Raw genomic sequence first — 71591 nt, 5'->3', positions numbered from 1 at the left:
CAACACAGAGCTACATTTCTAGATAGAGGGAGGGTAGTACAGTATTTTGTCATGGACTGGGTCCATAACAAATATTAACAATGCTTGTGAGTGTTTCAATTTAAAAACCGAAATTTATGGTTTCATCCAAGTCATTTCCATACAAACCCTGAATATCTCAATAATGAGAAAAAAGAGTAAAATAGCTTTTGAAAGTGATATTTAGTGGGTAATCTAAATGATATCCTCAGCTTACGTGATAAAGGTTTACTCTTTTAAATTGAAAAATGTATACAAATACTATAGCTCCAGTGGGTCTGAAATATTGTAGCTGCAGTTAATATCTACAAATTGTTTACAAATAATGTGTAAATACAGTTTGACCAGCCCATAAGATGAACTCTCTGTATGTTGCTTTCTCCCTCCTTAATAACTGACAATTCCACTAGTGACCAGACAGAGCAGAAAGGAATCCTGAATTTATACAAACCCAATGAGAAAACGTATCTTATCTCAACAACCAAGACTCTGACATTTTAAATAAGCATTTATTATATTTATGGGACATCTTTATTGATCGAGAACTTAACATAGTACCTGCAGGAATACATTATGAGGCTAATGGACCTTTAGGAACCTTTTGGAGAGTGTCTGTGTGTGAGCATGGAAATATATGTAAAAAGTTCCATGCAAAGAAATGCAGACAGCAGCTCATTTTGTGAACTGACTTATAACAATGACACTTTACTGACTCAACCAGATTAATTTTAGAAGGTGACTATTTACTGTTCCTTTTGAGAAGGTGTGTGTCTGTGCGTGTGCGTGTGTGTGCGTGTGTGTGTGTGCGTGTGTGTGTGTGTGTTAAGAGTCCTGCATAGGTCTCCTCTCCACTGTGTGCTGCATGAGTCAGAGAGGGTCAATAGACCGTGGAGATGTTGCACCATCCAGCCGGGCTGCATAAGACAGCGCACATTAATCATGCCTTTCTGACAAGTCTACACACACTCATCCCAAAGATATGTACATGATGGCCATACTCGATAAGAAAATTAAAACGAGGGCTTTGGCCTTTAACTGCTGGTTCTTTTGTGTGGCATTATGGAGCCTGCAGTGTGCTGGGAAGGGCACGCAGAGCACACAGTCCGCCGATGTACAGATAAATATATAAAATAAGTTTTCACCTGGACAGAAAAAAATAAAAATAAAATAGATATTAATGTTCACTGATATCACTTTGACATACAAGGTTGTGTGGTCATGCACAAAATGCTTGCCAGTATTTGCCTACAGCAAGGTACCATGCCTATTTAAGCACGAGCAGATATTATCATAACAATAGTATAACAACATAAAAAGAGACGAAGAACTGTGATGTAAAATAGGTACTTCAACTTCCCTTTTCCCACGACGGAGAGGCTCACTCTTTGGCGGAGAGGATCACCTTGTGCCATCCGCTGGCATCAGACCAAACCTCATTTATCTCTTACATCAAAACACCACTTCAAACAATCCTAAGTGGTTGACACACAAGGCTTCTGGGAGGGAGGAGTACTGCACATAACAGTCATATTGACAGTGCGCCTGCAAATCACCAGGGCTCCATTCAGTCTAATTATTGTCATTAGGGTGTTTTGGCTGTTGCAACAGAAACAGTCATGGTATTGCATTGTGGCTCCGAGGTATGCCGCTTTCTATGTGCTCTGATTAGTCACATTGTGCTGGTGAATAGTTGCTTCAGTCACTGCCGTCTACCGTGACTAGATACGCTTTCTTTCCTTTTCCCGCACCCAGTGATGTCACATGGATGTATATTTCCATTGAGAAGAAGTTAGGCACCGAACAAAAGTGAATAACACAACCCAGATTTTGTTCACGATGGACCTCATATTAAATGACAATTCTGATTGATTTCAACTCGGGCTTACATTCACATGTTTTGACCATTATTCTTATTAGTTTTGGTAAAATTGTAATCACCAAGTTAATTGCTGAAATCTGGGAGAATGGCAACATTGCTACAACAAAGCCAAGGGGGCAAGAGACACGAGCAGTTGGACGATCACAGAGGTTAGAAATCAAGCCAAAAACATCATTTGAAGGTAAATCTAAACGTGAGCACACTTAATATATATATATATATATATATGTTGTATCAATTCATTGGCAAGTGCGGTTGATCAAAGTTGAACCAGCATGTTTGCAAATAAGTTCGAGTTTGTTTTTTTCGGTTTGCCTCCGTTTTCTCTTCCACGTGGTTAACCTTGGGATCTGTTTAAAACCTGTATGATTAGTTCTGTTCCCATTCAACTTTCAAGCTTATTTGAAGAAAACTTATTGCAAATGTATTGTGAATTAAGTGTGTTTCCATGAATTAACTGGCTCGGAGTGAATACATAAGTTGACTCAAAGCGCAGTTTCGTCAGAAGTCTGCCGCTATGCTTTACGGCGTTTCCATACATACATATATATATATATAGCGCACAAACTCTTCTGTGACGAAGGCAAAAAAACACCTCAAGCGAGCATCAAAACTGTTTTTGTGCAAATTCAAGACGTTTTATTGAATTGTGCCATTTCCATACAGCTTTTCTAATACCATACTTCAATCTGCGTGTGTTTCTTTGCCCTTCAGATGTCTTCACTACATTCTCACATCTCATCAATTGTGTGCTGTTCCAGGCAGTAGTCCACTGATCCTTCAAACATTACTGCATGTATAAATATGCAATGCTCAAGTATGTAAACACTTTGAGTCGTGCTTTATTAGCGTGTCTCCCCGTGAATAAGCTCACCGAAGAGAAAAGAGACAGAGAGACTGAAAGGAGCCTGAAGAACGTGTTCCTTTGCCTCTTCAAACAATCAGCGCCAGAATACACAACTAAACAAAGCATTAGAGGGCCGAGCTAAAGCAGAAACAGGTAACTTCCTGTTGTCTTTTTGTTGCAGATATCTCAACTGGGAGGAATGCGCTGAGGGTGGGGCCGAGTTAAAGTGAGCAACACAAGAATGACAGTCCGCACCTAATCCATGCTCGACTTGCTTTTAAGATCCAGATCTATTGATGGACAATTCTCACAGGGCTCCTGAGCAGCAATTACACATGCACCTCCGATGCACCTATTGTAACAGGACTTATTTTCTCAAGGGCATTGTTGAGTTAGACAATATCATCTTCAACTGCTGGCACCGAGACTGCGACGGGTAATATGAAAGGATTTAGAGCTCACGCGAAAGCAAGACTGGGAAATGTTCTCACTTATGACTCAGTTGTTGATGGTACTATCAGAAACAGTTACAACAAGTGCTAAATAATTCAACGATGTAGCAGCAGTGTGTGTGTGTTGCCGTGTGTCTTCATGCGTTGGCCCTCGGCAGACACAGGGGCAGGACTCAGGAAGGAGAGGGGTCATTGTTAATACCTCTGTTTAAAGACAGATCTACTTCCCTTTGACCTGGTCTCACACGCACACACACACACACACACGCACACACACACACTCACACACGCACACACACGCACGCACACACACGCTGCAAATAATCCCACCCAGAGGACTCTTCAGGCTTGTCCCAGAAACTATTAGCAGATAGCATCAGTGTATGTAGGAATGTAAACATTTACAGTAAAGCTGAAAGACATCAACCCCCCCTGGGGAAGACACATCCATCACGCCAACCGCATCAGCACTCACAAGCCCCCCCCCCCCCCCCATGGTTCCAAAAGTTGTTAGCTATCACACCGTGGCGAACAATTGGAACCGATTCTGACGATCGGCACACATTAATGTCCTGTCAGTGAAGTTGGTGACTTGACTGCAGTGCACAAAGTTACTGCAAATTTCAATGATATTTTCATTTACCAAAGCAAAATATTTCTTTGAAAACTGGTTGACATCTTTTGACTCAACTTGTTTGACGTTTGAGGCTGAGCAGTGTAGAACCCAGCAGTGGTCATAGTATGACTATGGTCATAGTAAAGAAATGCATTGATCCCAGCTCTGTGTTTGTCAGAGCAGGAGCCGGGGTCATGGAGGGATTAGAAAGAATAGAAAGATGAGCCCACCCAGGACTTTCAAAAACAGACTCATTTGAAGGAAGTAGCACAGGTCTAGTCTACACGATGTGTGTGTGTGTGTGTGTGTGTGTGTGTGTGTGTGTGTGTGTGTGTGTGTGTGTGTGTGTCTTAGTCCATTAGGGGCAGATATGGGGTATTCAGGGCTGAGAGTTTGAGTGGAGGCAGATTAAGGAACAACACAAAGGTAAAGCTCACGAGGGAAAGTAAGACCACGAACACACCCGCTTGCCAAACACTTCATTGCATGTTTGTATGCACAGTTTATATTTTTGCACAATTATAAATGAAAACTACTGCTGAAACATACAAAGAATATTGCATTTAAACCATGAAAAACATAAAACATATACAGCGTACCACAAGAAAGAACCGAAACTGAAAGGGTTGCATGACGTGTAATGTGTCTGTATTTGTGTGTCTTTCAGGTTGAGGGCGAGTATACGCGCTGAGCTCCTCTGTCCATAGATGGACAGGAAGTCTTCCAAGCTGCCACATTTCCTTCCTCCGACTCCTCTTCGCTCTCATGTCTCCCACACACATGCTCAGACAGACACACACTCCTCCAGAGCCGGTCGCAGGAATCCGAATGTTTTAATTAGCGGTGATAAGCGGAGACAAGGAGAGCATTGAGCAGCTCTGACACAGAGAGAGAGGCGACTCCTATCAGAGGGTTGATAAAGAAACTCCTCAGGCCCACTTACGGCCTCTCAAGCTTCCCTCCTCCCTCTCCTCTCCATGCTCTCTCTTTCCACACCTCCAACAAGAGGGACTCTCATCCCCGCTGTGTGAAACAGAGTATCCAAAGTCTTTTACGAGGCCAGCGTGTTGTCTTATCATCACAACCCCAATTTAAACTAACTTTCACTCATCTGCTTGCAGTTTAAATCCAACCTTGCTGTTTTGGTTCCCCACCTTCATGTGTGCAGTGGTTGTACTCATCTGAGCCCTGTTTTTAGTCTGTGGAGTAGAATCATGTTCTACTCTCGAGATCACATCATTAACCAAAGAGCAACAGGAATATATTTCACAAGGGGTTAGGACGGAGACGCAGAGCAAAACACATGTCCTAACCTTGAACCAATGTGTCTCTGGAGGTCTGGACACACACACACAGACACACACACACACACACACACACACACCAGCCCCGAGTCCACTTGATACACACGGACGGATACAATGTCAATTGGACGGATGCTTCCTGAAGCCGTAGGCCAGAGAAAAATATTTTATGTGTTGATAAGAAAACACAATGGATGAAAATGAATTCGACATTAATGAAAACATTTTCCTTTTTAAATGGCTCCATTATAGATCACCGCTGCAAACACCTGTCACTCAAGTTATTTCAGACAAGTGTGTGATGAAAACTTTTGAATTGGTGTGAAGGCTTCCATTGAATAAACAAATGGCTCACGGTTTTCACCAGACCAGTTTGTGCTGACTGGAGCTCCAAGGCATAGCAGTTAAGCTTATTTGACAGGAAGGGAAGACAGCTTTCTTTTCAAGATCAAGTTCAAAGGGTAGGAGGTTTGTTTCTTCCCTCAGTGTCCCTGACTGCACCTGTGTTGCTTCGACACACACACACACACACACACACACACACACACACACACACACACACACAGAAGGAATCTTGTCCACACGCTTCCACCCCACCGACAGACAACTTTAGCTTTGGTCTCAGGCCGTGAGTGTGTGTCTCTTTGCACTTGCACATGTGCTGGATGTATACCGAGGGTGTTTGTGTGTCTGTGTGTGTGTTAAGTTGCGGTTGCAGCTCTCTGAAGTGCTTTTAAGGAGATTGTATGACCTCGCTTACCTTTTAAAAGAATTTGTCACAACATTTGAGACTGAGGGAAGGGCAGAGGAGAGAAAGTGCTAGACACCTGCAGTCATCTGTAACAATGCTGCAGTTCATCAGACACTGCCAAGGCTTCACTCCCAAAGGCCCAAGGGACGGTGTGTGTGTGTGTGTGTGTGTGTGTGTGTGTGTGTGTGTGTGTGTGTGTGTGTGTGTGTGTGTGTGTGCGTGCATACGTGCCTTTTGCTTTGATCATGAAAGCAGTGGGGCAGAGGATTGGTGATCCCTCCTTAGGCAAAAAATGCTCGTGAAATATTCCCTCTTTATGCACACAGCTTTTCTAACTCTTTCTCGCCGCCACTGATTTTATGTTGTTTTTTTCCTCCATCATCACACTTTGGTTTTGTCTGCTCCTATGAAAATATCAGTTTCCCTGCCTTCGGAGCATTATTCCCCCTCTCTCCCTTTCTCCATATTCTGGCCCATTAGCAATGGCATTTTACTATAAACACTTGGATTCATCGAGGAGCTTTCTATTCATTGCAAGTCTTGCGTGTTATTCTTTTATCGCACGAGAAGTGAGACGGATCCCGTTTCAAACTCACGCCACAGCCGCACACAACATCTCCACGTAGTCCTGTGATCTCTACAGGCTTCACATCACATATAAATGTTCATAATCAAAACAGCTGCTTTCTCTTCTGTTGCAGCTTTCTCCCACAGAGGAATCACTGTGTGCTTGAGTATTGTGTGTGTGTGTGTGTGTGTGTGTGTGTTTTAGCAATCACCTTGTATCCTTGGTGGTGGTGGGAAGAATTTCTCCTCCCCAACTTGTTCTCTTAAGTGATGACAGGAGCCGTATCTCCCCCGCATCCTAATTCTTCACATCTCGGCACCATGGGAAGACATTCAAGCCACAACTGGCACAGTGGGTTGATAATCTTTCTGCTATGTCGGCAGATTGTCCGTCATCCAGATTTTGCATTTTGCTATGCATCCAACTCATACATTTTGCTGTGCATCCAACTTATGCATTTTGCTGTGCTTCATAATTCAGTCTGATGCTACCACCTTTGGAGTCAACATCAAATTTTCTGACCTGACACTTCAAACTTAAAAATAATGTCTAATACTGATGTGAACCGGGAAGACTAAACGACTACACAGCCTTGAAAAGGTTAGCATAATCACATCTTTCCGACTCATTATAAACTGCATGAATACACCTACATGAAAACACCTACATTTACAAAAGACTGGCAGTTAAGTTTATTATATCACTTGCCCTTGTACAATTATTTATAGCACTTTGAGAAAGCCGACATTTCTCAGAAATACAATTCATATCAGATTGCATTAATCCAATTAGCACTTTGGTTGTGGCCAATAATGGAAAACAAACATAATGAAAATCAGAGATAATATCTCAATTCATCGTTATCTTGTGTGCAGATTGTTGTGCAGGATCGGGTGGTACAGAATGCCAGTGAAGGACAAAGTCTAAACAAATTACACCAGCAACAAATATGTATCATGTACTATCATGTACTTTCATGTATATGCAGCAAAAAGCTTGTGTGCTCTACTCTCACAGGAACCCTTCTAGTTTTAGTTTCCCTCCTCTTGTCTTGGCTTCGCTCCTCTCCTCCCCTCAAACCTTGCTGTATGTGCTAGAGTGGGAGAGACTGCAGCAGCCAAAGGGATTAACACAACAGCTCCTTTATCCAGCAGCACCACCAAGGAGCGTGAGATCACAACCTGTATGTGTCTGTGTGTGTGAGTTTGACGAAGAGCCTGTAATCACACCTCATCCATTAGATGCTGGCAAGGATGGAATAAAGTGGACATTATGGCATAATCCTGTATCACTCTGTAATTCATGCCGAGTGGTCCAGTCATGATTTGGCTTAATGTATGGAGAGAGATCCGACAAGACACGCTACAAAAGAGCCATAAATATGGAGAGCGTAAGAGAAGGCGAGCGACTGAGGGAGAGTTGTTGTCGAGGACCTGAGTCCTTCATGCGTTCACATTCCTAAGTAGCCTTGGAGTGTGTGTGTGTTTGTGACCGTGTGTGTGTGTGAAATACACCCTTCCACAGGTGCTTGCTGTAAGGGGCTTTGACCGGAGGCTTGAGTTTCCAAAACATGGGCTTACACCAATACACAAGGGAGTGTATGCATGTGTTTCTGCCAGCCCTTCATCAACTTGTAAGAGTCTTTTTCACCAGAACAGACATATGCAGTGTGTGTGTGTGTGTGTGTGTGTGTTACTGTCCAAATAAAGTCAGACAAGATGGCCTTGAAATAGCAATAATATGCTGTTGAGAAGAGAAAGGGTTCCAGGTTTGCTTAGAGGGCAGCAGCCACAGATCTACTGAGTCACACATGTATGCATAATACCCACACCCACTAGGTAAACACTTAAGAGTTATTATGACTGAGTGTAAAGTGTGCCACTCTGACAGCAATAACTATTTTCTTGTGATGTGCATCTAATTACAATCATCAATTGCTGTTTTTAAAAGGGTGAAATTGTTGTGAAAGTCAATGTTTTCATAAAGCTTTGTGATTGCTGGTATCTGTGAAGAATTAATGTAATCTGTAATAGCATGAAAAAGCACGGGTTTCACTTATGACTTTAACTGATGGCTCAATTCCAATCAAGCATCTCAGCCAACTAGTGTAGGAAATTTGAGTGTAGAACTGTGTTAAGAAGTTATAATAGAAGTGTTTAATGATTCATATTTAAGAATTCATAATTAGTCATAATCAGAAGTGTTTTGGAAATGCATAATTAGGATAATCATAAAAGTGTTTTAGGATTATTAGCTAGAAGAGTATCTTAGTATAATTTGTAGACATGAAGCTTTTGCCAAAAGTTGCAAAGTCTTATCTTTTATATAGAATGTTTATCATAGAAGGGTTAAGCCATAACAGACAGTCATTGAATGTATTAAGAGTAAGGATTAGGGACAGAGAGACTTCTAGACAGGCGATTATAGATCACACCCGTGCGAGGGTCCTAGGAGGAGGAGAAGGTTGAAGTCAGCCAATAGGAATTGAGATAGACAAAAGGGGAGGGGTTTCAACTGTTTGTGGGTGGTTTACGTTAAGTCTTTTTTCTCTTCTCCGTTTTTTGCTCCCAGGAGACACACGTGTCTTCTGAGGAGCTGAGGGGAGTTTTTCTTTGTTTTATATTCTGTTAGAAGTAGTGTACTTCACTGTATAATTGTATTTGCTTCAGTAGGATTAAATTCCTTTTAATTGTAAACCAGTTTTGGTAGCTTTATTACGATGCGGCGCTGCGTACAGGCTTGCTCTCACGGTGGGGCAGATCCGGCTCCCACACTAGCAGGGCTCTAGAATTGGCACACATACATGGAGAGCATCTATTAATCATGCCATTAATTACATCCTGCTATGGCATGTTAAAACAGCTATATGACTCAGAACTAATGACAGCAGAAAACAAACAAACAAATGTGTTGGCATCCACAGAAAGGCTTCAACTGTTTCATCCGCCAAAGAGGAAGCGCTTTTGTCTGGGTGACAGAAAGGAGTGACAGCCACACAACAGACTGTTGCTGTGCCTTGACACCCCTTATTTTATGTCTACAGTGTATAATTGTGATAGAATCTGAATTGTAAGTCGCTTTGGATAAAAGCGTCTGCTAAATGACTGTAATGTAACAAAGCCGAAGGAAAACCAACCAGACCTAAACTTAAAAAATAATACCAACAAGCAGTTTAGTAAATCTCACATGCTGTCAAAGCAGATCACTTCAACTGCTCCAATTGCAACACATAGAGACAAACAATACAACAAGACCCGAGTGCACCTTCAACGGCCGCATCATATTCAGTATCAATGACCAGGATGTTTAATGTCATTCATCGGCCACGGCGGGCGGATGAGTAGCTTACCTTGGCTTGCTGGGGAGATGCAGTCATCGTCACAAGGCGCAGGCCGCGTGGTTTGGAGTTGGATATGGAGATGATTTAATCCAATAAATCTGCCAACTCAATTTCCAGTCACAGGGAAGTCATGTTTTTTTTCATATTTTGATCCTGTTTGTTGTTAAAAACAAATACAAAAACTGCTAGAGGGGGGGGGGGGGTAACATTACATTCATGTGACAGTGTGACATTTCCTGATTTTTTTATTATGTTCCAGCTGCTCAGTGAACACAGAGCAGTTCCTTCTGCTGCTTTAGCTTCATTTAACAACACAAATCAACATGTTGATGATATAACTTGGTAGCTGCCATTTATTTTATTTCCCCGCAAAGTCGGAATACTTATGAACCTGGATTCCTGGTCAACAGGGAGCTCACACCGCAGACAAACATTTTCAAACACGTGTCAAAGGTCAACCCCGCCCACATGGATCCTCCAGACTTTTAATTGGCTTGATACTCTTCAGAAAACCAAATCATATTCGCAATCATTAAAAAGATACAAACATAGAAAGGAGTGTAATGTAACTAAGTACATTTCCTCAATTACTATAGGCTACACTCAATTGTAGGCTGACTAGTCCACGTCAGTAACGTTTCTTTATTTATATTTTAAGCTTCTTCTCACTACATTTATTTGATAACGTTATAACTTTGCATATTCAGATAATTAATACAAAATATAAATAAACCAATAAATGATGTAAAATTATGGATTAAAAAAAATGTCAATCTGGCAAGGCCTTGGCTACACGCCTCACACACACACACAGATAAATATAAAGCATATGAAAATGACCTTAGAAAGACGTGAGACTTGTTGCCCCTCTGAATCTGTATCACAGTATTTCTACACACATGCTATTTTAACCCATACCTTTCATGTAAAGCCTTTCAATCAGCCTCTCGTGAGTTTCAGAGACACACTGGGCAAGCTTCTGCAGCATCAGTCGAGGAAAGAGACACAAATACATCATTCTAACATGACAGGCCACACATACTGTACATGCAAAGATAGTGGGAGAGAGAGCGACAGACACGGTTCATTAACACTCCCTGTTTGAACAGGTGTCTGCCTGACGTGTGTGTTTTTCAATGTCCAATCTATCTTTCAGTCCATCATTTACTTTCTACGGTTATCAAAGTTTACTTTATCAGGCATCATTTACTGAAATTCAAAGCTTCACTCCTCTGTCTGTTTGTGTGCAGGCTGTGTCCACAGGTTCAAATTGTGTTTTCAGTCTTCAGGGTCAAAGTTGAAATCTGCACCTGTGTTCAAGACTAAACAACTGTACCTGCCTCAAACGAAACATAAATACCTGAAAACAGACAAACTCACCATGTGTTTCAGTACAGATGTGGCTCAGGGCATCCAGGAAAACAAAGACTTAAGAACCTCTATACACACAGCCAGCTTATGACAATGTGGACTTGTTGTTTCTGCAATGACTGGTGAATAGCCACAAATTGTCTCAGTCATCTTCCCGGAGCAAAGTATTCAGAGACACTTAAAGAAATCAAAACATGGCTCCCATCATTTATGAGCAGTGAGTCGAGCCCCACTGCTCAGTCTTTATTCAACGAGTGCAATTCAGTGCCAGAAACAATCAGACATCAATCAATAAGAATGACAGCTTCCATTTACTCAATGAGGGTAAAGACACAGATCTTGTGGTACACTGAACTCCTTTTGGGCGCAGTACGATGAACACAACCTTTGAGGTCAAGCACAGATATTGAGTAGTTCACAAGCTGAAAACAGGCTGAAAGCTTCAGTTAATGCACAGAAATGGCCGTTTCAATGCTGCCCTGGTTTGCTCTGCCAAACATGCACACAAGGCATTAATGGTGTGTATTTGGATGATCCAAGGGTGGATTAAACACATATTGGGGGGGGGGGGGGGGGAGATAAAAGGGAGTTTAAAGCAATTAAATTGCTGGAAATAAAATACAATTTAAGGAATCAAAATCATTAAAAATAAATTAAACACACTAATCAGATACCCAAGAGCAACTGAATATTTGTATTTTCTGCACAATTATATTATAGGGAACAATCTTGGACTTCGGCATTTGAAAGAGGGAAAAATATGATAATTATTCCTTTAACTGCCAATAGCAAAAGAAAAAAGGGACCCCAACTCTGGTCAATCGTCTTTTTTTTGTTAAATAATTACTTTAAATCATCAAATACTAATACGACTACTGGCCTACATTTACAGTTTTAATGATTTAATTGATTTTAATGAACCAAGATATAAAAGATGGTCTCATCTTTTGCCTTGTTGGAAGGGTTTCATTGCACCTCAACAGAGGCATCTTGAAACTGATCCATGACAGGAAATGAATGTGTGCAACAACAACATGTTGTCAGCCTTGGTTAATTTGCTTTTGATTCTAAATGGCTTAAATACGATTACATTTCATCAAAGACGGAATGCCTGTGTGTAGCCTAATCTAGTAAGTGAACCTGTTTTGGATTACTGGAAGAATAGTATGTGATATATTAAAAAAGGGCCGTATTGATTAATCCAGAGAGGGTTTTAATGTTAAACTCATGACTTCGATGGGCAGAAAAAACTGGTCCTAGGACAGCAAAGCTAATGAATCTACAAGAGAGTTAACAAAGTAACACTACTGCCCTCTGCTGACTACCTTTCCAACTCAAAACTTGTGCGTTCTTGACATTTACCCTCAGCTTGGATAAACGTAGTGGTCACTAGAATAGCTTGAACGAATTAATCTTGAAGGATGAACTACTTCTATAACACTGTGTAAATATGTTCTTATAGAGGAGAAAAACAACACAACTCAAACCACACCTAGTGTGCGTATTGACTTCATCTTCTCCTCACAGGGAGGCCAGAACATTAGTAGAGGAGAATGAACCAAGGAGAAATCTAGATCTCAGCCTCCATGTGCTGCGTTTTCCTCTTGTTGTGCTGGTGCTTGGTGAGTCCATACTTGAAGAACTCATAGACCGACCAGCTGATGGCTGTGGAGGGCATCTGGTAGATGATCCTCGCCTGGACTCCCCTGAAGAAGCCCTTCAGGCCGCCCAGCCTGTAAACAGTCCTGAAGGCGTGGACAAGGCCCGAGATGTGTCTGTGGGCTCCTGGGCCTTGGCTCTGACCGGGGCCTTGGCCAGAAGACAGGGAGCTGAGGGCTAGAGACTCCTGGGTGTTGAGCAGGGTCTTGCAGACGTCCAGAGGCGTGGTGGTCGCAGCCGCGATGGCACCAGCCAAAGCTCCGGACAACATGTGGGACGAGGGATTGTACTGTCTGTGGGGGTTGAGCAGCTCCTGAAGATACTCATAGGTCATGAAGTGGAGCGCCTGGAAGGGCACGTTCATGGTGAGCTGGGTGGTGTAGCTGCGGTAGAACGCAGCGGGGCCCTCTTTCTGCCACACGGCGCGTATACAGTCCATCACGCCGCGGTAAGGCGAATTGTACATCTGCATGCGCTGCTTCACAACTAGGGCCAGACGGGTATGGTAGATGTATTGATGGAGGAGGAGGGTGTCCAGGGTTGGCAGAACGAAGATGGCAAAGATAGAAAAAAGAAAAGGAAGGAATTAGTGAGCTAGTGCCGACTGTAAATCAGTGCTTAAAACACATGCAGTTTCAATAAACACACAGCGATGTAGTGTGTCACTTCAAGAGCATTTGCTCAGACAGCTGCACCCCATCTAACAGCTGCACACGAGGACTCGGACCAGTGTCCTTCTACTGAAATGTTTGGGCAGGTGGACTCGAGGCAGCTGTGAAAGTCAATATGTGAGACTGCAAGGTTAAGGCCAACATGGGACGATGGCTGGAAGTGTCTTCGCTGAACTGTCTGTACTTTGGTTTTGAGAGAGAAAACGTCGTAATCCTGGGGTGAAAGGCGGCTTACTGTAAAAATATTGCCCTTACCTTCAGTGGGGTTCATGACAGCATCGTGAAGCAGTGTGGCCACACACCCAGCTGTTCCTGAAACAAATACACACCGAGAATTGCTACACATTGAGATAATCAGAGAAAACCCAGAAGGAAAATAGAGAAGACTGCACTGCAGTAAAGAGGCAGAGAAATGAGAAGCATTTCCTGCATTATTCCTGAAAGCTGCAGATGGCATGCTCAAAACAAGATATCTTAGCAGAATTGGTGCATATTCAGCAATTTGCACAGGTGTAAACTAGAGAACAGGCCTGACTGATATCAGGTGGCCAAACCTGAGCAAAGAGAGACCCCTGGTGGACAAGGCAGGTCATTGCCCTTTCGAGAGATAAAAATAAAACTTCAAAAAGCTTTAAAAGACGGGACCAACAGAGGAGAGAGAAGATGAGTCGGGAGAAAGAGGACTTACCCAGCCTCCCACGAAACTGGAAAAGAAGGAAGAGGGAGAGAGAGAGTAGGGAGAACAAGGAATAAGGAAATGGTTGACATTCAGAGCAAATTGAATCTTTGGTTCAATCTCTTTCTATTTCGCATCCACGGTGACGACAGATCAACAGCTAGGCCGAGTCAGCAGCACTGAAGGTGCCTGGCATTAGGGTTCTCAAAGCTACGATAGCCATACATGATCTGTACATCTACGGTACATGTCATGGTTAATGTGTGTATATGTATGTTTTATGGTACCATTAGCCAAATGACTGTTAGCCCCTGGGTGAATGGCATCACTTAGAGTCTTTTTGAGTTTCTCATAGCTGGCAAAATAGAGGGCATGGGCAGGCCCTGCCCCAACTGCGGTTGCATTCAGCCCTCGCATTGGTCGCCAAACTCCCTCTGTGGCAACAATTCGCCGGAGAGCATCCATCACGTTCCTGTAGCGGGCTGCGGGGTCGGGCTGGAGGCTCTGCATGCGTGTCTGAAAAGAGTAAAAAAAAGGTGGAACGTAGCAAAGTTCAAAATCAACAGATGGCTCTCTTCCCATCCCCCAGGGCTAGGTGTTACATTTAGGAATATGTTCATCGAATTAGATATCACAAAATTATAACGTAATTCAGAATTTAAGTCTGACCATATGTCTTTCTAATATTGCCAAGAATAGCACAACAATGAAAAGAGTCCTGAATAGACTGCAGTGTGAATAAGGGGTCAAATAAGGGAAATTCGACATTGTGTGCGGTGTGCATGGATAATTGAATAGAAGGAAGTATGGAGTTACAACTCCAAGGTCACAGGGGGACATAAGCTGACTTCCTGTAAGCCTCTTTCGCCACTGACCCAGAGGTACACCTTTCTCTCTTCCTCTTAACACACACACACACACACGCACACATTAATGAGAAGATCATACTAACATTCCCGAGAGGGATCAGTGTTTCAGTCACCTATTATTTGGTTTTTCAGAGAGGGTTGCTGGGGTTACACTGGGTGAGTGCGTCTGTCGCTGAGGAAATTGCAGCGACGCAATCTCTGAATACCAAACTTCTGTGTATGTGCATGCATGCAGTGCTCTATCAAAGCCGTGGCCTCATGTCACGCTATACTACAGCTGTGTAATGCAGGGCAGAAAGAGAGCTCGCTAACAGCGGTACGAGTACATGCATGTCTCGTTGCATGGCGGTAAAGAAAAGGGAATCGTTATTGGAATACTGGCTTCCTTATTAATTGGTGGCCCCAACAAACGCATGCATGGACGTCTTGCATGTCACAGCTATTGGACAGATGTGTTTACCTGTCCTATGGTATGTTTGCACATCTAGAAAGCAATGACCTTTGTGCTTAATGCAAAACACTGCAACTACCACTATTTGGAGGGAGCACTGAATTCTTCTTAGGTTCTTTCAATGACAAATTCAATACAATTGAAATTCCAGTCATGTGCTCTGTACAGTACAACTCTGGCAGACCTACAAATGCAACACGCTTTTAAAATCCACAACCAATTACTGGGATTTAGGAAACATTAAGGGCGAATGACAGCCTATTCTAAACTATAATTACACAACAATCTCTTAAGTGAGAGGCTTATCGTACAGGAGGGAAAGGCTTTATTTGTGTGTAGGGAGGAAACGGCTATAAATAGCAAACCTAAATAACAACAAGGAATATGCTAAGATGCATCATTTCCTGCAAAAATCTTTTTCTCTGCATCAATGTGTGGCTGTTTATGAGAAGTAGACTACATTCTGCTGAGTCACAATGCCCCCAATCTCCCACTGCATGCTGGGAAAGATGCTGAGATGCAATAGCGATGTAGCAGGATTCTGTAAACATTGGTCTTGTCCAGGTCCAGAGCTGGACAGGTGCCAACAGATAGACTACAGGTGTAAGAGACATTGATGATTTACAGCCTGACATTGACAGCTGACTATACTAAGCTCATCGCCACTTGCCTCATCTCAACCCTCTGCCTGTGTTATACAACTGCTGCACACTGCTGCATTCAGCCGAGTGACCTCCTGGAGCAATAGGTCGTGCCTCTATAGCTGCGTTTACGTTGAAAACGAAATAAACTAAGAAGAAGACCACATGATGTGAACTGTCCCTGTGCAGTTGCATGACTCGCATGTGATCAAAATACCTTTGCAAAGAGTTAGTTATAGCGTGTAAAGCAGTACGCCTGTTCTCACAGTGTATACAACTAACAAAGTAGCAACAGATGCTGGACTTGAAGGGCCAAATGGTCTCAAAACTCTTTCGGTGTGTCTTGTAAGAATAGTGGCAGGCTAAGATACTAGAAACAACATCATTTAACAGCGACTATGGCTTTGGTCTCCCAGAACTAGAATTGATCACTTGTTCCTCTTATTAATGCTACTTGAAATAGTTACTTAACTAACGGATTTGCTAACACATAACCAGACACATTAATTACCTACGCACTATCATGTCCGTTGAGGCTTTGACAGCAGATTGATTTGAGGACGTTAGTTTCACGTAACATGTTGTCATAACCGTCGCCAGCAGCTAATGTTAGTCGCGCTTAACGTATTATATAGCATGCTAACACGTTAGCTAGCAGGGATGTGAAACGCTAACTGCGCCGGCTGACCTTGTCACAGCCGTCGGCTCTGCAGCGTGTTTAGGTTAGCGAGCAAGCTAATGCGATATGCTAACAAACACGTTGGCTGCACGAATAACACACGCAGAAACACAACAGAGACGCGAGTGCACTGAGCATCCATACAATGCTCATGGATTCAGCTTGTCAGCCACTGAGCAACGCTACCTTGACACAGTCGATGGGGAACATGAGGCAATGCTCCATGATCCCGGCCACGGCTCCGGCCAACATGTGGGTGCTAGTGGAAGCTCCCTGTGGCAAACCCTCATAGTCTGGTTCAGTGTCCTCTGGTTGTGCATCTTGTGCACTACGGATGAAATCAACAGTCTGTAGCTCAGTTTCCCCTCCGATCCGGGGTGTCAGGCTTCCCACGATACTTTCCGAAACTCCCCAGAATCTGCCCCCCAGCCATCGAACTTCTGCCCCGGCAGATGCACCAGCAACCCCAGGATCATTGCCTGTAGTCTCCGCTGTCATCCGACGCTTCCTCACAAATCCATCTGCTTCCATGAGAAACCACGTAAAAAGTATTTAGGTAAGCAGACACTGCGTCTTGTGGGTGGGTTCAGTCCTAAAGTTTCACATTCCCGTGGGGTGGTATCACAGCGTCCTGCCTGCTACACCATTCCCTCCCCGCCTCTTTACTTCCCAGCCAGGGCCAAGCAAGGGAGGCCGTGGCGGACAAATACACACAGAGCTGCACAGCAGGCCGCGATGAGGAAATGATCTCTGATTGGTTACTACAGCGAAGTCTATTCTACTACTACTTCCGCTATTGGGTGACAGACGTGTCACTCGTGATTGAACCATGTGGTGTGAAAGTTGACATGGAGTACTGCTACACTTTGAGTACATCTGTGAAAGCTATCATAACCTGTAGGTCACTGCAGGTCATTCTACAAGCCTGCAGTTCAATTTGTTTACACTTGAGTTGTCACTTAGTGCTGCTCTTCTATTCTCATTCACAGTGTTGTGAACTACTGCTTTTAAGCCATCGTGACATATCTCTGACGCTCACATTTTTAGTTCACATAATGGAGCCCCCATGAAACCCAAACTGAAATGTCTGCACCAGAAAACTGAATTTGTATCAGCATGTGTAACTTACTATTGGAAAATATGAGTGACCACATAAAACTATGTGATGTAACTTATTTACTTTTGTTCTAAGCCATCTTGACAGGCTATGTAAACCAAGCTATGTAAACATTTGAATAACAGCAGCTGTGATGCTAGTTTGGAGTTACATTTCTGTCTGTGATTCGGCCCACTGATTTTCGCACCAACAATATTTCTCATCCTGTTTTCCTCTATCAGTGAAACGCAAAGTATTTTAACTGGTTCGCTTATTTTGGCACGACAAAACTTCAAATGTGCATTTTGTTATTACATTTTTTACAAATGTATAGGAATCATTTGTTCAGAATAAGAAAAATAATTATTCCAGTTATTGAGCTTCTCCCTTCTAAATTCATTATTATCTGTATATATACATACATATGTATATATATATATATATATATATATATATATATATATATATATATATATATATATATATACACACATATATATATACATATACACACATACATTTGTATATATACATATATATGTATACATATACATATATATATATATATATATATATATATATATATATGAAATATAATGATCTGGTTTGGATCAGTGTAGGGCTGCATCCCTACAATTACTTTCATCATCATTTTATCTGTCAATATGTTTTTAATTTCGGGTTTGGACTATAAACCAGCAATTTTGGGAAAAAATACATTTCTCCACATCACACTAAAAAGTATGGACATTAAACATGAATGAATTTAGTCTTTTTCTAGTGCTTCAGACCTTCAAATAGATTCCCTCCATTGAGACGACTGAAGTACGACACACGGGCACATTACTCTCACAAGCACTTTGCAACTAAAATCATTTTCTCTTATTTGTAATTTGTAATTTTTCTTCAGGAAAGATGACGGAGTCAATTCTTCAAAGGCTGTACAGTGTCTTTTTATATTAATCTAGTTTCCCCCCTGAGCAAATGGATACTACCCCTTGACTATAAAACCAAGTGGGGTATTCTAGGCATAACTTCACCTACTTCAAGCTGCACGGAGAAGGGAAAAATTCTGAAGAGGTCAAAACTCCAGCAACACTTGTAATATATAAACAAACGCATTTTGGCTTGTGGCCTTCATCGGGGGCAGATACAAGCACAGAAGATGTCCTCAGTGCTGTAGGAAGACACTCACCAATTTTGTTTCCCACCTTCTATGATCTGCTATGAGAGCTGAAAGCTCCAGGGCTAACATCTTCACCAATGAACCTCTCTGTCTGGAGGAGAGAGATTTTTATTTTTATTTTCAGAAAATGAGGTAATTGTGTTTTGGTGCGGCACTGTTATAACATAATTCAATTTTCTCCTTTATTGCCTAGGAGAGCCTTCAAGGGCTGTAGTGTTGAATTTCTGCCGACAAAGGGAAATGAAGTGTTAATTTCTGCTTACAATAACAAAATCTCCTGCTTCTGATCTAGTTACGGTTGATTGGCTGCTGTCCGCAGACGTTCCTTAAAAGAAAACCAAGCAGACAGTATATCAGGATAATTTCTCTTCCCTGAAACTAATGCTACTCTAATACACCAAGGGAGAGGTCTGTTAGGCCTAGCAGGAAACTCTAGATCAACATAACACCTCATTTTATTCCCTCCGCCAAGAGAGTGCACAATCTATACAGGCCTCAGGAATTATTTTACACTGTCTAAGCAAAACATCGTCAAAAATCCACATTATATTGACGAGATGAGAAGATAACCGGATCCTGTTCTGCTGTGTTTGGTCGTTTTTGTATCAATTAATACCTTCTTTCCTTAGATCCCAATAGTCAAGCTCCTTCTGTGTATACTCCCTGGACTGCTGCTCAGGCCCACAGATGATCTATGGCCTCTTATCTTATTAATGCATGCTAAGTGAACCACTAGGCCAATATGACATCTTCAAAAGCAGCACTAGGAAACCATCCTTGGTTAAGAGCTCATCTTAAAACTCTTAAGGTGGGCCCTTACTGTGAGATGACTTGAGTCTAACCCCAAACCAGCTGAGAGAGAACGTTTTGAACTGCACCTTTTGATTATTATAATTTTCTTCCCATGTATTTTGATATATGTATATTATAAACAAACATCTTCACAAAAAAGTCACATGTATTCTGTGGAGTTTCACATGCAAGAATTTTGGTCCCATTGTATTCTGACATCTTATGTTACATATTTACATCCCCAGGATCTAAAAAGTGTAAAACAAGAAAGTCTGGAAGTCATCACAGTCATTGAGGTATTTTTGTTCATGAATTGATTGCCCATCTCTTCAGCCATATTTCACACACGCACACACAAAATACAAGTATATAATGTGAAATGAGTAAATACGAATTGACTAAAATGTGTAACGTCATTGCTGAAAGCGAATGATGCAACTTTTAAGTTTCGTATGAGCTGTTTGTGGAAAACCATGATGGGGCTCTGGAGCTGGATTAAATAGAACAACTGTGCCACCAAGTGGACATCTTAATGATGACAGGTAGATGGATGGATCGATACAGCAGATAGATTAGATAGATAGATAGATAGATAGATAGATAGATAGATAGATAGATAGATAGATAGATAGATAGATAGATAGATAGATAGATAGATAGATAGATAGATAGATAGATAGATAGATAGCATGGTAATCCAACACATGTGACAGTGTAAAACTTCACTGAGGGCCTCCTGTTTCTGAAAAATTAAGAAAATGTAAACTGTCCCCTCTGGTTTATTCATTTGAACAATAAACACAGAGAAAATTAGTTAAGGCTGAAAAGATGAAGAAAAAGGGTGGGTGGGCACGTATGGACCCCCAAGTCCAGCCACTGTAAGGAGTGTGGTGGTTCACAGTCTTGATCTCAAGTAAAACCCCGGATCTATGTCACTCAAGTTCAGCAGAAAACTGCGTCCAAGGCAGCCTCTACTTCGAAAAACAGTCAAGCAACCCCACACGGTTTTAAGGCACGCGTATATACTAGGCATTACGGTAAGTGCGTTTCAGAACTGACTTCAAAATAAGAGCAACGTTCTGGTGAAAATGATAGGACACGTCACATTTATTCAATAAATCAGTCAATAAATATAATATATATATATATATATATATATATATATATATATTTTTTTTTTCAACTTAAAAACACAAATAAATATAAATAAATAAATAAAATAAATAAAATAAATAAAAACAAAATTATACATTAAATGAATGATGATTTAACAATAATAATTACAGCATGCAAACTGTGTTCCCGTAAAAATGCAATTCCGACTGTGTGAATATTTGCTCAAATATATTAACAAAGAATACATTTCCAAAGACTAATATGAAAAATTTGTTTCCTTTTAAATTAGAGGGAAGTTAGCTCCTTTTTGAGATTTTAAAGGGCTTTAATTCTGAAATTCTAAATAAGAACGTCCTGATAACCCCAAGTGAAACTAGTCAATTAGTGTAACCTTGAAGTTGCGGAATGTGATGTAGTGTACTGTCATTTTGAAGTCATATTGGTCTTTATTATTATATTTTTTTACAATTATAATTTTGTCTTATTCATTTATTCATTTTTTGACGTATTGAATGACTGTGTCATGTCCTATCACGTTCACCGTTCCGGTATGTTGAAGTCAGTTCCAACTGCCTACACGCTCTTACCGTAATGCCTAGTTTATACGCGTACCGCAAAAATGTCTCGGCTGGCTTGAGCGAAAAGGGAGACTGTTCTTGCCTCAAACTATTGCCATGGCTGCAGCGATGTGGACTGGTCGAGGACCAAGGGCTTTGACTGTTGTGGGGACAGTGACGAGATCCAGATCCAGTCATACCGCTTTAAAATCCCAGTATGACGCACTGATAATCGGAGGAGGTGAGATCTGTGAAGTGGTAGCATTATAAACTCAGAAAACACAGCGGCCACGCTACAGTACAACAATGCCATGCAACTTTGCAACATTGATACAACGTTTCAGCTAAGTTTGCAAAAGTGCTCATTTTAGAATTTGAAGTCATCTCTTTGGGGAAATTACTTTTTTCAGAAAACTGTCTGACATGTTAAATTGCATTGCAGGACACAATGGATTGGTGGCAGTAAGTTATGCGTTTGTTTCCCAATACCTAAAGTATGCTGTAATACATTACATGGTTCAGCAACAGGGTAAAGGTGAAGTTTGTTTTTTGTGTGTGTGCGTGTGTGTGTGTGTGTGCAGGCTGCCTATCTTCAGAAGGGAGGACTGACGACAGCGGTGCTGGAGCGCAGACATGTTCTGGGAGGAGCAGCTGTGTCAGAAGAACTCTTTCCCGGTAGGGTGGGGTCTGGAATACATTCCTGGCTCGACTCAGGTCTTAAAGGGTCGATTCACTAAAAGTTAACTACTTGTTACCCCTAGTTGTATCTCAATGCACTGACGTTGGATACTCTGCATGCTTTTGCATGTTGTGGAGCAGGTTTAACTTTTGTAGACGACAAGCACATGTTATTAGGGGTTGAATGTATGTTGAATTATCAGCAGGGATCACACATTGTTTTGTAATTTCTAACTTTTGTGTCCAGGTTTCCACTTCTCCAGGTGTTCTTATTTGCTCAGTTTATTAAGACCGCATATAAGCACAGATTTGGAGCTCAAGGTAAACATAGCAACTTGTAAAATATATGAATTCAGCTAATTTTGAGGAAGGCTTAAAGTGGTTGATGTGGTTTGCTGCTTTCCATTTTGTGTGTGCGCATGTGTCTTCAGAAACATGGGCTGAAGGTGTACATGAGGAACCCCCATGCTTTCACCCCCATGCTGGAGGAGGGGGTGAGCGGTGCCCCGCCAAGGTCTCTCACCCTGGGCTCAGATCTGGCCATGAATCAGATGGAGATCGGCAAGTTCTCAAAGAAGGACGCTAAGGTGGTTTAAGCATTATGACAGCCATAGTAGATGGTTGACTGTATTGTGCATGTTTCTGCATATAAGCTCTTGTCACAGTGTAGTATGAACTGAAAAAGTCCTTTACCCATTCTTTGACATGTAACCAGGCTTTTCCAGAATTCAATGCATACCTTGAGAAGCTAGCAGGAGCTATTCACCCTCTTCTGGATGCTCCTCCCGTAGACATCCCAGGCATTACCTCAGGATCACCCATGAAGAGGCTGGCTGCAGCTAAAACACTGATGCCTATCGTCAAATGTGGTGCGTTGGCAGGCCTGAGCTAAATCACTATTGTGATGCCAGAATAAGAAATGATTCACCGTGTACTAATTCTGTTTTGCTTTTGAATTTAAAGGTTTGAAACTGGGACGAAACATTCCAGACTTTTACGAGATTATAACTGCACCGATAATGAAGGTTTTGTTGCAGCACACACTAACTTTGGTATTCATTTCTCTATTCAGTCGACTGCATCGTGACTAACTCGTGCTTTGTGTCGTAGATCCTCAATCGGTGGTTTGAGTCGGAGCCCCTGAAAGCAACACTGGCTACTGATGCTGTGATCGGAGCCATGACCGGTCCAAGTAATCCTGGTAGTGGGTGAGACATATTTTAGACACCCCTCTGGCACACAGACATTCATAACTACAGGTTTAAATGCATTGAATTAAACACCGACCTTGCCTTGAAGATATGTGCTCTTGCACCATGTGATGGGAGAGTTGGAGAAGGAGAAGGGATCATGGGGTTATGTGGAGGGAGGCATGGGAGGCGTGTCTCAGGCCATCGCTAGCTCTGCTCGATCCTGCGGCGTTGACATTTTCACTGAGAAGGTAATATGGTTTTGATGAATCATTCTGATTTGAATGCCGTTTGTTTTGTGGAGATGACTTGTAGCATCTGTATTTTGGTCTTCATGCATATACAATGTGTATCCTTGGCAGGATGTAGGACAGGTCCTGGTTGGTTCAGATGGTGCTGCCAAGGGAGTGGTGCTAAAGGATGGCACAGAGATCCACAGTAAAGTTGTTTTATCAAATGCTACCCCATATGTTACCTTCAAGAACCTCACACCCCAGGTAATAGAGATAAATATTCACCATGTCACCTGACAATATCATTTACTCTGGCTTCCTGTTGTCATTGTAGGCTGCCCTTTCTCCAGAGTTCATCAAAGCCGTAGATCAGATAGACTACACCTCACCTGTGACCAAGATCAATGGTAAATCTGTTCTGTTTCTGTCATGCTAATTGAGCTCATGCAAAAGTGTCATTCGTTGTTGTGTTTGCTACTAAAAAAAAAGGACGATATTATGAATTGTATTCAAAGGTGCTGAACGTCAAAAGAATATATAATATGATCAGCTCTGCTCTGTGTCTGTTAGTTCAGCGGTGTGCCGGCATGCAATATTAAACCCGCGGCCACCACTGAACCTGAATGATTTTCTTCAACATAGGTTTCTATTATTTCATGGAGTAGATTAGTCCCAAATGGTTCACTCTCTCTCAGAATTGGCCTTGCAAGATATTGGGCTGCCATCATTTAGTTTACGTCTTCGAAAACATGTTTAAGTGTGCAGTTACTTTTAAAGAGAAGATGCCACACAGACTAGCTGCTATCGGCTCACTGTCTCACTTGTTAGTTCTCCAGCCATATGTTTATGATGTTTAGATTAAACACTGCATTCGGAGTCAAACTGAACTCAAACTATTGGTCTCTTTTTGTTTGTGTTGAACCGCTACTTACACACGTTTGAATGCTGCCAAGCAGTGGGAAGTTGGAAGGCAGACTTGGCAATAAGGCAAAACAAATGTAGTGAATCCAGAGGGATCTGCTCTTCGTCGTCCACTATTGCGTGCTGTCGCTATATTATTACAGTGTAAGATTAGGTCACTGCCTAAGCTCTTGATACTCTAAACCAGTGATTTTCAACCGGTGTGCCGCGGCACACTAGTGTGCCGCGAGAGATCGTCAGGTGTGCCGTGGGAAATTTTCTAATATCACCTAATTAACCATTGTCGGGTGTCTGTGCTGTAATAAAGTGTCGCAGATAATGTAATACTCTTCTATGGCAGTGGGTGGCAGCAGAGGGATTTAAATACCTGTAAAGACAATAGAGTTAGTGCTGCGCGACACGTGACAGTGACAGTTTGGGATCAAAGCAAGACGAGCAAGTGACAGTGATGAAAAACAAAAAAAGGTGACAGTGATGGAGAAGTTTTTGAGAAGGGAAAATGCAAATGCCGAACAGGGCCCTGGACAAAATTCTGACCCAGATGAAGGCCCAAGTATGAGTGGTCGACAAAAGAAAAAAGACAAGACGGTGAGCTCGAGGCGAAAGCTATCTTTCATTTGGATTTACGTTCACCGGGGATGCAACGGCCCCGAGTCCGCTGTGCTTGGTGTGTGGTGAGAAGCTATCCAATAGCGCCATGGTGCCAAGCAAGCTTAAACGCCATCTCCAAACGAAACACCCTTCCGTTCAAAACAAGTCGATGGACTATTTTGTACGCTTACGTACAAACAATGAGAAACAGGCAACTGTTTTGAGAAAAACCACAAAGGTAAACGAGAGAGCCCTCAAAGCTAGCTACCTTGTTGCTGAACTCGTAGCTAAAACAAAAAAGTCCCACACCGTGGCAGAAACATTAATACTGCCAGCTTGTAAAGCCATTGTGAATGAGATGCTCGGCCCTGACGCGGCCAAAGAGATCGCTAAAGTGCCTCTCTCAGATAACACAATTGCCAGACGTATTGATGACATGTCTGCGGACATAGAAACTGTTGTTTTTGGAAAAGATGCGCATCAGTAAGAAATTTGCCTTGCAACTTGATGAGTCGACGGATATTAGTGGACATTGTCAGCTCTTGGCCAACGTGCGTTTTGTGGATGGAGAAGCCATTAGAGAGAACTTCCTATTTTGCAAGGCACTGCCAGAAAAATCAACAGGAGATGAAATATTTCCGGTCACGTCGGAATATCTTGACAAAAGCGGGCTTACGTGGGAAAACTGCACAGGTGTCTGCACTGATGGAGCCGCAGCCATGGTCGGGCGCATCAAAGGCTTCGTAAGTAGGGTCAAAGAAAGAAACCCAGCTGTTACTGTTACGCACTGTTTTTTGCACCGTGAGGCCCTCGTTGCAAAGACCTTACCAGCAGATCTAGGTCCTGTGTTGGATGATGTTGTGCGCTTAGTGAACTTTGTGAAGACGCGACCTTTGAAATCTCGCTTATTTGCGTCTCTGTGTGAGGAAATGGGAGCGGAACATAAAGTGTTATTGCTCCACACGGAGGTCCGGTGGCTGTCGCGCGGCAAAAGTGCTGGCCCGTGTGTATGAGCTCCGAGAGGAACTTAAAGTGTTTCTGACAGACGAGAGGCCCGATTTCTCAAAGCTGCTTGCAAGTGATCAGTGGTGTGCAAAGCTGGCATACCTGGCTGATATATTTCATCATCTGAATGAACTGAACACACGGATGCAAGGCCGAAATGAAAACCTGCTTACAAGCACTGACAAAATGAACGGATTCCGTTTAAAGGTGCAGCTCTGGCAACAACATGTGCAGCGTGGCAACCTTGAGATGTTCCCACTCACCGAGAAACTGCAGGATGGCAACACTGCTGCAATGTGCGAGGTGATTGGCAAACATTTGAAAACTCTGGAGGAGAAGTTGTCATTTTATTTCTCTTCAGCCTTCACAGAATGCCTTGACTGGGTTAGGGACCCATACAGCTCAGCATCCGTTGCTGGAAAGGACATGACTTTAAAGGAGCAAGAGGAACTCATTGAACTGAAACAAGATCGTGGTTTAAAGCTAAACTTTGCTGATCTTCCTTTGGACAGTTTTTGGTTAGCTGTTGCCAAGGAGTTCCCCATTCTGGCCAACAAAGCTATTTTGACATTGCTCCCGTTTTCAACCACATATCTGTGTGAGCTGAGCTTCCCAAGCTTGACAGCGATAAAAACTAAAAACAGAGAGAGACTGAGAGCTGTTGAGGAAGAGCTTCGTGTGTGTCTTTCTACCATTCCTGCCAGGATATCCATGTTGTGTTCATCGAAACAGGCCCAGGTTTCACACTAAGTGAGTACAAATACATTTAGAAACTATATTATTAACTATATGTATTATATGTACTGTGTTAGTGTCTTTTTGTGTCATTTTGGTTGGTGGTGTGCCCCAGGATTTTGTAAATGTAAAAAGTGTGCCGCGGCTCAAAAAAGGTTGAAAATCACTGCTCTAAACACAAGTTTCAAAGGTTTTGGGGTGTTATAAAACAGTTTAAAGCACACACAACTAACAAGATGTTTAGACGTCTTTAGCGTCCTGTGTGGTGCCATTTGTAGCTCCTGCTTGTTAATTACAGTAGCGTCTGAGCTGCAGGGCTTTATTACTCAGGAAGTCTTTACTGCCTACTGATCCTTTACAGTCGACTTAATGATTGTACACACTGTTTTGTGGAATTTATTTTAAAAGTCTGAGCTTTATGGTGAAGGAATTTAGCAGTGTTAAGGGCAACATATTCCTTCCAATGAGAGTCGCCCTGATTGTAATTCAAATACCAAGTAAGCTGAAACTTAATAATATTAATAATCTAGAAGATTTTCATTGAAATAAATGTCTGTAAAGTCATTATCCATCTCTGTATGGGGTAATTGAGCCTATGACCCATGGATGAAAGCCCTTGCATTTGCAGTATTACGAACGCGGTGTCGGTGGCAGCATTACTGTGATAAATCACAAGAGGCACACACTGTTTGGATCTCTGGGAAGTGAGATCCCCAAAACACACCTACTGCTTATTGCCATAGCGCCAAAGAGAACAAAAAGGAAACATTGTAACTTGAAGCACACACTTTAAAGATATGGAAATGTGCACAAGAATGACACATCATGTAATTTTCTTTTGTTGGGACCTGTTTCGTTGTTTTTATAGTGGCAGTGGACAAGCTACCAAACTTCCTAGCATCTCCCACACCAGATGATAAACCAGGACCCCACCATCAGTGCTCCATTCATCTCAACTGTGAAAGTGTAGAGCTACTGGAGACTGCATACAAAGAGGCCATCAATGGACGTCCCTCAACAAGGTGCATGTATCTTCTCACTCTGAGTCAACACTTGAACACATGACACTCTTTAAACAACCAAATCATCCCGCTGGTAAGCGGACCATACATGCAAGAGATACTCCTGCAGACAAACATAACCTTTATAATGTATATGTCTTAAATCTATAACATTATATGCCTTGCAATAGATATTTTCTCCACACGTTTATGTCAACATGACTCAACAACAGACTGGGTTAGGATGTTCACATGTCCTCATCTGGTAGACAACACTTAGCATTGAATGAATAGGCTTCTGTCCCCTAAACACGAGGTCTAGCTGCCACCATATATATTTAAAAACATCCTTTTCATGCTGAATTTCCATCAACAACTCACCCATCATCTTGTCTCATCACGCCTGTCCATTCTTTTAGACCCATGCTGGAAATGACCATCCCCTCTGTGCTGGATCCTACTCTGGCTCCCCCTGGCTGCCACGTGGTGTCACTGTTCACCCAATTCACCCCCTACCACATAGAGGGCAGGGAGTGGACGAACCAGGACAGGGAGGCCTATGCAGACACTGGTTCGAAACACAAAATAATCCAAGAGTTCTGTCATGCTCGTGCTTAAAGCTGATGAATGTATTTTTTTAATCATATAAGCGCCAGTAAGAGTGCGATCCTGATCTGTAGAACTAAAGAGGACAAATGTCTAAACTTCCCTGACTTCAAATTGTCTGACAATAATCATCTGTAGACTGAATGACTCTGTAAATGGGATCATACTTGTTTTAACCAACTTAAGGTTTAGCACCACACGCTACCAGTCCCAGCTGTGGCGACATTGGTACAGCTGTCTCTTTGTAAGGCATTGCTAGGCCTATGTACTTTTATTGTTTGTCTTTTTATGTATCTGTCTGTATGGACCCCGAGTCTGAAATAAAGTCTCTATCTATCTATATGACGGAAGATATAGACAGGAAATGAGACATCCACGTTTAAATGTTGAAATTCCAAAACGGATAAACAGTGTTAGAAGTTGATACTGATTAACCTGTTTCCATGAAAGCCTGTGTTTGTCTGTCTCTTCAGCATATGACTGGGTGGAACAATACGCCCCTGGGTTTAAAAAGTCGGTTGTGGGCAGCGACATCCTGACTCCCCCTGACCTGGAGAGGATCTTTGGGCTCACTGGAGGAGTACGTATGCACTGTATAGACGTTATAAAGCTGAGCAGCAATGGGAATGTTGATCCATTGCTCCACTGGATGAGGAAGTCATATTGCGTCGTCGGCAGAGTTGTGTCATTCACTATCTGCTTAGAGACAGACCTCTTGTATAAGCAGTTAATAATTAGACAGTTTTACCACAACCCATGAGTCCGAATCAAAGTTCACATCCGTTGTGTAAAGTGACACAGACTCAGTGTTTACTGCGCACAACTTGATGACGTCATTGAACAAATGTCAGACTACTTTCATCATACTGATGTAGTAGATCATATTGAGAAACAAAAAAGAAAAGTCAATATTTTGGTCTCATCGTAACAGAATATCTTCCATGGATCAATGTCGCTGGACCAGCTCTACCTAGCACGACCTTTGCCCTCTCTCTCAAACTACCGGACACCAATAAAAGGGCTGTATCTGTGTGGCAGTGGCTCTCATCCAGGTTTGTTTTTAATGCTAAACCCTTAGCTAAATATTGAATTACAAATGTGACTGTTGTGTGCAAATTGTAGTATAAGTACAATAATTAACATGTTGTGTTTTCGGCTGTGAGCACAGCTAATGAACCTTTAGACCTTTGGTTGAAATCTTATCCTCACTGCTGATGATCAAGAAATTAGGTCACTTAATGATGTCAGGTTGCTGAGTGAAGTACTTCTGATTTCCCCACTCTGAACGAGACTGACTAATCTGTGTCTATTCTCTATGTTTTCTTTAGGTGGTGGTGTGATGGGCTCTCCCGGCTGGAATGCAGCGCTCACTGTCATAGGTGACCTGAAACGTCAGTGAAACATGAGACAGCATCCGCGTGTGTAACGCTCATCAGGATTCAACCTCTCTTTTGTCTTATTTGTATGAATTTGACTGATCTGAGAAATTTATTTCAACACTCACTCCAACTATCAGTCTGATCAGCTGTCTCTCCATCATGCTATGTTTTTAAGGGTATCTGAAAATAAAAAATGGTTGAATGGTTGAATGAAAGAGGGTTTCAGACTCTTTATGGGCCGTCCATGTCAAAGGTCCACCAGACATTCACTCCTGGTTTTAAACACTAGTGCAATACTGCTGCACTAAATCCTGTTGCGACACCACTTGTGAATTCATCTAACGGAGTCAGCAGAAAATCACTGATACCAGCACAATATTAATGTTGACGAAAGCATTTTTAGAATAACTGACACGTGTCTTAATTAAATACAATGGGATTTTTAACAACTTTGTATGAATAAATTAAAATGAATTCATGGTTATGTCTTTCATTTTCTTTAAACTATGTATAACGATTACTGGTGTGTTTTATGTAGGATATCAGGGCAGAAACCTAACAGGCTCTCTTCACAACTGATATTATTTTGTTATGGTAGGAAAACACAGGTGCTGCAAATAACATGAACAATGACTGTTCTATTCAAGTGTCCCAGTAAGTGTCGGTACCTTGAATCTGAAGCAGCTAAATTAAATCCAGCAATCATTAACTTCACTATTTATCCTTCACTTCACTTTACAAAATATCCTTCTGTGAAAAAGACCGTATCCATGAAACAATTACATTTTTTAGTAGAATAAAACAATGTGGGTGACTGCTTAATTTGATAAAATATAATTAATTATTTACTTATATATTATATAATTTAATATAATTATGCATGGGCTACCAAACTGGTTTATCCTTTGGACTCTGGAGGAACCTAAAAAATAAGCTTGAAGCTTCATTGTTCCTTGTTTATAGTTGAGTGATTTGTTTATTCACTTCTTACATAAGATCTGATTAAAAGCTGGAGAAGAAATCCAGTAAGATACAAATTGTTTGTCAAACCCAACGTACAAATTGAAGTAAATGTACTGAAGTATTTTCCATCTTTGTGTGATGTTATTTAGAATAAACATCCGGTGCCACAAGTGGTACCTAGAGTTGTACATTGTTAATATCATATTATATAAATTATTAACACCTGAAGTCAATAAAATGTATCATATTTATATATGTACCTGTATTATTATAATTCTTATTCATAGGAGGCATATATAATGGTCATTGTTATGATTAGAACTGAAACGTTCATCTAATAATTGATAACGGTGTCCTGTGCCTTTAAGACGCCGCTGCTCAGGGTGGACAAACTGCTCAGCGTCGCAGTTTGACGCTCAGGAAGTGGACTAAACCACCAAAGATTCCCGCAGATTCCGTATCGATTGTCCCAATGTTACTAAACGTGTTCACACTGACCTAAACATTTGTCTAAATACTCTGTGGGATATTTGAGACGATAATGCTGGATGGTTGCACTCATGAAATTCACCAGAGACATATGCAGGCTGTTGGGACTCGGGAGCGGTAAGAAACGTCCCACTTTTTCAAAAACTTTCTAAACTCAACCACAAGTTAAATTGATCCCGTCTGCGATAATAAAGCGCGTGTGGTAATGAAATCGTGGATGTAATCTAACACGCGGTTTATTCGTGATAGTACGTTGCTGTTGTCTCTGTCGTTAAGTTCAAACTGAGTTCTTGGTCGAACAATGAAAGTTCCCCTCTTGCCAGTTACACCCTCGCTTGCACCACTTCCAAGTTTTTGCGCAGTCGGTGCCAAACATTTGTTTTCGTGAAAACGTACAAACCCACTTAAACATGCTTTTACATTCACGACGACAGTAATAACGCAACTCACAAGTATAAGTATGTCGAATAGAGGAGGTGACGTGCTTAAAAGACCCAAACTAGTCTCCAGACGGACGGGCTCACGAGAAGCACATTCCCCGGGGCATGTCGGTAACGTTATGATAACGATGCCTCAAATGTGGCAGCAGCCCGCAACTTGCGCAGTGATACGTTGACTGCAGTTACATTAGCATCACGTTGTGTCTTTAAAGTTTAAACATGTCATGTGCTCACGCTTTGTTCCTCTTCTCCGAACTTTTCTGGCAGTTCAGGCAGTTCAGCAGGCTAGTCCACCGGCTCGCTGTCAAAACCACATCAGCATCCATTGCTGCCAATGACGATATGATAACGTCACCTTTTGAAATGTGACTCTAAATCTAGGTCTGCAGGTGTCACATGTTCAGGTTGTTATCGTCACAGTTCACTAACTCACAGAGTGAATGTTTTTAGTGGTTATGTGTGATGAAGAGCTGTCACATCACAAGCTGTCCATGTGTGTAAAGATGCACGCACTTCATTGTAGAGAGGTTGATGATTCAGCATGTTTCTATTTCAGTGTTTTTTTCAAACCACTTAAGACCTGACTTGTGATTTACGGTAGTACTGATTGTGTTCTCTTTATCCGCCTCCTCTCGCTCTCTCTCAGTGATGCTGTGTACAGATTGACTTCCAGGTTAAAGCTGCAGTCAGTGATGATACCGGTGTTTTACATTCCTGTTGAAAAGCAGCTCACACTCTCCTTGAAGGGGAGAAACAGAGACTCTCTTGTTGCTTTTGTCCACTGATCTTGGATCGTTTGTTAGGAGGACGTCCCACCATAGTGAGGATTTAACAAAACGCCTGATTCAGCTGATTGAATGGAGCTGTGATTGTTTCTTGGCATTTGAGTCGTGAGCCAGAGACGGACAGCTGAAATGTCTTCCACTTTCTATTTACGTTTTGAGAAGCTAACTCCTTGCAATGGTGGACTCAGTGTTTACTAAAGCTAACGAGACTTCGTTTAGGCAGCAATTCTTTTGCAGTTATCACAGAACAATATACACACAGAGACAGAATGAGGAAGTCCAGTCTTTTCTTTTGCCCACGATAAATATAGTACGCTTAAAGAGCGACGCAGTAGACTTGCAATCACTCCCATCAATGATCCCCGAGTCATAACATGAGTCACAGAACAAGAATGAATTTGTCACTACCTAGCAAATGGAAATCTGACACCGCATAGAATCCTGCAGGCAGGGTCCGGTGTTTTGAGTCCTCTTATCTTTACATTTGTCTGCTGTCAGTGGGCCAAAATCAGCTCATGGGTTCTGGTTTGATCTGATCTATGCCCCCCAAAACACACATTCCACATTCAAGGCATTTTTCAACCAAGTTACAGAGAAAAGATGCCATGTTTCTCCACAGCAGTGCCTGCTCGTTGAGCATGGTGCAGTGGAAAAGTTTGAGCAAACATGTCTCTGTTAAAACCAAAACAGAAACGACTGTGTGCATTTTTGTCTCATGATTACCTTTCCTGGATCTATTTTTTAAAAGGAAACATTACGTCACTCTCCTGTCGCCACCCATTGTCATTTAGAGTTTGCCCTGTTTGTGGTTAGATCTGAATGTGATCGAGGAAGGAGTACTGCCATCCAGATAACCTACAATTATAATGCTGCTTGTAGATGTCTGTTACATTGTGTACAGAGCAACATTATTGCAACGCTTCACTGTTATTATCAAGGCATGTGTGTGTGTGTGTGTGTGTTTCCCATCAGGCCCTCCCGTCCAGCAGCAGGAGGAGCAGATGGACTGTGGTGCCGCAAACCTTGACCCGAGTGAAGATGCCACTTTGTCACAGGTAAACAAATCGTGTCAGACTGGCATTGTCAGGGCTGCAAGGGTTGAAGGTGCAATGTTCAACAATGCCTGTTTGTTCAGGATGCATTAAATGGAGAGGAGGGTCTGAGTGAAGAGGAGAAGGTCAGAAGACGGGCAGAGCGACGTAAAGCCAAGAGGAAGGTCAGCACACACTTACACCCCTTAAACATCCTGCTTGTTGTTTATAAGTAAAGTGTATTATGCTGTCCAAGTCATGCATGTTCTGATGTGTCGAGCACTGCATCTGTTTCAGCGCCGTCGAAAACGTAAGAAGCAGGAGCAGGTTAAGCAAAATGAGAGTGCCGAACGGGTAATAATCACATTATTCCTTCTAGGAATGCACTCTACATTTGCCTTTACTGTGGGGAAAATAACTGGTTCTTTATATGGTCCCACACATTAGGACGATGAAGACGAGGATGGGGGTGCAGAGTCTGAACTGGATGATAGTGAGTCAGAAGCAGAGGTTGGTGCTGAAGAGGAGAAACGAGGAGTGCAAAAAGAGGAGAAAAAGGAGGCTGTCTCACACAACCACGTCGCCACTCCAGCCACGGCTCCTGCAGGAATCAAAGGACATCCGAAAACCCACTCCAGATCCACTGAAGAGGTAGAGGAAGTGTACTAGAATATTCTGCATGCTGCTATAATGTGTAGCTATAAACCAGTGGCCAAGACTCGGTATGCAGGTTTTAACTCCAGCCAAACGCCACAGTGGAGAATCAGTTAGGCTAGTATGTGTTTGATATAAAAGCCCGCATGCTTGTAGGCCTGGATGGCAAAACTTTCTGTGTCCCACAGGAGCCAGAGTGGGATGTGAGCAGTGCCTTCTTTGCTAATGCTGCTAGCCATATCAAACCCAAAGGAACAAGCCGCAAGTCCAAAGAGAACAAGGAGAACGAGGCCAGGAGAGAGGTGAATGAATGCTAAGAGATGATATAAGATGAGACGCTACAGCAAGACCTCCCATCATAGCTGTGCATGACTGTTCTTGTGGCATCAATATGTTGCTCTGACAGTTCCAAAGTCTGATGTGTGGAAAAGTGGACTCTGGACGTGTGTGTGTGTGTGTCAGCTGTGGGATGAAGCTTAGTTATTAAAATACATGTCAGACTATTATATATTGGTGACAAAACAAAGTAGCGGTATAAAACCAAAACACGCACTTATGCATTCTTTTGTCGGCACTTCATAGTATTTATGCATAGTCTATGCATCTGATTTGAAATGACAAATCTAATCACTTGAGCACTACCTGAATATGAACTGATAAAAATAATGTTTTGTTTACAGACAAATGGAACTGACACCATGACCAAGAAGAGCGCGTCGTCACTGACGGGTACGAATTGTTCTTTGCATAACGGGGCACAAAAGCAGCCTTTTTTTAATAAGTTATTCATTGACAAAGAACCATAGCCGTAGAGGAAATTATTGATTTGAGTTTTCTTTGTCCAAGCATGTCAGTATGCAGCACTGCGGTCAGCTGAGCCCTCGGGGCTGCCGACTCACCAGAGAATTATTTACAAGCATTTTTTTCTTTTTAGCAGGAAAAGGCATAAAGCTGGTGCAAGAGGGGCAGTACGCACAAGCTGCCAGCATGTTTACAGAAGCCATCAAATGTGACCCAAAGGATTACAGGTACGTCATGACTATTTGATCATCAAGGAAATCCACACATTCCAGGCACGTGTAAGATATTCTTTTTTGCATTAAACTGCGTCCTGTAGGTTCTTTGGGAATCGCTCCTACTGCTATTACTGTTTGGAGCAGCATCCTCAGGCCCTGGCAGATGCCGAGCGCTCCATTCAGCTGGCCCCCGACTGGCCCAAAGGACACTTTCGCAAGGGCAGTGCTCTCATGGGCATGCAGGTGGGTGTTTATCATGTAATCAAAGAAACGTATTGAGTGAACAGCTTCACGCTCATGGTGTGGTAAGATCAGCCTTTACTAACTCGTGTCTGTGGGTCTCCGTGTGCGCTGTAGCGGTACAGTGAGGCAGAGAAGGCCATGGAGCAGGTGCTGAAATTTGACAAAGACTGTGAGGAGGCTGTCGATGACCTCTTCAACTGCAAAGTGCTGCAGTTAATGGTATACTCGCCCTCAAACAAAGTGGCAGCTTTAAATAGCTGTGAATGAAAATAACTACAGCTTCCGCTGAACTTTACTATCAAATTGAATTCCTTTTGATTTTATTTCCATGACTGGTCATTCATTTTATTTCTCTTCTTTCCTCAGGAGCTTGGTTTTGAAGAGGTGCAGAGTGTCCTACTGCTGGAGAAATTTTCAACTGTGCAGGCTGTTCTGGCATCTTGTTCTGATGCTGCTGCCAGGGGTAAGATCACATGTCCGTATTAAAGAGAGCCATCATTTCCTCTCGGGAACGCTGAAGAGGAATTAAGCAGTAATAGGCTAGCCGCGATATGTTAAAAAATCCTACAGCCTTTTTTTTTTTTTTTTTTCTCTCGATTGATGAAGCTTTTTTTGTTTGTTCTGCAGCTGGGAGCCAAGATCCGTCAGTTGTGCAACCGGGGTAGGTGACAGTTTGTTTGTCCAATCAAAGCCACGGGTCAGAAGGGTTCCAACACATTCTGAAACTCAGCTGTGATTGAATTGCTTTCTCTTTCTCTCCTTCAGAAGCCCTTGCCCGTCGCTGTGGGTGGGAAATGTGACCACGGAGTTAACTGAGAAACATCTATGGGACATTTTTATATTGTAAGACTCTAGTCCATTACAGTGCTAACTAACCTAATTCATGACTTGAAATGGGTCTATATAAACACAACGTCCTAATTCAATCATTGGAAAGACATTTCAGCAAACACTTGTGTGTATTTAACACTGAACCAGCTGTTTGCTTTGCACCTTAGGTATGGTGAGATCGAGAGTGTCCGTCTTCTGCATGAGAGATTCTGTGCCTTTGTCAACTTCAAGAATGCAAACATGGCTGCTCGTGCCATGGAGAAACTAAATGTGAGTACTCATCTGGCCCTCCTCTTTCAGTCCTCTGTCTGTTTTTGAAGAATATCCCGATGGACTTCAGAGTTGTGTGTTTGCTTCCTATCACAGGGTTATTGTATTGAAAACACGCGTTTAGTGGTGCGCTATCCTGACCGTCGCACGCAGAGGGTCCTTCCCATCCCGCTCAAGACCTGTCTCCCTGCCACACAGCAGGCCGGGGCAGCTGCTGGGTGAGACGCACTTCAGCCTCACTTAAGAAACTCTCCGTCACTGAAATCAAACTATAGAATTTCAACTGTTGTCTTCCTCTCTTTCAAGACCTCGACGACGTGGCCCAGTGAATGAAGACGAGTGTTACTTCTGGAGAACCACCGGCTGCCATTTTGGGGACAAATGTCGCTACGAACACATTCCTGATCAGAAAGGCAAGGACAGGAAGCCCTGGCAGCCCTGAGCTCAGTTTACTCTCTGCCTCAGTAGTGTGCAGGAAGCTGGGATGCACAGAGTGTGCCAAAGGAGCCGGTACCTACTGGACCCGGTTCTCTGGGCTATTTTATATTTACTGATGCAGAATGGACTGGACTAGTCGAAGGAACAGAGCCAGCACTCGGGCTCTAAGGCAGGGATGGTCACACATGTGCCACAAAGGGCTGGGAGCGTGAAGATTTTTTTTTATTTCAACTAAAGCTTTTACTCAACGCTATCGCTCAGTAGTAACAACACCGGCGCAACACCATGACCCGGTGTAGTATTTGTTTTGCATGTAAACCTTCACATTCGCAGCCTTCCACGGCACATGGGGACCTATTCCAGCTTTAGGGGACACAACCCGACCTCACAGACGTGCAACATAAGGAGGAACTGCTTGGTCCACGATGGGGGGAAAGTAATGGCTCTGTCATGGACCGCAGTAATGAAAGGACTCAGTATGGATTTTTCAGGTTCTTCAGTGATGATCCTGGGGACCCTCCTTCTTTAGAAATTCCATCACAAATCAGTGCCTTTCATACTGTGCGACGTAGCCTTAGTTAAGATGATCACACATGGGTAAATAGACACAAGAACTACACGGTTGTCTCGAGGATTTGAAATTGTAAGTATTAATGCATGGACTCTGTGTATCTTTCACTTTATCTATCGGCTGCCCCTTTGTTGAAAGATTGAATAGGCAGACTGCATGCCTGTTCCGTTGTCGTGACAAGTTCCGGAGGACTCATTGTACGGCATGGAAGAAGTAGTGGAAACACCTGACCTGCTCTGACTATGCAAAAGGTTAAGTGCCAACTCTGTGTCAGTCATACACACGCCTACTTAATGCCTGTGACATGGCAATGCCATTGATAAAGTTCATACTACAGGACTGTGCCTTACTAAAAATGTTCAGCCATGTACACACACACACACACATTCATGGCCACATGTGTAACATAATCCACTCGCAGAACTTTTGAATCTTAAAAAGCAGTGTTTTTAACCGTACGGCCTCCATTTCAGTATTTCAGAGAACCAAAGAATGCTTCATCTGATGACTGCGCTAAAAACAGCCTTGTTTTTTAAAATACGTTTCAACACTAGGCAGTGCATTAAAACATATTGGCATGCGTCTGTATCGTCTCCTAGATAATGATTACAAACTCCTGGTTTAGGGCCACACTACATTCACTCGTAAACTATGCACAGCGTAGTGAGTATTTATTTCCTTATTTATGCCGGCCTTTTTCCCCATTTCTCTTTTACAACAGAACTTAGGAGCTGAATACAGCTTTTCATTTACTGGCCTGTTAGTGTTTGGGTAAGTCCCCTCTTCGGTTTCTTCCTGGCTTTAAGAGGAAAGCATTATGAAGAGCCATTTGGTGCAAACACTGTCACATGCTGCACTTCTGCTTTTTCTCGTATTAACTTTCCGTCTCGTGGCTAAAACTTGTGAAAAAGGAATTGGGCATCAAACTTTAAGACTGCACTTGTTGAACTTGCTCGTTTCTTTTTGGACTGGTGCTGTTAACGATGGCGGTGCTTTAAATTTTGCAGGCTAATACAATGCATTGGATGTTACTGTAGCATATTATTATTTACTTATGGATATTTCAGAATTGAATATAAGAATTCCCTGAGTTTAATTTGAACAATTCGGTATGTTTTTCATCTTTTTACCTTGTTTGAAACTTTCAGGAAAAGGCATTTTTAATTATAATATACACATTGATAACCAGAGCACTGCAATCCTGTTAATCTTCCAAATATTTTGTATTATCATTACTGCACTGCGAAAAGAGTCTTTTATATTTAATAAATGTATTTGAACCACCCATGTCTGAGTCTCTACATGAGTAATATTACAAACTGGGGAAGAACTGTCTGAGGAATGCAGTTATTCTACTAATATGTCATAAACAGGAATGTTCTGGGTATGTATGTGGTTTTCCTGCCTTCCACTAGGTGGCAGTGTTGTACTTGAAAGGTTCGCACTGAAATATGTCACCAACAAGCCTATGCAATGCATACACATTTGTCTCTTGTGATTTCCAGGAACCAAGTTCCTCTAAGTCATCCCTGATACTCGAAACCCAGAAGCTGTAAATCAAAGCAGGTCCTGGCTGGTGTGGGAGGAATATGGCAACCCTGTCATCACTCGTAGGAGACACTTGTGGCCAGCAATGAAAGATGCATTAGGGAATCTGTAAGCACCCAGACCAGTGGGAGAGGGAGACATGACAGTATGTAGAATGTGTGGGAAAAGCAACCATTATCCCACACGACCTTTTGAATTGAGAGTAACTAAAGGCTCATGACACCTGTGAATGCATGTGTAGTCCATGCAAGTGTGACAGTTCAAGATGCTGCAAAATGAAAGCAGCAAATTAAACATTTTCACATGAAGTTTATCTGAGAAAATAATTGTGTCATGCCGTCCAAAATGTATAACTAATGCAATAACAGAACGCCTACAATAAAACTTATCGGTGTTGGGTTTGAAAAAATTGGGCATTTACAAAGGAGGCTGGGTGGTGTAATGGCAGATGCCATTAGGTCGCATTGAGTTTTTGAAGCTCGATTCATTCTAGGAACTAAAATCAGGTTATGTTGAGCTCTGATGCTTTGACCTCTCTTCTAACGATGTGAAAGTGTAACTAAATTTGTAGAGTTCCCCTTTGAAATTGCATGCATATACTTATCTTCTAAGGACTTTCCACCACTATCAGATTTAAGGTATGCACTGCTAACACTCTAAATTGCAACCTGATTTTATGAAAAGTTTACCTCTAGATTTAGCATACCTTAGAGCAGGGATTCCCAAAGTGGGGTGCGCGCACCCCTGGGGGTGCGCGAGCTGCCTCTAGGCCCTAGAGGCAGCTAGGGGGTGCGCGAGAGGAAAAGTGTAATGGCGGTCTGATGGTGTAATAATATTAAATATTTAAAAAAAATGTAATTTTAATTTAAAAACTGTCAGGTGGGACATCTGAAGCTATCAGTCATAAAAGAGGAGAGGGACAGAGAGAGAGAGAGAGGAATCGGAGGCGAGGGGAACGGAGAGGTGCGTGGGGAGAGACCGGGAGAAGAAATCGAGTCAGAGGAAGATGAGACGGAGGAAGGAGGAAGGGATTGCACAGACAAATCGGGAGCACATCGGCCCATCGCGGAGTCAAGGTGAAAAAGAGGAAACGAGAGTGAGCATCAGACTGGGAAAAAAAGAGGAAATATGATGAAAAGTATCTGTGTCTGGGCTTCACTTGTATTGGCAACGCAGATTCCCCAAAGCCACAGTGCGTGGTGTGCAGTGAGGTTCTGGCTAACAGTCTGAAGCTCTTATTTACGTCGCCACCTGAACACCAAGCATGCCAGTGCAAGTCAAAAGCCCCTTACATTGTTTATATCGAAATTGGAGGAGTTACAAAACAGCCAAAACAACTGGAGTCTCATTCATGTGTTGGGTCTATAAATGACGCACTACGGGCTTCATATCTGGTTACAGAATAGCGAGAAAGGGGCTACCGCACACAATCGCCGAAGACGTGAGCTTGCCAGCTGCCAGAGAGATGGTGGAATGTATGATTGGGGAGAAAGAAGCAAAACAGTTGGACATGATCCCGGTGTCCAACAACACTGTGTCGCGCCGCATCGATGCTTTGTCCGAAGACATCCTGGCTGCATTAGTCGCTCATTAATTGTAAATTACATGTGATAATCTGCCTCTGAGCCTGTGCGTGTGTGCTCGCATCCGTATTGCTCTTTAAAAGTGACGCCTTGTGTCACTGAAAGTTATTGAAACTTTGTTGCAGTGTTTCAGGGCGTTTTCACACCTTCAGTTCGTTTGCTTTGTTCCGATTCAGGGATTAATATGATACAATGTTGCACTTGCTCCTTTGTTCGGTTTCTGTTCACACTGCAACATTTAACAGCGGACTAAATCTTGTAAACAAATGCCACGCGCGAGCAAACTGTTCTCTCATTGGTCCGATTCTTATGCGGCTATGAAGGCTTAAAAGGCTCTGTTGCGTCTTTTTTTTTTTTTTTTTTATTAATGGGGGGGGGGGGGGTGCGCGAACCCGGTCGGGATGTAGAAGGGGGTGCGCGGCCTAAAAAGTTTGGGAACCGCTGCCTTAGAGGTTCTGGCAAAGATGGCCTTTGATGCTTGATCTAATGAGATCAAGCTCTATGTAGCTTTCTGCACTCTCAGCCCTCTAACCAGTACAACGTATCCTCTATACAGTATGGGCCAATATGCGGCAAGTAAAAGCATTATGAAAGCCCAGAGAGACGGCAGTGGGGGCACGAGGAGCTGCTGTCGTTTGAAAAGGCACTTGTTTATTGTTGGAGAGCATGTATTTATTTCATGCCTCCACAGATTGTGGGTAAGGGCAGAGCCGGCTCGGTCGGCGTAATTAGAGAGGTAGAGAGGGTTCTGCCACAGAGAGCCGCTTCGCTCACATACTCTCAGCCCTGTGAGCCCTGTAATGCACTCTCACCAGCACACACACTCTGAGCTGCTAAGGATTGGCACACAGGCAGGGACACCTGTCTGGTCTAGTTGAATTAGTCTGATACGCAACAGTGCCTCACAAGTTAGAATGGAGGAATGTCACACACAGCAATGAGTTGTATTTTTAACCTTTCCTCTCCCTGTCGGCCTTGGAGATCCCTCTGATTTGGCGCCGCTAATAGGGGGTCAGCTCTACCTGTTCGGGTTTACCAGTCAGGGAGGGACCACCATCCTGCCACCCAGTCACACCATCAGTCGCACACACAAATATCCCAATTACAGCTTCAAAGTTTACACGTGTGCACACAACTACACATATATGTAACGTATGTTTTTTCCCCCCCCTGTGAGAACACTACATATAGTAAGTGTTATTACAGTCTTGGTTGATGTTTCGGTTCCTGCCTCCCCTGTCATGATTGTGATTTTTCACGTCTATGAATAAACTGTGCTGCCTCAAAGAGGTGCCCAACTGAGGTTGACTTTCAAACTTGCAAACTGGAAAACAGTTTATCAACACAACACCCCTGAGGCCAAAAATGTCCGTGTAGCTAAATTTGCCCCAAATCTTCCCGAAAGGACTCAAAAAATAAATAAACAAGATTCAAACACGTCGAAAAGGCCTCAGAACACATCTGGAGGAAACCTAAATCGGATCAGGACTGAGCACTGAAGTGATCTCGGTTAGGAAGACATAAACAGGACTTTTTTCCTCATTTTGTATCTGGATCTACACTGGTGACGCAAATCGTTATGCTTTCTGTACCATGATGATAGGTTAGCCGATAGTAACACACTCCCGGGCAGGGCTGGTGTTTGGCATATTCTCACCAGTCACGTGCACCATGGCTACGGTGAGGCTGGGCCTATTTTAGAGTTGGTGGTTTGCGGCCATCTCAACAAGGAAATATCTACCCTGTGGTATAGGGAGCTTCTTTAAGACACTTGGAGCTTGATGTTTGAAACTATTCTGGAACCAGAGTCCTTCCTGTTGGCTAGATTTACACACGTTCACCCTAAGGTTTTGTAACGCTCTGCGAGTGCAGTTGCATAAAGCATCATATCAGAGAAGGGAGGTGTAGAGAGGCCAGAAAAACACAGCATTTGATTCTGAAATGAGTTTTATAATGTATGAAATCGATTTCTGCTGAGGTGCTAAACACCCCCATCCTGAAACTGATGAGTCTTGTGGTTGCTGGAGACTCATTTCTCAAACATTCACCGTCAGATTCATTTATCTGTGCGGAACAGGCTGAGCTCATTCAGCGGTGCTTAAAAGTATTCACCCAGAATTATACAAATGTCAGCAAAGTATAAGGTTCAAATGACAAATCCTCCATCAGTGGAGGGAACACAATACTTTGATTTCATAGGAAACGTGTTTGAGCATTGTGCAGACACTTAGGCTACATTCGAATAAACTAGCTTTACATTTTAGCACTTGAATTACGGCAACACTTCTATGTGGGAGAAAGATATGGAGGGAAAGAGAGCACATGTGGGAGGGAGTGATATAGGGAGAAGGAGGGCAGGAGGGAGGATTGACTAGGGAGAGCATTTAGTCGACACACTCCTTCACTCAGTCACTCTCCCCTAGCTAGTGACGTCCACCACTGCAAACATTTGCTGCCTGCCAGGTGAGTGAACTTTCACCTTACCGTCTACGTCTACGTTTTTATCCTGGTAAAGAATATTATTTTATTTTCACTTTGATTTATAAGTTATTTTCATTTATTGTTTCATTGTTTTAATACATGTGCATCTGAAGTGTAACAGGTGTAACAGAGTTGAGATGCTCCTTTTCCTTTCTGGATTCTGTACGTTAGCGAGATTGCTGTTATAAAAATCAGCTAACTATAATACTGCCACAGTTCAAACATTTAGAGGGTTTATTTGTTGTGTACAATGTTGTTCTTAGATTGAATTAAGCAGCAAGAAAAGACATACAGAAGGATTTATACAATATAAACTGCTGTTAAATATGATTTACTGAGAGCAGTCTGCAAAGTCTGTTTGTTCGTTGCTGGTTTGTTCCTTTATCATTTCATTGTCACAGTAAACAAACAGATTTTGTGTATTTTGTGCTCCGTGCTGTTGTGTGGCATGCAGTGATTTAATGTTTCAGTCTGTCTCCACCACTGCGTTGTCCTTCGGCTGTGACACTTGTTAACCTCCAGTTAAAACCTGCCTCGGGTTCTGTCTGGTTAGTAAGCCTCAGGGGATGTTTATTCACGTGAATTGCAATACAAAAGTGCGTTGTATCTGTAATTATATGCCTATGTTTGACATGAGTGAAAAGTAAGCCTTTTCATTTTATGCTCTTTTGGCTGGCATTGCATCACAAAATTGGTGCTGCACTAGTGAGTTTAATCAAATGTGGGACTACAGAACAACTCATCTCTCCGACTGTGAAAAGACAAGCTGGCTGTGTTCTGCCATTGAATAAATTACCTGAACTATTGTGTCCAGAGGATGTCACCATTAGTCCAGTTAACAACCAGGCCTGGCAGGATCTCTTCTGGCCGGCTCTTTAACCTGAAGGAAATGACTCAGTCTTTATGCTCGGTAGTTTAAGTTCCAGGAGACATACGGTATCTCAAAGTGGTGAGAGATGTTTCTTATTACAGAGAAAATGAGCCTGTAACTTTAAACTGACTGCTTAATTGACAAGCAAGTTCAATAACTCCACTGGTCAATTTCACACAATAACTTGCAACATTAATTCAACTGAGGAAAAATGTCTTGAATCATGCAGTGTGTCAATTCTTACCCGCAGACCCCCTCCTCTCAGCCACGATGACCCGCACCCTCTGCTTGAGCTTCCTCCCGCTCCTGCTGCTGTCCCTCTGCTGTCCCGCTGGTGCTGAACCCCGGCGGACCACGTCCTCTCAGCGTAGGGCGGCTCGCGCACCCGCCGCCGCCAAGGTGCGTTTGGCGGGCAACTATGCGCGAGAAACGCACGAAGGGCGCGTGGAGGTGCTGCACAACAACACCTGGGGGACCGTCTGCGACGACGAGGTGGACATCAAGTTGGCCAACGTGGTGTGCCGAGAGCTGGGTTTCCGCAGCGGTGTAACGTGGGCACACAGTGCCAAGTATGGAGAGGGAGCAGGTGAGAGCACTTCCTGTACCCAATGACAATGAAGCCAGTAGGGAGACATTTTACTGAAGTAAGGTCAGATGTCATTTTCCAGATGGCCAAAGCCACACCGATCTTGTGAGTGTAAAACAAGCTGTGATAGGCCATGAGCAGGGAAATCACATGTGCAATTAATGATGTCAGTAGGGCTGCAGTCCATTTCAAAGCTCTGCATTGTGCATGCTGGATCAGTGGCAATGCTTACTGACAGACTTGATCACAACAGAGCCATCATCAATGGTATGAATTACACCTGTGCTTTTCCTGCCACGCCGAGTCCAAATGTCTGCTCTGAAAAAGGCCTGTTGGATTATCATTGTCATTTATTAGACTTAAGATATCTAAGACTCAATGGCAGGCTTCCATATTAGACCAGTCTCCTGTCTTAACCTGTCTCCTGCAAAACTCCAATGCCACAGTGTTTTACCCCCACAGCACACTAAATGTAAGGCTTCGTGAAAAGACCACCAATTAAGCCATCCAAAATAACTAACATCATAAAGTGACAAAGATAACTTGTTGTGGGATTGGAGTCTACATCTCGTTAAGGTCGCCTGGCAGGCTGGCAGAGCAAATATATCGGCCAAAAGGGGCATTTGTTTGAGAATAATGACAGCATTCGCTTGCCAGAGTTGTGCAACACTTGCTGTGGTTTATAGACATTCTTCACTGCTGCTTTTAAATCCAAATTAAAGAGAAGGTTGAGTGGATTTAAGGAGCAGGATCTACAGCACCCTGCCTTGTATAATGCTGTGTATCTACTGCTAAACACGCCGCTAAGTGTTAGGTGTTTAGGAACTGATTCGGGCCCTTGTGTAGATGCAATGCCCAGTCTGCCCATTGAACAATCAATGAAAGTCACACTGAATAAAGTCATAATTGTTTATCCTCTCACAAGGCCCCATATGGATGGATAATGTACGCTGTGACGGCTCAGAGATGTCCTTGAAGGACTGCAAACACAACGGTTGGGGCGTGAATGACTGTAAACACTCTGAAGACTTGGGGGTGGTGTGCAACCCGGAGCGCAGGCTGGACCAGACAGCCAGTATAGGCCACACCCCCGCTGCTGCCAGGCCCAATGGCAGCCCTGCACCTCAGTGGCAGGGTCTTGTGGCCACCCGCACGCATCCAGGATATGCCTACAATGGAAACGGACATCAACAGGAGATCCCCAGGTTCCAAAGACACCACCAGGTACAGCAGTGTAATTCTAATACATTACGTTGCTGTTCTCAGAAAGGCATGTAACAATGGATGTGATGTGTATCTTTCCAAAGGGTCACAGTAAGGTGCAAATCGAGGAAGTGCGTCTTCGTCCCATCCTCATGGCTACCAAGAAGAAGAGCCTAATCACAGAGGGTGCGGTGGAAGTGAAGCATGCTGGGAGATGGAGGCAGGTCTGTGACCTGGGTTGGAGTCTCAACAGCAGCCGAGTTGTGTGTGGGATGCTTGGCTTTCCAGAGGCTACTCAGCACAATTTGAAAACATACAAGTGAGTACAATTTCTTTACTGTCAGCTACACTGAGAGCAACACATTTCATCTGATTGAACTCAGGTTATTAGATCACACTACACAATTTACTGTAGTTCAGAAGGGCAACATGCTTGCCATTCATCCCATTGTTAAGTGGACAAAAACTCATCCTGAAGAATCAAAAAACAATGCGGCATTCCATTTAGAGCCACTTTGAGTAAAAGCCTTTTGTTGGGCTTATCTTCCTCCCCCAGCCACTTCTGCCCTGTGTCCCCTTTTACTCCCACCTGCCTTCCTCAGCCTCAGGAGGATGATAAAGGAATCCCTGTCCCCTCTCTACTGCCCTTTCTCTACACCTCTCTCTAGGCAAATCCCCTCTGCTCACCTCATTGCCTCTCTCATTCTCCCTCTGATGCTATCTTCATGGGTTGTGTCTATGTAGGGCTGGATGTCATTGAAATCTTTTTATTTTTGTAGTGTTGCCAACATAATACTTAAGTCTTGGTACCAACACCAAAACAATACTTCTTTCAATACGTTACTTCAGGGAACATAGACATTTGCTCAATGTGTATTTAATAACACAACGGCTCAGTTTCTCAGTTCTCAATTCATCAGTGTTCAATTTGGCCTTAAGAGAAAGTAACCAAAGGAGAACTTTCCTAAATAAAGCGCACTCTTAAATTACGAAAAGTATAATTCAAAACCAAGCGTATTCAAGGATAATTAAACAACAATGACCAAGCATTTAATCCCAGGTTTGGGGACTTTTGGCACATTTCAATACGCAGTGCGACAGACACGTCGGTCGCCACTGAAAGGAATACTTTGACATTTTGTAAAATACACTCATTTGCTTGTTATTAGACCTTTGGACAGAGCCAAGATAGCGGTTTCCTCCTGTTTTCCGTCTTTGAAAGATGTGAGAGTGCTATCAATCTTTTCTATTTGTGGGATTTTGTGGGATTAGTGGGATTTTCCCAAAATGTCAAACCATTCCTTCTTTAAAGTGTTGAGGTCCTAATTCCCAGCCTCAGCATGGATCCGTGCATTCTCTCATGGAACCACTTCTCCAATGAGACATGTACTTAAATGCATTGTATTTAGGTGTCTCCTTCTATACTTCCTCTCTTCCTGCTGAAAAAAAACCCCCACTGACAGTGGGTTTTGGTAAGGTTCTGGTCTTCTACCACAGGAGGACCACACATTAGCAGAGAATTACTCCATTGCTGTTATAAGAATGAATCGTGTCTGACCGTTCTCGGTGGAAGGGGGACCCAGTTGGATCTGGTTCCTGGAGCGCCACCGGCTCGGTGATTCACAGTTAAGCTATTCCTTCCCTCGCTTGGCCGGGGTTATTCTGACTCAACTGGCGACAGACCGCAACATCTGCTCTGTTCTGTAGGTGCTAGATTCCTATTTCCCCTAGAAAGCTGTGTTGAGGGGGTAACTAATTTGTTTTATAGACTTTTCCAACTTTTTACTGACTTTACAAACATCCCTATTGGAACTCGCTCACTGAAAGGATTTCTGCATTGCCCTTGAATTAAGCCGTCTGCGTTGAACTCTGTTATTGGGAACACAGCGACGCTATAACTGGGTAAAAGGGCATCCTCAGGAATCATATCGTCAGTCATAAAAGATCCTCAGGATGAGCTGTGGTCAAACAGCCTGGCCTGACTCTGTACAGGATCATTTATTAGAGCACAGCTTTCCCGCATTGCAGGTGTGATGCTTTTTATGCCTCTCTTCGATTTTCTATGGCAGTACAGATTCCCCACTTAATGCAAACAGTGGGAGATAAGAACTGCGAGTAACAGTTGAGTGAGGAAGTAGATGGGTGGATTTGTATGGATGTCACATAAGAGATTTGGCTGCCCACCAAGAAGGGAGATATGACAGAGGAGGACAGGGCTGCTGTAGCTTGAAGGACTTGGACTGAAGCCTGCAGGGAATCTGCTCAGTTTTGTTTTTAAATCTCCTCCTAAGGTCAAGGGGGAAAAAAACGTAAACAATAGCACTCCATGAGCTCTTTCAGTCTCTAACCGAAGCCACAACAAAGTGATAATCCAACATATCTGCTTCTAAATGTACACTGAAAAGTTTGGGCGGCCGTATGCCCTCATGAGGATTTTTCTTATTGTGCGGGTAAATTATAAGGCTCTGGCATGGAAGCGGTTGTGACTTGATACATCTCGGTCTGCCTGTCCTGGGTATGACCTGGTGTTTTGCTGTGTAGCCTCAGGCGCGATGCTGGTTTGAACCACGATGTGTTTGTTTCCAAATCTGTACCTGCTTTACATCTCCACAGATGCATACTTGTTGTCTCTCGATACGTGTTTTTGACTTCAAACTGGCTCGAGGTGTACACATGCCTCAACGTCTTAGCGGCCAGTGAGAAGTTATTTTAGTCATACCTCGTATCAAGTTACCTTAAAGTAGTGAGTTTTCAGGATGAAAACTTATCTTTGTTATTTTACCAGGGATGTTTATACACAACTTACAGTTACAACCAGAAGAATACTTGAAATGCAGGTCAAGCTGTTCTGGCCTTTACTTATGGGTAATTGTAAGGATTGCCCTCTGACGGAAATTGCCACTGTTATTATGACTGTACAAAATGTGAGCAGAGTTAAAGAGAAACAATTGGGTGCGAGACAATATGATGTTCAGTTTTCATGTAACATATATATATATATATATATATATATATATATATATATATATATATATATATATATATATATATATATATATATATATATATATATATATAACAGTTGCCAGAAAAGCTTAGGATTGTATTGCATGGTTTGACCAGATTTAGCCAGTGACACTCCCCCATGTTTCTCCACTTTACTCCAAGTCTCTCAGTCCATTCTTAGAAATCCCGGACCATGCCATGTCTCTCGCCTGCCTGTGTCTCTTGGATGAGACTCTGAAGATGCTGTAATTACAGGTTGGTCAGGAACAGGCTCTCCTGGGTTTCTGCTGAGAGTGAAAAAAAAATACACCCTCAATTATAGCTGTGTGTGAGAGAGCGAGAGAGTAAGACATAGCTGGCGAAGGAGGAGGAAGAGAGTACCAAGAGAAAGAGATGGAGAGAAAGCACAGGAGCAGCAGTCAGACGAGCCAGATTTCCGCTTGCTCGTGTGAAATATGTCCAATTACAGCGCGGCCCGCTGTGTCAGCAGCTGTCTGTCTTCCTCTGTCACCGTAGTGATTTGGGGACTTAACCGGCATTTTATTTTTAAATTACGTTTCAGCTGAAATCTTCTTATGATGAGGGTATCATTTTCAGGCTTGTGTGTGGCATTTTGAGCAACCGAGTCTGGCTTTCTTGTCTGATGTCTGTGTGATCTTCCTCAATGACCTTCTCTCTAATTTAATTCACCATCTTTTAATTTCTGTACGCATGCCGGTGGCTATTTCTGTGATCTGGAAGAGACTGAAAACCGGCTTTGAAAACTGGGTTGAAGCATACAGTTCTCAGCTCACAGCTCAGCTTATCTGCCTCAAATATACTTCAAGTATAGGCAAAAGGAAATCTTCTAAAATATTTCATATTGGCAACAGTATATGGTCATATATTGTAGCATTATTGGTACTCCTAGCATAGTGTATAAAAGGGTCAATGTTTGTAGTTGATGACAATTTTCTCAGCTATAACTAGCAAGGTTTTTAAAAGGGAAACATCAAACTAAACTAAAGTATTATAATCTGATATTATGTTAGCACCTAAAAGTGTGCGTGTTTTCTGATGCATGTAGATACTATTAGTTACCCTGACTTATTGAAAAAAATGCAAACACCATTATTTAAATCTGATTTGCACCCGGATTTTTACAGCATTGTTTTTTAAGACTGATTTTCCAGCATTTTTAAATAAAAAATAGATTTTGTCTGATTTCATCTTTTACATTAAAACCAGAAGACCTATAGAAACAAAGCCAGTGAGCAGTGTGAGGGTGCTGCAACCCTGACAGTGGTGTAACACTTGTCTTTAACAGGCGGGTGGGACTCCCTATCATTAGCCTCTGTTCTCTTGGCTCCACAACAAGTGCTGGAAACACTGTTTGCGTTCTTAAACAAGGCTGATGACTGCTATGGAGGTGAAAAGAGGCTGTCAGTACACAGCATGTAGAGAAAGGCTGTCATACTGTGCTAATACTACCTGTTACAGTTACATGTATTTATATAGAACTAGTTTATAGCTAAGAGAAAGACACCCTTTTTAATTATTTGATTTTATATGTTCAAAAGGTGACATTTAAGCATTGTTTTGTCTTGAAAGAAGTTTTAAACATTAGCAAACAGTGCTTCAGTCAAATGAAAGACCTGAAGACCTGAAGGTATCATTCATAGCTTGTAGTAGTGCTGTTGGTTTCTGAAGAGGGAACATGGTTAGCTGATTGGTCTGTGGTGAGGTCACAAACAAGTCACAGACATGTTTGCCTCATGGGAAACTGTGTGTGTGCATGCTCCTCACGGTCTATCCGGCATGTTGCTGCAGAGCCACATGGTAGACACATTTAAGATAAGTGTAATTCAAGACACTGTAAAGAATGAGTGTTAAATTCTATATGTGTCAGCAGGTCTCGTGACCCCACATACGGCTTTATTTACACCCCTGCATGTGACTTAAAATGAGGGTAAAATGTTTCTGCTTTATCAACTCAAACGTTGAGATTTTATTTACAGATGTTCATAATTTAATCAGCATTTGTGCCTCAAATGGGCCTGGAAAATGACCTGAAGTCCATTTGAATGGACTAGCATGTGTGCTTTTGCAAAACATCTCTATTTGCTAAATGATTGCCGACATGAAAGTACGCACATTTTAAAGCATTTTTCCTGACAAAATGCTCATATCTTTGATGAGAGGTCTCGTCTGGCTCGTTGACTACAGCATCAGGAAACAGGTTGTTATGTGATTTTTGGAAAGTGTTCAGTCAGCAGTCCATGACTTCACACAACCACCTAACATCACATGGAAGACAATGCTGCTCTTGATTCCAACATCCTCAGTTTGTTTTACATTCTTGTTTGACTTTAGCTTTACGGGAATGTCTGGAGTTCAGAAAATCAAATATTTATCTACCTGCACTTTCATACAAATATCCTGAGACGTGTTTGTTTTCTTAAAGGGGAATGCCACTAAAATCAGCATGGGAGTATTTTTCAGTGAACCACAAAAAATGAAAACCATCTAATCCTCCCACACCTGTGGTGCCATGCTGATATACAGAGATTGAAAATATGTGCGCGCTTCGCTGTACAAGATATTTTAATGGAAACTCCACCTCACCAGCTCATTTTAATGAACGCCAGTTGTACGTGCTTGGAGCCCAGTGAACATTGTATGCTAGATATTCTGGGCAATGGTTCTTTGGTTGAAGACAGTCCTAAATGTGCGTCTCTAAAGTACCTAATGCATTATGAAGCTACATTTTTATTTCATTGGTATGTCTGTGATGTACTAATATTGGGCCGATAACGGTCCCTTTAAAATATCCGGCAGGCCGTAGCGTGTGTGTCTCGTGTGTGGTGTTTTGGTGTAATTGATGTGAATGTCTGTGATGGTGCTTGCACTTTGCAGTGGTTTGAGGATGCACTGGCATGGTCTGTGTGGTATGTCTGCTCTGCGTGTCTGCCAAGAGGACAGAAGGCTTTCCTCTCCACCACTCTACCGAGTCCGCCAGCGCACTTGGTGCATAAATCTCTATTTGGTTCTGGCATTTCTCGGACGTGCAACGTGCTGCCAGACTCTTTGTTTGTATATCGTGCTTGGTCAAACCCTGTTTGTTTTCCCAGAAATGTTGTACATCACTGATGTTGAATGTCAAGATTTTTTGGACTGCGTGTGCCTTTGGAGGTTAGCGTCATACTTCAAAATATCTTCTTTTTTCCTTTAATCCTTTTTTAGTTCTTACATCCTGTAGTCAGTACAACGCACTGTGATATTGCAACATGGAATGCGGAAGTCTTATATTCAAAGGGTCTATGTTAGTTTAAAAGGCAAGTTCATTTTATTTAATGTAATGGTGCTTTAGATAAAACTTACCCAGCAGCACGTTCCTGTTCAACACGTACCCGTATGTTGGTGACAGGAAGTACTGTTACCTTTGGAACATATGATACACCGGCCACTTACTCTCAACATAAACACAGGAAACAGCAAGCAGCCCACATTCCAGATGGAAATATATGCTACTCAACCTATGAAGCAAGAAAGGGAGACAGGAAGTGAAGTTGCTGAAAGAGAACAAGAACATTGCATTCTTCCTTGAACTACCAGTCATCTGCATCAACACATCTAACTTTACACTCACCACAAAGCTGCACACATAGCTACATATAGAGCTGTATGATTCATCCTTTTGATAAGGCCTGTGTCTGAGCTGTAACTATTTTAAGTCATCACCAAGTGCCCCGGTAAGAACACCCTTCCAGTAATAAGCAAGTTGGTGTGTATGTGTTTGTGCCGCCACTCGCCGTGGCAGAAATCCCTCCTGTGTGGCCAGGTTACATATAAAACAAACAACAGATGCTACAGTACATATCCTCCAGTCACTTCCACTTTCAACAAGAAATGAGTGACCCCAGGTCACCTCACAGGGTGATATGTGTGTATGTGTGTTTGTAACCTCAGCAAATATACAGAACTAACATCTGTTCTTTGGTTCCTTTACAGGAAAATATGGGACACCAAGGTTGCAGATCCTTCAACGAGGTAATAAAAAGACAACCTCATGTTTCTAAGCTATATTTGACATCACTCATTTTATAGCTCTGTGAGATACTGTCAGACCGAACAAGTTGAACTTCATTTAAAGCCCCCGAAAACCTGTGAGTGCTGAAAAAACAATGAGTGATGAGGTCCAACATGAACACAACATCTTGTGCACGAATCAGAGTTGAATTCAGATGTGATGAAAGTTTTGGTTGTTCTGATCAAAACAAACCCACCCAGTTCTGAAGAAGCAGATTAGCCTTTAGTGTTTTTTGAATGTTAAACTCCTAATTAACAATTATTAAGGATGTTTTTCTCTGAACTTTAACTTTGAGTGTTGTTAATTCACGAACATTAAATGTCATTGAGCATTACTCAAGACGTAAAACTAAGTTGTCGGGGGCTTTAAGGATATACAGTATGACCACAAACGTTCTCTTCTTTCTAGATTGAGCATCATGTCAAAGAAGAAGGGATTCTGGGTAGAAAAGGTTCACTGTCTGGGTACTGAGAACAGCCTGTCAGAGTGTCTTGCTCAGCTGTCCATCCCCCGTAGTCCCAGTCCTTGTAAGAACGGGAGACATGCAGTGGTGAAGTGTGTGCCAGGACCTCAGTTTGCTCGCATCTCCTCAGGAAGACCCCAGGCCCCCTACCCAGCTGTGGTAAGATGAATACAGTACCACACTGGCACAATCATGCAGTGTTCATGAACTTCACATAAAGATCAGATGAGTTATATTCCCTTTGCTGCCCTGTACAGCCCGTGCGTCTGAAGGCTGGCCCCAGGCTGGGCGAGGGTCGCGTGGAGGTGCTCCGAGACGGAAAGTGGGGGACCATTGTGGACCACATGTGGGAAAGACCTGCAGCCAGTGTGGTATGCAGAGAACTCGGCTTTGGTAGTGCAAAGGATGCCCTGCATGGGGCCTTTATGGGTCAAGGTGAGAAAGAGAACCACTGTTGCTTAGAGCAAAGGCTTTCCCATGAAACGGACTGGAAATTCTGGAAAATTCCACCTTTAATCTAGCTGTTTTGAGTCTGCAATTTGGATGTTTGAATGTGTTTATCATGCGTCACGGCATTCCAGAGAAGACAGGGAGGTTTTTTTCAGTCTTTTGCTTATCTAAGACGCCGCACCCGTCTGCCCTCACTGATCAGATAATGCATGGGCATGTGTGTCTGTCTGACTGGCTGTGTGTGTGTGTGTGTGTGTGTGTGTATGTTACCTCATGAAGCTGCAAATGTGTTGATTGCAGTATCTCCAGCTGTGATTAAATGAATCCTGTGCTAGGGCTACCAGCTGCCCAAACATCATGCACATGTACACACACACACACACACACACACACACACACACACACACACACACACACACACACACACACACACACACACACACACACACACACACACACACACACACTCACACACAAAATGTAACACTATAGCCATGGTGGTTTACGTTGGCATTTGGTTACTAAAGCCACAGACATAATCTTTCTAGCTTCAAGCAAGTTCTTTAGTCACTCACTGAGTTCTGTGGTCTTTTCCCTTCGATTTCAATTTTTCGGCTTTGGTGATGCACAGACTGAAGTCACTGTCCAGCTGCGCCAGTGGTGTCCCCACCCTTATGAGATGTGAGAACGGCTTCCCCATGCCTCAGGCTTGGGTGTAGTCTCTAATCATGCTGATTGAGATGAAATGTGGGATGACAGTCTGCTGGTTTAGCTCTTCAGTTGATCATAGGGTATTTTTGTATGTGTTGGAGTAGTCCCTTTTACCTTTCAACCTCTTAAATTGGCTTTTCTGTCGATGATGTCAGTTATGCTACCTTCATTTTTGATGAGTCTAACAAGACTAAAATCTGGTTCAGTTGGCTCCTCTGAGGGTACTTACGTTGCACCAGGCTTCACACCCCTTGCCGTCTGGTTTCAATCACCACTTTTCGTCGTTGGGCCAGAATTCAGGTTCATCACGGTCCCAGCAGTCTGAGGCAGAGAGGTGTGTAATTGTCAGGAGGGGCCAAAAAGCTCTACATTTTAGACCTACAATAGGTTTTCCCTAATCTAATCACGAAGATACATTTATATATGTGCAAGACATGTACTGTATATCTTGAGTTTAACCATGTATTTAAATCTGCACCGAACAATTGTTCCTGGTTTAATATGGATAAAGCAGTAACATCATAAACCATCTGCATTTATCCATTTATTAAAAGAGTATTTGAATATTGCTTTATATTGTAGCCGCTCTTTCAGTTCATTAAAATTGTACAATGTGAATACAGTCAAATTGCAACTGAAATAGCATTCAATTGATTCAATCTTATAAACCGCTTCACCAAACAACGTTGTATTATATGCTTCTATCATCATTGTACTAATTAAGTGTTTAAAAAAACCCACACGATCTGCCTCTGGCCACAGATTTGCGGTGCTCTATATTCACATTGTGCCTGTGATCTGTAGAGCTGTTTCACAGTGATGAGACCAGTGATATGACTGGCTGAGGTTGTATTTAAGAATCACCACACCCTCTGATCTATATCCACCCTCACCCAGCCCGTTTGCACTGTGCACATGCAGAAACCAAAATAGCAGGTGTGCTTGGAGACAGCCACACAGTCCCGAGACCTACCACTTTGCCTTTCTCCTTGTGCTTGTGCAATAAAAGGGCCCATAAACAACTTCACATACATATACGTACATGCTGTCCTTTCTCTCAGGCACACACACACACACACACACACACACAGTACTCTCCCTTTTTATCCGTCTCTGTCTTAAACTTACATATACACTGCTATTGCAGGATGATTGGACTTCAAAGTCTTCTCATAGCTTCCTTTCTATAACATGCAGCCTGTTAGACATTTTACTGACATATAATTTTCCATGTGCTCGAAGGCCACATAAACATAGGGTTATATGTCGTTGGAAAAGGTCTAAAATAGACTCTTTGATAGAACAAACCCTCACTGAGAACGACTTCCTGAAAGAGTGGATTGTTTAAAATGTAGTTTTGTTTTATATTTAATCTCAAAAAGCATTGATTGTAACAATAATAATAATATTATTCACATCAAACTGAATTACATTTAAATGTAACTTCTTTCTGTCTGTGAAAAAAACAATATTTTCTTCAGTCAGCGGGTCAACGAGACCCCACAGAGGCTCGTTGGATGATTTATGATGACCAAATGTGATAACGGTTGTGGTCGACTGGCTGTTTGGCTGGAGAGGGAGGTTAACAGTCTGCCAGTCAGAGATCCGTGCTTTGAATGTGGTCTCACCTATCAGATATGTTGCAACACTTGCTTGCACATATGCACCTACCTGCGGTATACAGGTGGTATGCAGAGTGTCACCCTCTGGGATAAGCAAAGTCGTCCCCTTGTTATCCAGCTCCTGTTGACAGAGGAAAAGGAAACATTATGTTGATGCTGGTTGGCTTCTGCCATCTAAAAGCCGACAGGCAAATCTATTTACAAACGTACATGATTTTAGCACTTGGCTAAGAAACAGATCGAACTGATGACAGAGAGTTTTTGTTAGAGGCAGAGAGAGAGACGTTCCATGGAAAGAAAAACTTCAGACTACATCAATGTGCCTAAAACGGAGTATAATTTCAGAGAGGAAAAGAACAGGGTTTCCCTTGTAACCACCAACCAACTATTTATATTATTTTTCAACAAGAATGTGACCTATGTTACCCTCTTTCCATCCCCTTAAGTACATTTTCTAATCTGTCCAAATGATCTGTGGCATTTGCCAATTTAAATTATATAGCAATTAATCTCAATCCGTTTCTTTTAAATACTAAATTTAAGCTACCACATTTATTTTATGCCTGAATGTTGCTCTCATAGCTGTATCTGTCTGTCAATCTTTGACGTTTTATGACGAAGTTCATGATTTGATCATTTGTGAAATTGAAATAGAATTCTCTCTTACTCCCATCATCATTAAATGTATCATCACCATCAGTGAGTTATAGTACAGAGACCTCCTTTGTTGATCAACGTTCTTATTTCACTGTGTCATTTTGCCCTTGAAGTACACATACATATAGAGTACTATACTTACATAAGGGAGTAAAGAAACCCGACTGCCACTGTGTGTGTGTGTGTGTGTCTTTATAAAGAGTGTGTGACCAGTTTCTTGGAATTTATTTCTGGTTTTCGTGGATTTCCTCAACTTAAATACAGCATGTCACTGCTCATTTTGAGGAACCCCCAACTGGGCCCCGTGTTTGTCTTGATAAGTTAAACAGTGGGAGTTTGGATCTAGCTTGTGGCTTTTACGCTGCAGATAGAGGCGGAAGTGGTTTCGATGTGTCTTTTTCATACGTGTGAACCCACGCATTGTGACCAGTATGAAAGCAGGCCTACAATCTACCAAAACCAACATAGAGACAGATTGGGTTATAGGCTGCAATCTGGTTGCTACCATCAGTCATCTTCCTTCTCGCCCTACTTTCTTGTTTTTTCTCTCTTCCCCCTGGTTTTTGTGGTTTTGGTTGTGTTTATTTCAATGCTGCCTCGGTCCAGGTTTTCAGTTTGTGCCTTTTGTAATTGGAAAACACTGAAGCCATAGTTATGTGTTATAATTTACTGCAGTCTTTATGGCAGCAGCTGTTTGCTTTTTGTTTCCACCATCTTCTATGCTGTTTAGAGATCATCTGGTTTTAAATGGCAAACGACTACGAGTGAAAGTCTTTCATTTTGTTGCCACAGATTTTGCGTCCTTTGCTCAGCCAGGGTGGTGGACTACACACCATGTTGTGGTTGTTGTTGTGCCTGCAGCAAGAGAATGGTGGTAATGAGGTGTGACAGATCCCTAAAGTAGATGTCGGTGCGGCTGCTGCTTGGCTTGCAGGAGCATTGTGTCATGACAGATAGGAACCTTTCATTGTTGGTACGACCCTAAAATAGAGAAAGCACATTCATGTGACAGAAATACAGAGCCTTGCATGTGTGTGTGTGTGTGTGTGTGTGCTCCTTTGCGTGATAAAGTCTGCTAATGCCTTTGTGTCTACGTTGGGTGGCCTAAAACGGTGCACAAGAAATATTGTATTTCCCTGCTTTATTTTTGTCAGCAGAGTCTTTAAATCGACCTCTTCTCCTCCTCCCTCTACAGGAACAGGACCTATCCATATGAACAGTGTCCAGTGTATGGGGTCAGAGCGCTCCATCCGAGACTGCTACTTCCAGGAAGTCCAACCGTGGACATTCAAACACAGCCAGGACGCCTCAGTGCGCTGTAACGTCCCTCAGACCGGAATGGAGAACACGGTATGAAAAATACCACAAGACAGACACTCGTCAGCTTTCACTGATAAAGCATCACCCATTCAATCCTTAATGGATTTCCAGGCGCGACTTGTTGGCGGTAGAGTCCCATCAGAAGGCCGCGTGGAGGTGTTGATGGAGGTTGGGGGTCGTAAGCGTTGGGGCTCTGTCTGCAGTGAGAACTGGGGCATCAACGAGGCCATGGTGTTATGCAGACAGCTCGGCCTGGGCTTCGCTGCCAGTGCTCATCAGGTAACAACCTCCCTGACAACCACTACACTCATGACTGACAAGGTGGCAGCAGGCATGTCATTTTGATCTCTGACTGGACTGCCACTCCTTAATTTGGGTCATTTTGAATAACTTTTTTTTATCAATGTCTGATAATCAGTATCTAAATGGATGGGCATGATGTCCTGAATCAACAAACAATGTAACACTCCCATCGCTAAACTAATTAGTGTCATTTTGTTCAGAGGTATCATTCCTCCAAAATTTGTCAAAATCCCATCAGCAGTGTCTGAGGTATTGATGAAGCACATGGAGGCCAATCCATAGTCACAGCCGCTGTATTCACTCTGGTGGACAATGAGCTATGATACTGCTCATTGATAGAAAACCTGACAAGCTGTCTATGTCCTGTGCCTCCACCCCCCCACGCCCTTCCTCTGACAGGAGACCTGGTACTGGCCCGGTGAGCCAAATGCAGCTGATGTGATTCTCAGTGGATCTCACTGTGTGGGCACAGAGCTTTCTATTCAACAGTGTCGTCGCAACAACCATGTCCATTGTCCTCGAGGAGGTGGAACTGAGGCCGCTGGGGTCAGCTGTTCAGACAGTAAGTCGAGCCATCTTCCTGAGGCTCCCCAGATTCTCCTCTGTTTTTATACCTGGTTGAATCCTAACACAACCCCATCCCATCTGACCTGCTTCAGCGGCACCTGACCTCGTTCTGGACGCCCAGCTGGTCCAGGAGACAGCCTACCTGGAGGACCGACCCCTCCACCTGCTGACCTGTGCCAATGAGGAGAACTGTCTGTCCTCGTCTGCTGCCAGGATGAACTGGCCTTATGGCCACCGACGCCTGCTGCGCTTCTCCTCCCGCATTATGAACATGGGTCGCTCCGATTTCAGACCCAAAGCAACAAGAGAGAGCTGGACATGGCACCAGTGTCACAGGTAGAGCATCCCACAGGAGTTCATGGAGGCGTTACATTGCTTAGGATGTTGCAATGGAAAGAACTGTTTACGTACTTACTATAAGTGGGACGTTGTGGTTGCCCTTGTGGTAAAAAGTGTTTTTTTTGGGAAAACTGGTTTAGAGTGTCCTGGATACAGGTGAGCTGTGGTTTTTAGAGGCTGTCAAAAATACAGTGACAAACACCTGTTCCTTGTACAAAATTGCTTTCACGTGCAATAATGACATAACTCCCTCCGCGTTTAGTAATTTGAGTTATATTTAATTTAATTGCATTCAATTGCTCCCAGAAAGGAAAACAAGCTGAAGCGTGATCTCTGTGCCAGTGCACACAGGGTTAGGCGAGGGGGCCGCAGGTAGTATGCAGCACAGGCATTAAAAACACAAGAGCCTTTGTGCGTCGCCAGGACTCAGGCTGTGTTTTGTCTGTTAGTTGTAAATAGACAAAAGTTTGTCCTCAGATCTACTCTTCACAAATTCCACTCTACATCCCCTCGTTGCTCTCAGTAAGTTAGTTTCTTGTCAGATGACGAGGGCACTTTGAGATCTGTCGTCATGAGAGAAGAAGGAGCCATTTGAAGCCCACAGTGCTGGCTGTGTGGCATGTGCCCCAGTAAGTAATGGGTGGCCTGAGACAGTGATGTCATCTCTCCAGATTCATTAGCCGCCCTGCAGCATATGTCTGTGGAAATGACGGCTGAACCAATCCAGTTACCACAGGTCTGTGCAATACAAAAGACAGGGTAGCCCATGTACAATCAGGTCCATTTCAGTTTGTTACAACAACACACCAGAGCTATAGATGTGTGTTTCAAAGCCCTCTATTCACGCAGAACGAGTCAACAGCTCAACCAAGCTGCGGCTAAAACGAGCTTCTGTGAGAGGTTTCACGGTGACACCCACGCTCATGTTCAAGCAGTGAGGTCACTAGGATACGAGCCATAGGGAGCCAGTGTTCAGTTAGCCAGTGTTCAGTGCACACATACCACACACTCTCACCTGGACTTTCCCTTCTGTCATCCCAGGCACTACCACAGTATCGAGGTGTTCACACATTACGACCTGCTGACTCTGAATGGCACGAGGGTGGCAGAGGGACACAAGGCCAGTTTCTGTCTGGAGGACACGTATTGCCCTGACGGTAATGTTCACCACTTAGTCCTCGTGAAATACTCTTTCCCATTAGTGACAGGAAATGAACATCAATATTTCAGCTGTTTAGATTTTTACTTTGTGGTTAATGTTTTATATCACTGCTGTTGTTGTTTGTTCACTCTCCATTTACTTGTTATATCATGGATGAAATAGCGCATATGAAAAAACAGAGTTCCTATGTAGTCTGACGCAATTCAGAAAGCTGAAGGCTCTTAGAAATAACAGGGAGTGCTCGGCATTAAATGAGCTTTGATGTTGTGGTTGACAATGATGTTGGTGTGTGTCTGTGTGTTAGGACTCCAGAAGCGGTTCTCCTGCTATAATATGGGTGATCAGGGTATCTCTGTGGGATGCTGGGATACGTATCGCCACGATATCGACTGTCAGTGGGTCGACGTAACGGATGTACGGCCAGGAGACTACATCTTCCAGGTCACAAGTCATTTTATATTTCTCCTCTCTCCCTTTTTGTAGTTTGGGTACATTTCAAAGTATATTTTTTTTTCACCTCACGTAAATCAATCACCATTAACTTTGTGTTTTAAGGAATAGTTCGACATTTTTCTCTCTTGCAAAGAGTCAGATCTATGCCACTCTTATGTCTGCACAGTAAATATGAAACTACTGCCAAAAGCCAAATAGCCTAGCTTAGCACTACACACAACTTCCAAGCGGCTTCGGTGCAGTGAGGAGTCTGGTGTCCTGTCTTGTCCGTCAGAGTTTCCACGAGTTACCTTGTAACTTTATGGGGACGATAAGACTCCAACTGCACCAATCCATGAAATAGTCCGACACATAACCCCTCGTCAAACCATGACGTGAAGTCTTTACCCTTATGTTTTCGTACGCATTAAACAAACAAGATATAATTAGCTAATTAGTGAGTTTGAGAGGTGCTTGTCGTGGATTTTTTGTTACCTTTGGGCAGAGCCAGATTCACCGTTTCCTCCTGTTTCCAGTTTAGTGCTAAGCTAAGCTAACTGGCTGCTGGCTGTATCTTCATATTTAGAGTACAGGTATGAGAGTGGTATCAATCTTCTCATCTAACTCTCAGGAAATCGAATATACGATTAACATATGACTTTTCCGATAAAGTTCGGGTTGGTCATCAACTTAAAAGACATGTTTTGTTGAAATTATCATTATACCCGACAGCAATCAATAAATCAAATGTTCGGACAAAAATAAGAAAAACTCTGGTACCTGTTGCAAGACTGTAATCCCGTCCAATCATTACATTTGCGATGAAAGATTCCCAGCCCTAGCTTTAAGGCCAAAGATTTAGTTAATGAGAAAGAGGTTCACAGGATCTTAATGTGGACTTCCGTCTATTTCAGTTAAACCTCTCGACCTCCATCATCACAGTCATCACCTCAACCATGCCTCTGTCTGTCATTACTTTGACCCAGGTCATTCAGACGAGTCATTGTGGCTGCTCGACTAAAACACATCAAGGACTTCATCTCCCATTATCATCCACTTCCAGTTCAGGCTACTGATCCCACCATGTACGCAGCAGTTCTCAGATCTTATGCTCACAATTACGTCCCAGCGGTGGCAGATTGGTTACAGTGTCACTGGGTGTCTGATAATTACTGCTGTCACCCTGTTTGTCTGAGAGTTCATTCTCAGTCTTTGTAATTACACTTCTCTATTGAAGATGGATTTATTTAATTTACTCGTAACAACACGTGACACACATGCATACGCATAAATGCATGTGCTGACTCGATGTATTTTAAGCATGTTGAGCGGGGTATAATTATAAAGTCGTACATTGCTACAGCACAATGTTGAGGCGGAAAGAAGGAATGAATGATAGAGCACAGAGTGGGAGAACAAAATTGGAAAAGCTACTGAAGGTGAAAAGGTCAGGGTCATTTGAGGAGAAAAAGCACGAAGGGTACAAAACCAAAGTTAACTGAGAAGAACAAGAAACAAGAAAGCCAAGCAGGGAGTGAGTTATTCAACAAGGCTGCTGAATTGGAAAAAGACAAACATCTTTTGCAACAGCTGTCCTTCTCTCAACTGGGTTCTTTCATTTGTCTAGTAAAGTGCAGATGATGCCTGACTTCTCTGGTCCTGAGCTTTATTGGAGGATTCAGCAGACCTACCCTTGAACCACCCACTGCTCATGAAACAGACCAATTACCCAAATGAACTATTGCCTCCCTTTAGTCAAATAGCAGCGAGTCCCCCCTTCCATTAGCAACGGCTAATTTGCCACCAAGGAATTCCTCCTGCCCTGTTTTTATTTTTATTGCCACTTTCTCACTGAGCAACACGTTCTACGTGAACTGGTCCTCTTCTCCTCTCTGGTCCAACACTGTCATTTAAATTAAGAGACAGCCTTTGTGCATTCACAAAGTTTTTTTTGGTTTTCTGCCTTTTTTTGTGTGTGTAGTTTGCCTTCGTTCTCCCTGTAGCTGTTTGTAACATGTACTTAAATTGGGTGTAGCAGTTTACAGAGCAGCTATTAGAGTAAATGGCTCCTCAGTATTATCACCAGACCAGATTAGCAGAATGGTTGTATCAGCAGTTATGGAGCTGCTCTGCAAATGACAGACTATTAGTATGGTGTATGGCAGCACTCAGACTATTTCAGACATACACACATGCTTATGCATAACTACTCTATTGCAACAGACATCAATTTCAGTCCAATTCTGTCAATTATTATTGCATACCTATGTTGGTGTGAGGAGCAACCACGTTCCATCAACTTCAGCTGTAAAGTTGCATCACCTCTTATGCAGCCAGTTATCGTGTTTTGTGTGGGCAGAAGTCTTTGTTACATGTTTTCATAAAAGTAATAAAGTCTTTTACGATGACATGTTATTCAGTCCATGTGCTTACTGTAGCTGTAGGCAACATCATTCAGCGTATTTATCTTTTCAAATAGAAATGCTGTATGGAAAAATCATCCAGCTTTTCATAGACGAGAAAGGGATTGACTTTAAAAACAATACCAGCCACGGGTGCTGTTTAATAACAGGCCCTCTAACAATTTTACATCCAACTGCTCTTCATTTCAAATGGCTATCTCGGTGTGCAGTGAGGGGAGACTTAGTCCTTGTTTGACCCATGTGCCTGCTGGAGATACAGTATTAGATGAAAGCGAGGACAACACAGTGATAAATTCTCCCATTTCCAAATGAATGTTTGTTTGATTAAGTATGCAGCTGCAAGTCATGAGGTCAGAAACATTGTGACATAAAATCGTTGGTATCCTGTCGGCTTGCAGGTGGAAATCAACCCCTCGATGGACATGGCTGAGTCTGACTTTATGAACAATGTCATGAGATGTCGGTGCAAATACGATGGCCACAGAGCTTACATGTATGGATGTCATGCAGGTGAGGACAGAAAGGCCTTTTCCTCTCCCTCACTTTATCTTAACGTCTCCCCTCCTCTGTCACTGATTGTTCTCTTCTTTTCTCCATGATAGGTGATGCATACAGTGCAGAGATTGAGGACCTGTTTGAGCACCAGAGGCAAATTACCAACAACTTTGTGTAACCCATCCGAGGGCCCAGTGCAAAGGCCTTCCAATGGGGCCCAGAGACTACTCTGGATGGGCTGAGGTCGATGGCCCCTGGCCCTTGGGACCATAGGACCCACAATAACAGACAACATACAAAATGGCGCCTGATCATCTCCTTGGCATATGTGGAGAAAATATTCATCAGCACATCATATCACAGCAGTGACCCGTGCAGACACTCCATTGACAACAAGAGTGGAACAGTTGCCAGATGGCTCAACATGTTCGTTAAGTTCAGTTGGATATTGATTCATACGATACACATTTGTGTGAATGTGGACGACTAGTAACGTAAGTTAGTTATTCAAAATGTGTACGCATGAATGACCTCAATGTCGCTACAACTAATCTGTCACAAAGACAACGGGGAAGACGGTGCTGCTGGGAAATCTCATTTCCAATCTAGAAGATATGAAAATCAGAGAAAAGATTTATAATATTGTGAGTTTGCGTAATTTCAGTTGCAAAAGACGGATTTAATGCACATGTAGCAAATAATACTTTGCTCTGTTGTCATTATTTTACCCAAATTGTTGAATTTTGGAACTTACGCTTTTACATTACTTCAATATTGGTGCTCTTTAACAATAGTGTATGTCGTTATATTAACCTCACTACGTTTCAGGTGAACAGTGTTGTACAATGCATTTTGGGTAGTTTTCTTTCACAGTTAATTCGATATTTTATCATTGCTTTGGTTTTGCTACGATGTTTTGCTTCTCATCGAGATCAGGTAAGAACAGGTCTAATTATTTTTTTAAACAGAGCACTTTATCTTTTAAACATCAGTATTCTAGTTTTGCCCCCATACTCTTTTTTTAAATAGCCACCAAATTGAATTCTTAGGGTGTTTATCTAAAAACTCTTCAAAAAGTGAAATACAAGTTTTTTTTGTTTTTATATTCAATGTACTATTTATGCTGCAACATTATTTATTCATGGATTTCACACATACACAGCATGCTCAGTAAAGAGTTCCTTAGCTAGCGCTTAATTAACAATATTGAATATCTTTTTTGTTTTTCTGACGTTACTAACCAGAGAGGGAAAATGATTTCACACAGGACATAGTATTAGAACGTTCCCATGAATCGTATGAATAATTGATTTATTTTAGTTATTAAAACAACTGTAACTGTACAGTTTTTCTCTTCCAGCCTCTCTGATGGGAGGAAAAAATGGCCAAAACCACAGTATTGTGGCGGGCGGGCAGGCTGGGTTTTGAGAACATATAAAAAAGCTTTTAATTACGTCTGTTTGGGTTAGACATAAGGTTACGGTTAAGGTTACGGCTGTAGTATGTGCTTCATAAAGAAACACTATGGAATTGTTACTGAAGGAATCATAGAAAGAGCGAGAATCTGGATTTCCATCTTTACATGAACTACAAATTTGGGAGATTTATATTCTGAGATTTATATTCTGAGAGATTTAGTGAGGGGGACAGTGATTGAAAGAAAGATTGAGAAAGGAAGACAGAAAGAGACAAAGGGATGACGTTTGGAGAAAGAATTATGCAGACAGACACTTTTTACTACCAGAGCTGCCTTTTTGTAGGCAGCCATGCAGAGACCACAAGCCGACATTTTCAGCTCCCCAACGAGAACAACATGTTTGTCTGGGAGAAAAAAATAAACTCCTAAATTCACGCTTCAACACAGTAAACAGGGGCCTTATTTTTACTAAAGCTGGGCCTGCTGTAATATACTGCATCCCTCCACACTTTCTAACTTTCTAACGTGTTAACTCCATACCAAACAATGATGCAACTCCATTGTCTTTACAACATGGAACTTGTGTTAATCATGTTGTTTTACCCATTAATGTGTTTGATGTGTTTGGCTTAATGTCTTAGTGGTCAAACCTGTTAAAATGGTTTTCTAATGGCCAGTTTCCAGGACACGTTGTGGAAAGCACAAGTCTCAAAGTCATCAACTGCAGACTAAATTACTTTAGCACATTGTCTTCCTCCTCACTGGGCCTTCATGACTCCACGAAGAAGGCTTAGAAAGAATAGGTGCGTGCACAAACACATTCAGCCCTATTACTCAAAACTGTTGGACACACTAATGTAAGAAGAAGGATCTGAAAGTCTAAAATGAGTATTTGTTGAGATGCTTTTCTTGTTTTTCTGCGTGTGTACAGTTGCTCTTGACATATTACGGTCTGTTCTTTGTGTTATTTAAAATGATATGCCATTCCATGTCTTAAGTTGGTTCATACTAACCACTCTCACCATATTACTGTATTGTACCCACGCTGTAGGCATAGCACTGGGACATTGTTTTCCATGGCCAGTTATGCTTTTATTTTGTCTTCAAAGCTGAGAGTGTGAGCTACACGGTGCTTATCTACAGTCATATTCATAGAAAGCTGTGCTCTCAGGGACTTTAACCTCATCTAAAGAAAAAACAAATCATATTTCATGTGATGTGATTCAGGTTGCTTTTAGCTGTGACGCATACACTCCTACAAAAAGTAATCTGTGCCTGCGTATGGAGGAACGTGAGGATAACTGGATAGTCACTGGCTGAGTCGGAGGCAAATTTCAGTTAAAGACCAAATCATCAATCCATTCATCATTACTGTGAATCAATAAAAATGTATCACATACTAAACTGTCCGCTGCTTCCTGCCTCCTTCTTGCTGCTGAAACATGGCGCTGCAGAATATTTGTTGACGACAAAATGTCTTGAATTGTGTGTTTCCTCTGCGTCAAGAAGATAGAAGGTGCTTTATTATATGGAGCATTTTCCTTCCACCGGCTCTGATACATGTGATTTATTTTGTGGGTTGCGATCTAATCTGTCCAAACGGGATACTCCAGCACTCTGGGCTTATGGTTTTTAGACGCTTAAAGGAGTGGAACACTAAAATGTTATTTTATAAGGTTTACCCTAAAATGATGAAGCTGCCCAAATACAACCATTTCAAGCTGTTAGATTTTCTGTGACTTCATCTTTTGCAAACACTGCCCTTTGCTTTTACTTGAACACTTTAATTTAACACTGTTTTCATTTTAAGCTCTTCTGTAACTTTGTAGTGTGAAGCATTCATTATGACGTTCAACCTGATTCTCATGAAGAAGCTCTGGACAGATCATTTATACTAATGTCGACTGACATTGTTTGAAAACTCACTGTTATCTAACTTTCGCTCTCCAAGCATCTTAGTTTGCATATATTTAGATCATATGCAATTCGAAGAGGATTTTTTGTACGTCCCATAACGTTCCACATACCTACCAAATTTCATACAGCTCGGTGAAACCCAATGTTGGGGCTACTCAATTGGGGGCGCTATCGAGCCAATATTTCACACCACCCCAATCAGCCTGCAATTTTTGCAAATTCTGGCTTGCGTGCCAAATTTCGAAAACCTTCCAGTTTCCCAAGCACCTCCTTTTTGCGACGAAACACCAAAAATAACAATAATAATAAACAGAATAACGATAGGTCCTCTGATCCGACTACGTCGGTGCTCGGGCCCGAAATAAACAAAAGTGTCCAGGAATTAACGAGCAACTTCAAGCATATCAAAGTGGATGGAGTAATCAGCTATGTCTGGAAAGGAAATTTACTCTTAACAAAAGTCTGATTTGATCACAGCTGACAAGTCCACCCAGAAAGAAAACAGTGGAGCTGTGAAGTGGTCACTGGCTGGGATGAAACAGATGCTGGGCAAACAGGAAAGGAATATTTGAAGGCAGAGCACCTGGGTTCACAGAGTTAACTCACACACATTCAGCATCCTTTCATGCACTTTCAGCACAACCTATTCCTATAAACACACATGCAAGGCCCAAGGGCACACATACTGTGAGCAAGTTTGGATAATATTAGGTCTTGAATTTTCTTTTTTTTCTGTTGAACTTTTTAACTGGAGAAAATGCAGGTTGGAGATGAATCCACTTGCTTTTTGTACAGTTTCACTTGTTCCTTAGAAACATGTCACTGCCCTGGAAAGTGTTCAAATTATATCATCACACTGGCAGACACTATATACCAGTGTCAAGGACTTGCTTTCAGAGAATGTGATTTTGTAAGTCAGAACTTGACAACATCTCCAGCGCAGCTCGGACATCTGTGGACCATCTAAAGTGAAACCCAAACATACCGAATCACTCTATCAAGAGGAATCAGAATAGGAGAAAGAAAGCAATTTGAGGTGAAACATTTGAGGACATATGACCAACCTCCATTCATAAACTCACGTTCTTCTCGTTTTATCCTTACAGGCCCACTTCCTGTTTGCTGCACGTGTTTTTATTCGGGAGGCCCCCTTTGCCACCCCACCCTGACCCAATGGGGACCACAGACGGCTCCACAACGGAGACTGTGTGCGCTTTCTGAATGACAGACCTGTCCACACAAGCTACAAGGAACCAAACCCCCCACCCCGTCACACACACACACACACACACACACACACACACACACACACACACACACACACACACACACACACACACACACACACACACACACACACACACACACACACACACACACACACACACACACACACACACACACACACACACACAGGAGTGCATAACAGGTTGGGTCATTGCTGTCATCTCTTTCGGGAGCAGTGTTCCATGTTTTATAAGGCAGACAGACATGGCGAGGGATTTTTGCGATCAAACTTTTATTATTTAGTCGGAATGTCTTTGCTGAAAGCCACATTGCTTTGATAAAGAAAACCGTTGGATCTGTCTGGTTTTGTGTTGCCTTCATTATGATGTGCTTTTCATCACGTGATGAGCTGCTGCTGTATAATCTGAGAAACTGATGAATGCTCATTAGTGTCTTCTTACACTTTTAGTGAATTATCATTTTGCATGTGTACAGTATGCGAGTGTGTTTCCATGTGCTCATGGATCATAAGCGGACCACCTGACCTACAGGCCCGAACTCATCACCTGGGATTGTTAATATTTACTGATAGGGAGATGCTTTCATGACTAATGAATGAATTAGCATAATTATCCCATCCTGTTGAGTGAAGAACACATTATGAGACACGTTCATTTTCCATGTCAGGCCCATTGAGAGAGTAAATGAATAGTCGTTGAGAGAACACTTGCAAATTAGCACAATGCCTTTCCTTAGGCGCTTGTAAAATGTTATCTACTTCTCTGTGCTTACTGTATATTGCTTGACTTGAGTATAGTGAATGTGTCTTTGTGTGTATGCACGTGCTTGTGCACTTACTTACCCCCCATCACCCCAATCCTCTCCTCTTCACTACGAGATTTATTGCAAAACAGCCCTGTGAGAGAGTACGCATGTCCTGCCCAGTCTCTGTACTGCACCCTGACAATTACTGCTATATATACCGCTCCAAATGAGAGCCATGAACCGGCGTGATTATAGGGTGGAGCAAAAGCAAAGAGGGAGAGGGGGGAAACGCAAAAGTTAGGCGAGTTGTGAGAGGTAAGGAGAGAGAGTGAGAGAAGGGCGACAGGCAGTACAAGTGGAAGTGACTGAAGTCTGCTGTAAATTGCATTGTGCACTTTTCATAAATCACAGTGTATGTGACACACTACAGTTTAGTCTGCATCGCTTCCTTTTCAAAATTGTGAAGTGGGAGAGATGAGATTAAAGTGATGAGAAACATGCAGGGAATGAGCAGCATCTTCTTGACTTTGATGATGATGACCTCTGTCTGCACACTTCTCCTCAATAAATTACACAGGAGAGGTTCACATGCCAGAATACCGGCAGAGGTTACTATTACATTTGGTAAAGAAGTGCTGCCCTCTTCTGGAAGTGAGGGAATTGAATGGAATATGAATAAGAACTTGAAATTGATGTTTCTCACTAAAAGCGTCAATATTTAAATAAATATGCAGATCCTTTTCTTGGCCACAGTGAAAACTGAGATAAGAAAGCGAACAGAGAAAGATTAGCAGAAGCCTGAAAAGAAACTAGACATGAAAGAAGAGAATAATGTCTCCATACCTCTTCTGCATCCATCTCTCACTTTCCCAGTGGCTGTCCAACGCTGAGCTTGTCACTTCAGCCTGCTGTCAGTCTCGGGGCTTCATCTCCAACCGGCTGTCAGTGACATCAGGCTGCCTGAAAAAAAAGAAGAATCTGAAGAAGGATTGATAACACATGAACTGATGTCACAGCGAAAAATCCCCACATATGATGTGTTGAACTGCTGTATAGACGCAGGTTGTTGCAGAGCTCTGGCCCCGGTGATGAACCACTTATTAAATAGATCAGACTACATAATGGGATCATGAGATTCATGGGGAAAGTGGTGAACTGGGAAGTGTTGAGTTGAGATTTAGCTGTTTTTTTTCTACTACCCCCCCCCCCCCCCTTCCCCCCATCCATGAGCAGCAACCATCCCTGTGGGGAGAAAGAAGCGGGATCACATTACCCATGGACCAGTTTTCATTGTACAGAAACCCCATGCTCTGCCTCACTCCAGCGGCTCGCATAATTGGAAGCATCTTGGCATGAAGATATAGTCAAGGTGGCATATCAATGGGCGCGTACTCCAAGGGCATGCAGATAAGAAACAGCTGCTTCTCTTAGCAGGTCGTGTCCATGATAGGGTCACTGGCCCTCCCTAAAAAGACAGCGGGCTAGGTGTTGACTCACATACAAATAACTATAGCTGATCAGTGGTGTGGAGCCTTGTTGTACAATTCACTCCCAGTGGCGCTCATCCCCAACGCCGACAAGAAACTGTTTTCTTACCAAGCCATGTCTCATTATTTATGCATAGTAGCCGGAAATTCTTGCAGCTAAGCAAAAAGAAAACAAGCGATGATGTTTTTTACAGTGACTTCATGGCTGGAAATCCATTCCCATGAACAATAAGTTGCTCTGACACTTACTCACTGCTTTTTGTTGCATTACACCAAATAGAGCTCTGTCTGTGTCCAGTTTCATCAGAGTTGGGCAACATTTTTAAAATCAATTTTCACAATGTCACAACTCCAGTGGTTTAGAGGTGGATTCTATAGAATTTGGGGATTTGCATTAAAAAAAAGAATCAAATAAAAATCAAAAGATCCAAATCACTTCAGCAGAGGCTAAGATATCCTTACCGTTGGTTTCAAAAACACTGGATGCTACATGTGCCACAATGCTACTCGACGGCACCTTTCAAACCATTCACCTGCTGGTATGTTTGTTCAATATAATTACTTTTAAAACTTCCAAGCCCAAGCCACAGATCACTATGACATCATCAGAATTATTTTCTCAGACTCTACTCAATGTTTTTAATGATGATACGATAAGTCCCCGCTTGGCGAACGGTAAGTCCCTTTTAATGAGAATTTATTTTGTAAAAGCTGATAATATAGTATTGTTATTTTGACCAGCTCTTAGTCATACATCGATTCAGTCCCGTGTAGTACTACTCATCAGACCGTAACAAAAATGGTCAGTTCCTCTTTGTCCTGCCAACTTGTCCTGTCTCAGCTAAGCATCCTCCATCGCCCCCCTGGTCCTGCAACAG

At 42.6% G+C, this 71591-nt stretch overlaps 4 protein-coding genes across 7 annotated transcripts; 3 read left to right on the top strand and 1 right to left on the bottom strand.

Moving 5' to 3' along the window:
* Positions 1-11353: 11353 nt before the first annotated feature.
* Positions 11354-17505, bottom strand: slc25a28 (solute carrier family 25 member 28). The gene is made up of 4 exons (XM_079280947.1): positions 16979-17505; positions 14440-14668; positions 13732-13788; positions 11354-13291 (listed from the first exon to the last, which is right to left on the bottom strand). Exons 1-4 carry the CDS (start codon positions 17321-17323, stop codon positions 12717-12719), a joined length of 1206 nt encoding a protein of 401 aa, XP_079137073.1. The 5' UTR covers positions 17324-17505; the 3' UTR covers positions 11354-12716.
* A 4130-nt stretch (positions 17506-21635) lies between these two features.
* On the top strand, positions 21636-30288 carry pyroxd2 (pyridine nucleotide-disulphide oxidoreductase domain 2). Its single transcript, XM_079280889.1, has 16 exons — positions 21636-21780; positions 21982-22001; positions 22121-22214; positions 22465-22538; positions 22649-22804; positions 22933-23086; positions 23181-23242; positions 23328-23425; positions 23517-23658; positions 23770-23904; positions 23975-24047; positions 27761-27914; positions 28313-28464; positions 28973-29079; positions 29431-29551; positions 29828-30288. The coding sequence occupies exons 1-16, from the start codon at positions 21657-21659 to the stop codon at positions 29896-29898; spliced, it is 1737 nt and encodes a 578-aa protein (XP_079137015.1). The 5' UTR covers positions 21636-21656; the 3' UTR covers positions 29899-30288.
* Positions 30289-31273: 985 nt separating this feature from the next.
* On the top strand, positions 31274-38893 carry LOC306785806 (uncharacterized protein). 4 transcript variants are annotated; one of them, XM_079280306.1, is made up of 16 exons: positions 31274-31447; positions 33528-33610; positions 33691-33771; positions 33884-33940; positions 34034-34237; positions 34429-34542; positions 34921-34969; positions 35178-35268; positions 35358-35499; positions 35614-35718; positions 35866-35962; positions 36127-36160; positions 36265-36342; positions 36498-36600; positions 36697-36818; positions 36907-38893. In XM_079280306.1, the coding sequence occupies exons 1-16, from the start codon at positions 31390-31392 to the stop codon at positions 37040-37042; spliced, it is 1554 nt and encodes a 517-aa protein (XP_079136432.1). In that variant the 5' UTR covers positions 31274-31389; the 3' UTR covers positions 37043-38893. The 4 variants fall into 4 exon arrangements, with proteins under 4 accessions (XP_079136432.1, XP_079136431.1, XP_079136434.1 ...); XM_079280305.1 differs by having other exon boundaries at positions 35175-35268; XM_079280308.1 differs by lacking the exon at positions 34429-34542.
* Positions 38894-44362: 5469 nt separating this feature from the next.
* Positions 44363-66687, top strand: loxl4 (lysyl oxidase-like 4; the record flags this gene model as incomplete). The annotated part of the gene is made up of 14 exons (XM_079280683.1): positions 44363-44678; positions 45604-45902; positions 45986-46200; positions 52878-52916; positions 53365-53578; positions 53677-53854; positions 58055-58209; positions 58291-58458; positions 58882-59044; positions 59142-59385; positions 60430-60545; positions 60855-60991; positions 63804-63915; positions 64008-66687. 14 exons carry the CDS (start codon positions 44363-44365, stop codon positions 64076-64078), a joined length of 2427 nt encoding a protein of 808 aa, XP_079136809.1. The 3' UTR covers positions 64079-66687.
* Positions 66688-71591: the final 4904 nt, after the last annotated feature.

Source organism: Melanostigma gelatinosum (genome assembly GCF_949748355.1).
Source record: "Melanostigma gelatinosum genome assembly, chromosome: 12".
Lineage (NCBI taxonomy): Eukaryota > Metazoa > Chordata > Actinopteri > Perciformes > Zoarcidae > Melanostigma > Melanostigma gelatinosum.
This window is presented reverse-complemented; position numbering and strand designations above follow the sequence as displayed.

What these genes read in the sequence shown, in the direction of transcription:
- LOC306785806 (XM_079280305.1), top strand. Translation starts at nt 31,390, where the DNA reads ATGGTTGCACTCATGAAATTCACCAGAGACATATGCAGGCTGTTGGGA. An exon ending in GACGTAAAGCCAAGAGGAAG is followed by an intron (nt 33,772 to 33,883) that starts GTCAGCACACAC and finishes CATCTGTTTCAG; the next exon opens with CGCCGTCGAAAACGTAAGAA. An exon ending in AGAACGAGGCCAGGAGAGAG is followed by an intron (nt 34,543 to 34,920) that starts GTGAATGAATGC and finishes TTTTGTTTACAG; the next exon opens with ACAAATGGAACTGACACCAT.
- pyroxd2 (XM_079280889.1), top strand. Translation starts at nt 21,657, where the DNA reads ATGGCTGCAGCGATGTGGACTGGTCGAGGACCAAGGGCTTTGACTGTT. An exon ending in CGCACTGATAATCGGAGGAG is followed by an intron (nt 21,781 to 21,981) that starts GTGAGATCTGTG and finishes ATTGCATTGCAG; the next exon opens with GACACAATGGATTGGTGGCA. An exon ending in GTCAGAAGAACTCTTTCCCG is followed by an intron (nt 22,215 to 22,464) that starts GTAGGGTGGGGT and finishes TTTTGTGTCCAG; the next exon opens with GTTTCCACTTCTCCAGGTGT.
- slc25a28 (XM_079280947.1), bottom strand. Translation starts at nt 17,323, where the DNA reads ATGGAAGCAGATGGATTTGTGAGGAAGCGTCGGATGACAGCGGAGACT. An exon ending in TAACAGTCATTTGGCTAATG is followed by an intron (nt 13,789 to 14,439) that starts GTACCATAAAAC and finishes TATTTGTTTCAG; the next exon opens with GAACAGCTGGGTGTGTGGCC. An exon ending in TGTCATGAACCCCACTGAAG is followed by an intron (nt 13,292 to 13,731) that starts GTAAGGGCAATA and finishes GTCTGGCCCTAG; the next exon opens with TTGTGAAGCAGCGCATGCAG.